Source organism: Lepidochelys kempii, chromosome 7 (genome assembly GCF_965140265.1).
Source record: "Lepidochelys kempii isolate rLepKem1 chromosome 7, rLepKem1.hap2, whole genome shotgun sequence".
Classification (NCBI taxonomy): Eukaryota; Metazoa; Chordata; order Testudines; family Cheloniidae; genus Lepidochelys; species Lepidochelys kempii.
In genome coordinates, this window is record NC_133262.1 from 110,561,253 (window position 1) to 110,633,341 (window position 72,089).

General features: G+C 38.4%; 1 protein-coding gene across 3 annotated transcripts; it reads left to right on the plus strand.

The window, feature by feature from the left end:
* The first annotated feature begins 9,580 nt into the window (after nt 1-9,580).
* RAB11FIP2 (RAB11 family interacting protein 2) lies at nt 9,581-53,595 on the plus strand. Of its 3 annotated transcripts, XM_073354244.1 has the most exons (7): nt 9,581-10,960; nt 23,326-23,487; nt 25,098-25,540; nt 26,655-27,123; nt 44,894-44,939; nt 46,406-46,499; nt 48,914-49,002. In XM_073354244.1, exons 1-6 carry the CDS (start codon nt 10,608-10,610, stop codon nt 46,496-46,498), a joined length of 1,566 nt encoding a protein of 521 aa, XP_073210345.1. In that variant the 5' UTR covers nt 9,581-10,607; the 3' UTR covers nt 46,499; nt 48,914-49,002. The 3 variants fall into 3 exon arrangements, with proteins under 3 accessions (XP_073210345.1, XP_073210344.1, XP_073210347.1); XM_073354243.1 differs by lacking the exon at nt 46,406-46,499 and having other exon boundaries at nt 9,586-10,960; nt 48,914-53,595; XM_073354246.1 differs by lacking the exons at nt 23,326-23,487; nt 46,406-46,499 and having other exon boundaries at nt 9,593-10,960; nt 48,914-53,595.
* Nucleotides 53,596-72,089: the final 18,494 nt, after the last annotated feature.

Sequence of the window (72,089 nt, forward strand, 5' to 3'; positions counted from 1 at the left end):
CTTGCAGAACTTGTTCCTGCCTGGAGGGTTGGGAGGGAGCTTAAAAAGGGGAAACCTGGGACAGGAGTAGGGCTGCTCCACTGCAGAGCCTCCTTACAGCAGAGACAGGCCAGCCTAGAGGGAGACAGTAGCAGGCCTCACTGCTCCAGAAGTTGTATGGCCTAGCTGCATCACAGTATGCCCCAAGAGGGGAGCTGGAGGTAGACCCCATTAAAAGACAAAAAAACAGCTGGTAGACTAAGCCCAAAGGGCAGAATGCAGGAAGACTGCCTGATAGCCAGGCCACCTTTGCCTTTCTTTGTTTTCATACAGTGTCCCCTCTCTCATAAAGGAAAGAGAGGGGAGAGGACCTTTCTTTGGTCTGTTTGTTTTATTCATAGAACCCCTTATGTACTACGAACTGGGCTGGGGGGAGGACACTGTAAGGGACTGGAAGTGGGGGTTGGAGGGGACTTGAGGGAGCCTCTTCCCCTCACAGGAGCGATCTTGATCTTTAAGTGCCTAAATACCTTTGTAAATCAAGCCTGTCATCACTGTACTCCTCAACAGACATATCTTTATGTAGAGTGTAAAAATGAGATCAAATCTTGCTCCTGATTCAGATCCATTGGTGCAATGTACAACCCTAACTGTTGTAATTTCTACTTCTACCTATCTTCAGCATTCCTCAGTCTCTTCCCATATTTTTAAATCTCAGGCTTGATGTTGGATAGGACTTGTCGGTAAAGTGGCTTGCCAACAGAAAATATACTGGATATTTAATGAAGTATTAAACTGGGTCCTGCCTTGTGAGATATAAGTCACCTGAAGGCTGTTTCAGTGATGTGTTTGTGGACTGATTTTCTGGGTGGAGACCATCTAAAGTCAGTATTGAGAATTGTTTATGAATGACACCACCGAACATTAATTTAACAGTAATATTAATATTTTGGCAGGTTTCAGAGTAGCAGCCGTGTTAGTCTGTATTCGCAAAAAGAAAAGGAGTACTAGTGGCACCTTAGAGACTAACCAATTTATTTGAGCATAAGCTTTTGTGAGCTACAGCTCACTTCATCGGATGAAGTGAGCTTATTAATATTTTGGAATTTCTTTTATTCAGCACCTCATTACCATCCCACCCATGAATGGAACCAGACTCTTGTGCCATTTCTATCTCCCTGAATATACATCTCTGGGACATTTTGGCCCTGTCAGTCTCCTAGAAACTGGGGATCTAGTGAGCTGGATCTTTGGAAGAAATCACAGTAGAAGATCCTGAAGACAGCTACTCATTAGTACCAGCAGCAGGCCAACATGTAATACGTAATGCTGAATTACCCCTTCTGCCATTGCCGGTTGAGCTGCTCATGATGCTACAGCAGCATGTGGAAAAGACAGAGAAAAAGAGATTGAGCTGCATCAAGGAAATGAAGGAGAACTGAAAGAAGACAAAATATTGATGGTAACTTAAAATCACTTCTGAGATCTGGGTAATTTATTTTTTTTAATTAATTATGACTCACAAAAGATATATTTAGACAACTTCTTCACATTAGAACAATAAACTGCATTGAAAAAGATATGGCTAGTATCCCAGTGTGCTTTGCATACCAGTTTTGAATTACAGCTAGGAAGTTATATCCATTCATTGGCATTCCATAAAGTCAGGAATGTTGCTGTATGATGAGCCATCTATGTTGTTACATGGGCAGTTATTTTTGCTCCTTCTTTAGTGAGGCTATTTCTAGAGGAAAATTTTCTTAAGGATTAGAGTTTCCTCCATTTATCTTGCATCACTGGTACTCTTCAGCATATTTGTTTTGAACTTTTTCTGGCAGGCTTGGGTTTCAAAACCTATGCTGATGTAGACAACTTTTATTTACATTTGTTCATTGCATTTTCACAATTAGACAGCCATATATCTTTGTATATGTAAAGGGTAATCACAGGAACAGTAGTACATCAAATAAACAGTAAATAATACAAATATACATTGGAAATTCAAAGATCCTGACTACAGTAGGAACATTTACCACGGTTGCAACACTAATGTAGCTCCACCAGTCTTAGTGTAGATGAGCTGACACCTGCCACTAGTATTTTAACCACCTTGTCATATATCCCAGGTTTAATAATGTGTGGTTAAAACAGCCGTTCAGAAGGTGGCCTGTGTGCACCAGCACTTCACAAGTGGAGCTGAGCCAGTATTAGGAATGATGGGAAACTTTTAGAAAATTTCCCTAACATTGACAGGAGCTAGGAGAGGAGGGAGCAGCATTAGGGGCAAATTAATACAGATAAAAATGTTATCCCAAATGAGAGATCAATAAAAATAATCTACAACAACTAACTGGTTTTGATTTTTATTTATTATAAGAGTTCCCCAAAGAATAAGTTGCTTAAACAGACCACATCGTTTTGTTTCCATAAGCAGGTAATTCTGCCAAACACAGTTCTAATGCTACACTGTGCCAATTTGGTAGAATACAATTGGTGAATTTCCAGTATAGAAGAATGGTCTTTAAAGCTGTAAATAATAATCAAAGACCTAATTCTGCTCTCAGTTACAAGAGGGATACATCTGACTTCAGTGGAGGCATTATAGAGTTGTGATGATGTAAATGACAGCAGAATTTGGCCCTAGTATAGTAACTGATTTATCTAAGGCCCTAAATATAATTTCAGAATATAATCCCCAGATAATTCCAGTAATACACCTAAAGCTAATTTATATCCAGACTATGAGACTATATCCAGTACTGACTTACAGGATGCCTGTAACTCTAGCCAGTGCCAAAACAAATGTACAGAATTCCCACGGCCCTCACAATTCTTCCAACATTTAGTGCAGGAAAGAAGATACACAGCAGATTGTTTGGAATGAGTGACATGTATCTGTTATATGACTTGGTATTAGATAATTCTTATCTGTGCTCATAAAGGAATAGAATTTACAGTCAGCTGGCATTCCCTATTTGCATGCACAAGTTCTGTAGCCATTCTTCTCTCAATAACTTGTTCTTAACTAATTTGTCTTTACTGAGAGAAGAATTTTAGGAGCAGCTTGAGGTTTTTAAGAATAAGCAGTGCTCCAAAGGGAAGAGGGTGCTAGTAATGTTGGAGAATGGTAGATTGGAGTGCACAAGCTTAACCTGCATAAATATTAACCTGGGTTACACGTCCTTCTATTATCACATATTTATATTAAGAACTTGCTGTAGCCAAATTTAAAATTGCTTAGAGCAGTGGTTCTCAACCAGGGGTCCAGGGCTGCCTGTGGGGCTGCAAGTAGGTTTCAGGGAGTCTGCCAAGAATGGCTGGCATTAGACTCGCTGGGGCCCAGGGCAGAAAGCTGAAGCCCCACTGCGTGGGACTGCAGCCTGGGGCCTTGAGCCCACCACCCGTGGCTGAAGGTAAAGCCTGAGCAACTTAGCTTTGCGGTACCTCCTGTGGCATGGGGCCCCGGGCAATTGCCCTCCTTATCTACCCCCTAATGCCGGCCCTGGCGTTTATATGCAGAAAAACCATTGTGGTATAGCTGAACTTTGGAGTTGTTGTTTTTTTTTTTTTTTGTGGGGGGGGGACTCAGAAAGGAAAAGGTTGAGAAATCTTAAGACAGGGCTGATTTAAAATCTACACTGATCCTTTCACTCAGTTAATGAAATCTTCTTTCAAAATACCAATTTAATTTTATTTCCCCCCACCTGGGCTTTAAAGCAGATCTGCAATATATGATGAATAGTTGGAATATTCCTTACCATCTAGAGCAGGTAGAAAGAGGAGGAATATTGAGTCCAACAGCGACATAATGTCATCTTCCATATATCACGATATTTTTGTTGGTATAACTGGAGGGGTAGGATTCTCTTTTGTCCAACCCTGTTACTAGGTGTTGGGACCCTGCAGTCGATTCAGGTGAAGTACTGCTGAGTAATTAGAGGATATGTAACACAGTGACCCACTGGTGATTCACTACTCTGTAACAGCAACTCACTGATGCTCACTCACTACACCTAACACACTGTAGTCATAATATAAACCCAAAAGGTGCCATGTAATATATAATTGGAAAATAAATCACTCACTGATCATAAATATTCTTGCATGTTGTATGTATGGGATATGTACAAAAAGTTATGGATATGTGCTACAATTATGTACTTAAAATGTGTTTAGCAAGCAATGCACAAGCACAGTTTGCTTGTCTGACTAGCTTGGTTGTCAGGCAGAGACAACGAATATATTTACATAAAAGGTAAACAAAGCTATCAAGCTAACCAAGGCAACAACTCAACTATCGCCAGTGAGGGAGGAACCAGCATGAAGTCTTCACCAGACTGCATGGCATCTCTTTGTAACAGAAGAAAAGGAACTTTATCTAAAAATACATTTCAAAGGTTTACTGGTCTATAAAGACAGGGGATCTGAACCCCAAAGAAGAAGCAATATTATTGTATTATAAAAGTGTATCGGCTAAGGTCTTTTGTGAAAGCTAATGACATACTGGTGATTAATATCACTGTAAAATATATGTATTCATACTATGACGAACTATGAATACTCACTGATATGCTTTAAAATCTGGCCAAACAGAGAAACAGGTTTTCTTCCAGACAGGATGGAAGGCAGCTATTAACCTGTCTCCAGTGCAGTTAAGCAAGGTGTGACCAAAACAGTGGAAGCCTTAGTTACATACAAATCATTAGGGGGATGGGAAGTCCACAGGCAGGGAAGACCAGCATGAGGTCAACCTGTGTCTGGTGAGAAAACAGTGAGTTTGAGATGATATAAAGAAAGAGCCATCATGGCATCCATCACTGGACAGTCACAAGGGGCCAGAGCTCTTGCAAGCTGAGAAAGATAGGTCCTTAAACAAAGAGGGTTGAATTCTCTGGGAACTGAAAAACTTGCTTAGGAAAACGAAAGAAACCACATCTTGTACTTCTGTCAAAGGTCCTTATTACTTCTTTGAGTGTTCCAGGAGAGGGCTGCACACTTCAGGGCCAACAGTTTTGGGGAAGTTCGGGACTGGGAGTGTGTTGGGGTCACTCTGCAAGTAGTAACCAAGGCTGGTGGAGTCAAGGGTGCAGCTGTTGTGTTGCAGGCAGGCTGCTGGGGTCAGAGTGTTGAATCAGAGCTGCTTAGCACACAGACCCTCACAGAGCTACATGTTTGTCTGCCAGTTGTTGGTATTCAGGCTGCGAGATCCAGCAGCAGAGCATTAAAGACCCCAGGTTTCAGGGCAGGTGGTGACACAATCTCTCACTGGTCTGGATTGAACTGCAAAACGTCACAACAGATGTGCCTCATTAAACTGCTCTCTGAAGAGAAGAGAAGGGAAGTGGGAGACAGAGTCAGAGAAGGCCTAATGGGAAGAATATTAGAAACTGCTAAAGCCTGGGAAACAAGCCTAGAAAGAGACCAAAATTTATGTATATTATTTTTATAATTGCTCTCTTGGTTAAGAAACCCAATAATAGTGACTTTTTGACTCTTTTATTTAAAGGTGAGTAGTTTACAGTGAGCTACCAGTTTAACACATATCAAGACAATGGAGGTATAGTAGTTTCAGATATTTGCAAATACTAACACCCTCTGATCTTTATTTGCACATCATATCTCGCAGTGTGCAATACAAAACTTATAAAAGAATGTCGTCTAATAGAGTGGGGAGCTGAGATTCAGGATTCCTAGGATCTATTCCTGACTAACATCAACTCTGTGACCCTGAACATGCAACAATTCTCTCTCTTCCTCAGTTTACCCATCTGTAAAATGGGTGTAATAAAACCTTGGGCACTCAGTGTTGTGAAGCTGAATATTTAATGCTTGTGAAGCACTTTGAGAACTATGCAAGAACTATGAGCTATGCAAGTTCAAAGTAGTATTACCAAGAACTTTGCAAGACATAATACAGTATTTGGGATTGTTTCTGACAAGGAGAATAATTTTGTTTTGGAGACTCATTTCATTTAAAAAAATTATTTCACTGGAGAGAAACAGAAGTATTTTCTGAGATTGTCCTTAATGGAGTTGATAATTTCAGGATAATTTGTGACATAATGGTCTTTGAGATCTCTGGAAACTTATTACCAGCTTATAAAAGAATGAGACATAAACCCCAGGAAAAATGTCTCCAGAGACACCTCAGATTCAGAAAATGATAAAAGTCTCTGATTTTTCCATAGTTCACTGAGTAATATGAGGACCATATTCTTCCAATAGCTTTATTCCTTTTTAAAAACAATTTTCAGGTTTGACCAAACACAAAAGCATGTCATATGTAGAGATGGATAATATTTTGGTCATCCTTACAAAATCTCTGTACCACCCACTCCAACCCAGTAAATCTGTTTGAAGGTCATAAACATTTGAAACTTTTTTAACATAAAAGGAAATGCAGAAATGCAGTGCTTGGCCCAAGAGATCAGTATTTAAATAAACCTGTGGAATTCCAAGAGTTGTGGCAGAATTCTGTCATTTTCAGTAATTTTAAATACTCTCTCTGCTCTCACCCAGTGAGCCAACAATACATCTAATTCCACATCAGAGTTGATACTTTGGCTGCCCCTGTAAAAGAAAACACTCTCCTTTTACACTTGGCTGCTTTGAGACCATTCCATTCTTCTGTTTCATTTCCGATTGCATACAGAACAGTACTTACTGAAAAGGATCAACACATTTGTCTGTACTTGCAGAGGTAAATGAATAAATTGCAGCAAATAATTTATTTGATGAATGAATTTCTCTATGCTTTCGGTTTGCAAATTGAAGAGTTTGCTATTTCTGCATTATTTGGAATTATTTGCTAGATAACTTTGGGGAATAATTTTTGCTCAGCAGATCACTGGTACCTATTTGTTTTAAACTTTGGATAATTGGGTGGTCCTGGTTAGTTCTGAGGGGACACGTAGGTCACATGGTATAATTTTGTTCCTGATTGGATGACCAGCTCTCTTAGTATCTGCTGCAAATACTCAAATTGCAAATTCTGTTTCCATTGTGAATACTTGTGGAAGATATAATCAAGGTGTTCCACAAGATCCCAAAGAATCTCCCTTCCCCCCATCCCCCAAATCAGCCTTTTTGCAAAACAACATTGCCATAGTCCTCCCACCTTAACCTATCTTCTCCCCTACACTTTACCTACCATCATCAACATCCTTGCTGACTCCCCTTGACCATTCATCCCTTCATGTTCCTTATATACTCCCACCCCCACTCCAGTGTTTGCCATATATATCTAAGGGATGATCATTGGGGATGCTGAAGGGGATATGGGAGACACAAAAGAAGGAGCATGTGTGTGGAAGAGCTGTTCATCTTGAACAGCCAATGTGCAGCCTTAATTCTGACCACAGATATAATACACTTTAGCAAATAGATATGCAGATTTAATATTTGTAATTTCCACACAAAAATACCAAATTTATCACATTAACATGGATTATCCATTTACCTTTTTCTCACCATTACAAAAAAAATTATCTCGTAGTCTTACACCAAAAGAAAACTACATACATGGTAATTTATGAAGGACACACCAACCCTATTTAATCATCAATAAATGTACACAAACAAATAACCAGTCCACAATCAGACTTCAAGAGTACCAGTAGTTGTACAGTATGAGCGTGGAGACATGTGGGCTGTGTACCAGAAGCAGCTGTGGTTGCAAAGGGGAACTGATGACTAGTGTGCATGAGGTGTAGAATGACATAATTGTTTATTTCTTTACTTTTTATGGTTTGTGTTGGTGGGATATATAGTCTAACAACCATAAAGTGTCTGCCTGTGTATGTAGAAATATAGCTAGTATCTGTAGCTATGACTACGCACAGGCAAACACACACAAAAGTTTCCCGGGGGGGGGGGGGTAAACACCATTCAAGCTATATACAGTAGAACCTCAGAGTTAAGAACACCTCAGGAATGGCGGTTGTTCATAACTCTGAAATGTTTGTAACTCTGAACAAAACATTATGGTTATTCTTTCAAAAGTTTATAAGTGAACATTGACTTAATACAGCTTTGAAACTTTACTATGTGGAAGAAAAATATTGGTTTTAACCATCTTAATTTAAACAAAACAAACACAGAAACACTTTCCTTACCTTTATTTTATAAACATTCTCTTTATTTTTTAGATTACATTTAACCCAGAACTGTACTGTATTTGTTTTTTATTTCTTTTTTCTGTTTCTGCTGCTGCCTGATTGCATACTTCTGGTTCCAAATGAGATGTGTGATTGACTGGTCAGTTCGTAACTCTGGTGTTCAACTGTATCCCCAAACACTTTAAAATTACTTTTGCTCTTTAGGTGTTGTCAAAGTGGGGTGACTTGAAAACAAATGAGTTTCTTGAAACAGACTTTACAAAATCTTGAATCTCAAGACTGGGTATTTTTAAAACTTCTTTTAGAGTAGCAGATATGAGTGACAGGCTTCGACTAGTTGTACATCTAGATTTGTTCCGCAAGTGTGGACACTAATCTTTAATGCAGAAGTGATGAAATATTTGGTAGTTTCAAAAAGCTGGGACAATCTGAATGATCTATATGTCAAGAAAGTGATATTTTAAATGTCTTATTTAAATGTGCAACAATATCGCCTTTCAGTTGCAAGAGTTTTTTCATAGAATCATAGAAAGGCCAGGTAGGACTGGAAGGGACCTTGAGAAGCCACCAAGTCTCGCTCTCTGCACCAAGACACGACCAACTAAACCTACACTATTCCTGGAAAGTGTTTGTCCAATCTGTTCTTAAAAACCTCCAATGACAAAAATTCTACAACCTCCCTTGGAAGCCTCTTCTAGAGCTTACCTACACTTGTAAGTGAAAATGTTTTTTTCCTAATATCTAACCTAAATTTCCCTAGTTGCAGATTAAGCCCATTATTTCTTGTCCTGGCTTCAGCAGGCCTGGAGAACAATTGATCATTCTTCTCTTTCATAAAAGCCCTTCATATATCAGAAGACTTTTATCAGGTCCCCCCCGTTTTCTTTTCTCAAACACTGCTGTAAAATTAATCACAGCCTGGGGATTAATCTCCTCCACAAAACTGTGCATTCCCACCCAAGATAGTAGCAGGGATCTCTTCCTGCCCTGCTTTAAGAAAGGAGGAATTCAAGGTCTCCCCTCTTCCTTTCTCCAACCCCGCCATGGGCCCTTCTGCCTCTAAAAACATTAGGAATTCCTTCTTTCCTTCCTCCACCCCAAAATTAGGGGGGCTTTCGTCTCTCCTCCTAATGCAAAGGTTCCCCCCTCCCACAGAAGAGGGTCCCCTCTATTCTCCCTCTGCCCCCGCTGGTAGGGTGAATCCCCCTGCCCAGAAATAGGGGACCCTGCCTCCCTACTACTGTTCGGGAGTCCCCCAGGATTAGGGGGTCCCCTCTTTCCCCACTGTAGGGCGGGAGTGGGACCGGCTCCCTGAAGCTAGCCCAGGAGGCAGGGTGGGGTTGGCAGAGGCCTGCCAGGGCCCGGGGGCCGGCAGGGAGGGGACTGAACCCTGCCCCCTGTCCTCTGACCGCCGAGGAGGCAGCCGCCGCAGCGCCAAGGCGGAAGCTGCGGCGGCAGCAGGCCGAGCGCGGCGCAGCCTGTGCGGGCGGGCGGGCAGCTGGGCGGCGTCAGTGCGGGGCGCGAGCGCGCCGCCAGCCGCCGGCCACGCTCGTCCGTCAGCCGCCGGGGAGCCCAGCCCGGGATCGCCGCGCTCCAGGAGCCGCCCCCCGTCCCCCCTCCGCCGCGGGAGGGCTGGGGCCTGAGGCGCCGAGGCTGTAAGGGGCCAGCGGGAGGCCGGCGAGAGCGCGGGCAGAGGCAGAGCCTCACAGGCCGGGGGCGGGAGGGGCGGAGTGAGCGGCCCCCAGGGCGCCCCAGACCCGGGGCGGGAGAGGGCCCTAGGGCTTCCCAGAGCTGAGGGGGGGACCCCAGGCTTCCCACGTCGGGGGGTGGGGGGAACGGCGTGGGGGACCCCAGGGCTTCCCAGTACCAAGTGGGGCATGGTGGTGGAGCGCTGCTGAAGGGGACCCCAAACTCCAGACGCAGGGATGATCTATGCGGGAGGGTAGGTTGGGGCTCCTGCGAGGATATGGTTTCCGGGGGGACCAGGGTGTATTTATCACTAGGGGGAGTTTGTGGGTGAGAGGAGCTGCAGGCTAGAGTTGGTTACAGCCCTTGAAACCCCCAGTCCTTCACCCTCTGCCCCCTTCCCTTTGCAAAGGAGGGACCTGCCATGCCCCATTAGGCTGCCCTGCAGGGAATGGGAAATTGTTAAAAGTTCAGGATTATCATGAAAGGATATGGGAGTTGGTTTTGTTGTTGTTGTTTTTTATGGTGTGAGGGGAGAAGCTGAGTAAAGAAGAGTGGATTGATTAATTGCGGTGGAAGAAAAACATAATAGAGAATTTTGTTTCAAAAATTAGTAATAGAGCTAAAGGTGTTACTTCTTTGGAGGGAATATCTAAGCAATGGTTAGTCTCTCTCTCTCCTTCAAAAAAACAAAACTACCAAAGAAGTATTTAGAGAAAAAAACACTGAGGCTTTCATCGCTATCCCCATTTTAAGTGCACTTACGCAGTAATTAGGAGATTTACAGACTTTATTTTGTTGCTACTACTACTGAACCCTTCAAGGATGATGTTGGCAGAGCAAGCCCAGAAGTGGTTCCCAACCCACGTGCAGGTTACAGTTCTTCAAGCCAAAGATCTGAAGCCAAAAGGCAAAAATGGCACCAACGATACCTACACTATTATACAACTGGGCAAGGAAAAATACTCCACCTCAGTAGCTGAGAAGACCCTAGAGCCAGTCTGGAAAGAAGAGGCCTCATTTGAGCTCCCTGGATTATTGATGCAGGGGAATCCAGAGAAATACATCCTCTACCTGATTGTCATGCACAGGTCGCTGGTGGGGCTGGATAAGTTTTTGGGACAGGTGGCAATAAATCTAAATGATATATTTGAGGACAAGCAACGAAGAAAAACAGAGTAAGTCATGTTTTGTATTATAGTTGTGTTTTTGAGGTATGTACTTGCAGATCAGAAGCCTTATAGCTAAAGTAAAATTAACAGGTATCTAAGATTATATTTTGTTACCCGATGTATCATAAGCCTCTGTCCTACAATGAGCTCTTCAAGGGCATGTCCTCATTGAAGTCAGTAGGACTTCTTGTGACCACATGGGCCCACCTTGACAGAGTGGGTCCATAGATAATAAAATTGTCTACAATTTTTAAATATATTAATTTTTAACATCTTCTTACTTTTTATTTTTATTTTTTTTTCATACTGCTCAGTTGTACAACCATTTTCAACTTGTGGCATGCAGTTTGGACTATATTTCTGACTGAGGAAGTCCTTAAATTCAAGCATATGTCTAGCATCAACCTGTCTAATCTAGTGTTCAGTCTTCATATTCTGCAAAACTAAGCGACTCTAAATTTTCCACATTTATTATTTAGTGTTGAATGAACTTTGACTAAATTAAGGTTTACCACAGCTGTACTGTACTTTTCTGATTCTGATTAGAATTTTAGGCATTGATCCTGCAAACTGTTCTGCACTGCAGGCCCATGCAGAGAAACTTGTATGGTAGGGTTTGGGCCTTAGCGACAAACTGGAGTTGGTGTATTCATGTTAGTCCAGTTCCTAGAAGTATCTTCTATTGCAGTAGCCTTCAGCAGCACCCAAATAAAACTCTAATTAACCAACAAATTCTGCAACTAGAACTCAAAGGAAATAATGTAAAAGTTAGGTTAATAAATGTCATTTTGCACAGTAAATGCACTATGTATTTAAAGACTGAGTATCCTAAGGCCTGGTAAACACCCCCCTTTTTGTACCAATCTAACTTTTTTTATTAGGGTGTAGGTGGTTTTTTTTTTTTAACTGAAGTAGTTAAATTGGTACAACCCTTAGTGTGGACCCAATTATATTGGTACAGTGTGGCTTATTTTTCTGAATATATGGGAATAAGTTGTACTGGTGTAAGTACCTTTGTACTGGTATGACTATATCCATGCTAGAGGTCATAAACTTTAACTGTACCAGTCTCAAACCAATATAGTTAAATTAGTTCAAAAACTGACAAGCCATAAGTTAGGTGTGTAAATTGGACTTGCTGTTTGTGTTTTAACCATCTAAAGTTCCAGTTCTGCAATTAACTCTACATGTGTGTAGATGTCCGCTCAGACTGTCAGTTGCAGAATCATAGCATAGGTTAGTTTTTTAAATTTATTCTCTTTTTAAAGGCAGGCCAAAAGAATTGCAACTGTTCCGCTGAAATAGATGCTAATGCTTATAACCTTAATGGTGTGCTAATTTCTATTTCAGTTTGATTCAAACACGTTTCACTGTTTCTTCAAAATTAGTTCTTAAGTGTTATTAAGTGTTCTATAATTGGAAGTGATGATTAAACCCTGTGCTGCAAACACTTAATCACTTGCGTACCTTTAAGGATGTGATTAGTCCCATTGAAAACAAAAAGACGAAATGAAAGACAAAGTAAAACAAGACAACAGTAAATATAAAAACTTGATTTAAGTAAATCAAAGTGAATATACATGTTCATAAAGTGGAAAAGGTAAAATGAGATGCATATAAAGCAATCCGGAATTATTGTGAAAAATCCCTCCTTCCATTTGGGGCAGTGCAACTTTTTTGCACAGTACTTTCACGTCTCTTTTATAATCTAACTGAAAGTAACAGTTGAACTGTAGTATTGCAAAATTATTCCTGGAAAATGCAATTGACTTGATTTCCAGGATTGTATGCGCTGAAATAATAAGATCCTTGTGATAACTGAATGAACATTCAAGATACTTCTTTTTTTGTGTATTTATGGGTAGCACAAGTTTACATATATTCTGTATCTTTATAGCTTTTATTTTCAAGTTTGAGAAGATGCCCCTATCCTGCATAATGTAAAATGTGAGAGATTGGTGCACTGTTGCAGAGCCCTTTTGAAGCCAGTGGGGCTCCACAAAGCTGCAGCTGTGCCCTACAAACTACACTTTTCAAGATTGGGGCCAAAGAGTAAATTTTCAAAAGCAACCATGAACTATTTTCAAAAGTGACTTAGGGTCAGATTTTTAAAGATATTTATGTGGCTAAAGATGCGGACACACACCTGCTGAGATTGTCAAAAGTACGTACTAGGCACGTTTCTTCATTTTTAGGTGCCTACATAGCTTGAACCATCTGGCCCTAAGTCTCTTTTGAAAATTTGGCTTAGGCTACTAATACATTCAGGTGGTTTTGCAAATTTTACTGTCTCTACATAAGTATCTGAATGCATACATGTCAGCATTATTTCCGATTACTGTTAACTGGAGATCTAGGCATGTTTGTTGAGAGGAGAACAAACCTTCAGGTATACGTACACCAAGGCAGGCTCTCTAACAAAGTGAAATAATCTTAAGCATTCTTTTAAATTCTGGCTTTTTTATTATTATTAAAGATTTTTTGGGGGGTGTAACATCCTATTAACCTCACATTGGCAGTTAGAATAAATACAGTGTTCTCCGACATGAGCATTAACTGGTTGAGTCAGTGAAGGTTGAGGATGCTTAACACATCTCAGGGTCAGGCCTGTTGTTCTTGACCACAAATAAGTCTGATGCCTCAATGCTATTTTGATTGTTTCAAAAGCACTAATTTAGTTTATTAAACTCTGATTCTGCTTTCAGGTATGTTGAACAGGCTTGTGGTATTATTAGATCGAGAGTGATTTTTTTATGTTAGTGTAGTGTTAACATTTTTTGCTTTGTTTGGGGATAAATGAGATCCAGTTATTTGATTGTGTCTTTACTGGTAATATTTCTACCTTTTAATATATTTAATAGCTTCCTCTTTCCAATGCAGCTGTGCATATGGCATTGTAAGAGACAGACTCAAGAGTCACTAGAGTATTACAAAAAAGATATTTAATATTCTGCACAATGCTGAACCTTGTCAGCAATTCCTCAGTGCTTTATAGAAATAGGTATGAGAAGTGAAGGCTACCAGCTGATTTTGCATTCCTAGGAACACTGCAGGGTGTATGACGTACAGTTTTGTTTGTTAGTATATTTACAAGTTCATTGCAGCTTCAAGAACACATGACAGGAAAAAATAGACCTTTTCATTTAGATTTTTTATTTGCTACTTGTTGTACCTTAGAGAAAATGTGATTTAAAAAAAATATATATATATATATATTTTGAACAATAAAGTTTTCAAACAGAGGCATGGTGAGAGGACTTACACATCTTGTATTCTAATGTTTGTTGTTTCTGGCACAAGATTTAAGAAAATAAAACACAATGTTTATTATAACTTGATGGTAAAAAATATCTTTACATGCCATTATGCAATATCTTTACTCTTTCTTTTACCAATTGATGATTTTTCACATTCATAAAAATGAAAGTTGTTGGAATGGCTAAATCCAGTTGTGACTCAGGCAGTCACTTTCCAAACTTCTCCTTGATACTTCAGCCAATGAACATGTAACACCCCAGTTCCAATTCTTTCTTTGTCTTGGTGAGAAAGTGCCAGTTATGCTGTGGTGGTCTTGTAGTTTGCTTTTCTGTCCATTTGGAACTACTCTGGGTCATCAGACTCATTTCATGTGATAAATTTGAATGCAAATTTCTAGAGATGAAAAACTAGAGTATTGATCCACTCTGGTAGCCAGGCTGAATATGCTGTGTTTTTAGTGTTCCAAGATCTTGGGAAATAGTCAGATTTGTTTAAAGGATATCTCTAGAATAGCCCTTTAAACGTCTCTTTAAGATTTCTGTGTTATATCCTCATAAAAGAAACTGTTTTAGCAAGTATGGTAATTATGCCTGGAGCCCTGCAAATCCATGGATATCTGCTTCATATCCGTGGACCATTGTTGCGGATAGTGGATCGGATGCAGGTACAACCACACAGGGGTCTAGTCACCAGCGGCACACAACCGCACAGGGCTCTAGTCACCAGCGGCACCTGGCCCCTGGCTTCCAGCTCAGGTAGTCCAGGGGGTGGCGCAGCGTGCTCGGGACCAGCAGGCTGGGGCTGGGCAGCAGGTTGGAGTCAGGAGTGTCCAGCACCCACTTGCCATGCCGCTTCCTGTCCAGCAGCTCAGGTCCCTTGGGCAGTACCAGCCTCCACACTATGGTCTGGCCCAGCAGCACTGGCTACGCTCCCAGGCCTGGCCCGCCTTCTCCTGGGCAGCAGGGCCTGCCCCCGGCCATGGGGATTGGAGCTGGCAGGACCCCGGGACTGCACCCTCCACCCCACTGGAATGCAACATGCTTTGCTGCTGCCGTGTACCGTTGCCTGTGGGAACAGCACACGATGTGATGCCCCTTCCTCCCAGCCCCCACTCCACATTGTCCCTTATCCTCAAGACCTCGCACCCATGCTGCCCCTTACCCCCAGTCCCCACCCTCGCGCTGCCTCTTGCCTGCAAGACCTTGCTCCCTTTCCCCCACCCCTTGTCGCTAGCCCTTGTGAGACGGCTTGCGGATGTGGGTGCGGATACAGGTAAAAGATGGCTAGTGGAGCATGGGTTGATCCTGGCAGATGCGGATTGGATGCAGATCCACATTTTTGTATCTGCGCAGGGCTCTAATTATGCCTATATTTCCATTATATAAACCAAGTTTTTCATTGCAGCTTTTTTGTCTGTTACTGCAAAGTAAATACATCCCTGTTGCCACTGCATTCTGTATTTAATATCTGGGTGTGTGTGTTTCTGTGTGTGTGTGTTAAAGCATATGTACACACATCTACTTATCTATTGGTCATTTCTGCCCACAGTCCTCTGGCCTCCTGACAAGCATAACATGATAAAATAAAAGACTATAAATTCCTGAACCAGCATGAAAACAATAATCTCCAATAACTGACTCTTTAAAAATGTTGTAGCAAATTATTTAATTGTAGTTGTTTACATTTCTGTGTTTAACTCTTATTGTCATGTGCTATACCTTAAGTTCATAGAGCTATACAACAATGGTTTTCCATTAACTTTTACTTCTGGTGTCACTCATCTCATTTGCATCCTCTTCATTCTTGTTGTCTTCTAACCATTTATTATCAATTCCTTTACCACTTTTCCTGGTGAAATGATCTGCTTTGAGATGCAACACTTGTCTGAAGTATTACAACTTGAGCTTTTCTTCGTTATACTTTTTCTTACATGTTGAAATTTGTTGCAGAGGATTTTTTTAATCTCCATTTTGTGACCTAACCTCGAAAAATTATTTGTAGGTACTATTGACAAAAGTGAAAAGTATGTGGTTTTTCTCTTGGCTATTTATTTAATACACAAAAAGGAGCCAGCCTAGGCTCCAGAGACCTTTGCCATCATGTAAGATAGTCGCCAGCATGTTCTGCTCATCCCAACCTCCTTTACCTCCGAAAATAACCAAAACTTAAATAATTCCAATCAATACATCCCCTCATCACAAACACCTGTCCTTTATTGTGTTCATGTATCCTCAAAAGCCTGTTTAAATGATTTTGCTGAATGTCTTATTGACAGATTCAGGCTATTTTAAACCAATGATTCTCCAAAAGTTATGGCTAGTTATGGTTACTGTCTTGCTGGCATTGCCCTCTCTTTTTCATTGAGGGGGCTGCACCTTGAGCATCTCTGACTGTTGCTATGGAAGCATGCCATGGGAGGGAGGAATCTCTTGAATTAGGTGTCTTCTGGGTGGAGTGCACAATGTTGTTTTGGAAATGGACTACGAGTGCAGATCACAGTGCACTGGTGTCACCAACTTAATATACTATGATGGCAAGGAGCCCAGAGCTTTTTGTGGATTGGTGCTTTTTCTATATTTTTATAAAATGAGTCAATGACAAGTAATAAGTAAAGCGTTCTGTGCTAGACGCGGTGTTCAAGTTGATTTTAGTTGTAACACGTTATAGTATATCAATATTTAGGTTACAAAGGCATAGTTGGTAGTAACAAGGTCCACCTCTGAAAGAAACAGTCATAATATTCTGATCAGATAAAGAGGAAAGCTCCTTTCCCAGATTGCTGTGTGATCGTTTCACAGTAACTGAAGATCCAATAATACTCCCTGAATGAAAACTTCAGTAACAAGTGGGAGCATGAACTCTGAATGAGGGAGGCAGATATAATTCCGGCCATATCTATAGATTGTCTAACCTTTAACTCATTACTTGTCACACACTCATCTGGACTGAACTTCATTCAGGCTTCAATTTCAGTCACACATTGGAGGTTTGTCTACACACAAATTGAATCTGAAATAACTAACTCTTTAAATTCACACCTTTAATTACTTTGGTTCCAAAATAAGAGTGTCCATGCATAGTCTTTGCTGAAATAAGTAACGGTGTGAATTAAAGCCAATTTAGTTACTTTGATTCCAGTTCGTATATAGACAAGCCCATAGTAAGATATCCTAGTACACCTACTTCCATTTATTTTGTGGTGACATGATATTGCTGTTGTATACTTTTTTTTTTAAACTCTGCATCACATCTTAAGTTAGTTTCCAGAAAATAATGTTTATATTTTCCTGGTTTATATCTTTTTCAATGATATCTTAGATTTTATTTTAATAAATAATGAATCAATTTCCCCCATCATTTCCCTCCCTAACCAGTACAGTCTTTGTTCTGTTTCCTTCCTTAATTTTACCATTTATCAACTTTTGATTTGATGCAACCTATATTGTTGATACAGTGTCTGATCATCTTACCAGGAAAACAGCCTTCTACATTTTTTCTAATTAAATTTAGTGATAGTGAAAAATGTTGAATTTATACCTGTGGACACTGAAGTCCTCTTTCTACTCACAGATCAGATAGTTATGGATTATCACACTAGTCAAGTTGTGTGAGGAAATGTTCAGGGTACTTAAACCCTAATCTTGAAGGGACTAATCTAAATGGAAAAATTAGTTATTCCCAATGCCGAGTCAGTCCTTGGAATACTTGAAATCCTGGCTGATCATTTCCCCATGAGCACCGAAGATTTCAAATTTGGTTTTCTTGCAAGAAAATGTGGTTATCCCAGTTTTCAAGCTATGGTGTCATTCTCTCAAGTAACTTAAAATGAAATACTGTTGCAGCTGTGATTATCTAAGACATTCTTTGTGTTCTGCTTGTTCTCTCTTGGAGTATTATCGTAGGGAGTGTTATTTTTACTTCCTTGATTTTTGCATGTCTGATTCACTGGGTGTTATGTTTTAGTTTCGCCTTCACTTTAATATAAATTAAAATGTCCCTTCTAGTGCCTGTCTAAGATGAAGTTAGAATTGAGACAGTAAACATTTATTTCAAATATAAGCAAAAATTCTAATACCTGATGGATAATGCCAATGTGCTTTATCCTTATGCACAAGATTTGGAAACACTTTGATTTGTAAATGGTTCCCTTATAAGCAAGGGACTGATGGGACTGGAAACACTTGGGGTATTCACTCGTATCTGCATTCAGTCCAAAAATGGGTTTTGCTTTGGGACGGGTGTGTATGTGCGTGTGCATGGGTTTGCTTTCATTACGTTCACTCAAGAAAACCCACTTTCTACCACTCCAGTATTACAAGACGGTGAGGATTACCACTAGGAGCAATTTATCTTGAAAGGCAGATGGTCTCGTGCTTAAAAGATTTGTTGAACTTGCATGTGCTCTCTCATTTGTTTTGGATTTTGATGGTATTTATAAGTAATTTTAGAGGCAACTGCTGGTGTAGGGCACTCTCCTTTTTCCTCTTTGGTAAGTGGTCGAGCTCAGTGGTTCTCAAAGCTGGTCCGCCCGCTTGTTCAGGCGCACGCCAAGGGATGTGCTGGCCGCCCTTCCCACAGCCCCCATTGGCCTGGAGCGGTGAACCGCGGCCAGAGGGAGCTGCGATTGGCCGAACCTGCGGATGTGGCAGGTAAACAAACCGGCCCGGCCCGCCAGGGGCTTTCCCTGAACAAGTGGTGGACAGGCTTTGAGAACTGCTGGTCTAGCTGAGCCCTTTTTTCTTTTTCTTTTCTTCTTTTTAATCACTAGGCCACTGTGTGGAATCAAAGGACTGAAACCATAGAAATAGTGGTCACGCTATGTGGGTGCTCGGTACTTTCAAAAATCAACCAACTAATTTAGAAATCTAAATCCTGATTTAGGTAACTGACCTTAGATTCCTATTTTTAAAATCTTTACCTAAATTTAAAATTAACTGAAAACAGTAGATACTTCATTGGCAGAGAGGGAAAAGAGGAAGAACTTTGGGAAGTAGTGGACTCAATGGGGAAATCACTTCATTGCTTCACAGGTTTGGCAGTGGCAAGAAACAGAGGTGGGGGACAGCTTTCATTCTGAGCCACAGGTTGAATATGCTCGTCAGCAGGGTCTCAAGTTGCAGTGGGGGACGTTTAGGTTGGATATTAGGAAACACTATTTCCCTAGGAGGGTGGGGAAGCACTGGAATGGGTTATCTAGGGATGTGGTGGAATCTCCATCCTTAGAGGTTTTTAAGACCCGGCTTGACAGAGCCCTGGCTGGGATGATTTAGTTGGGGTTGGTCCTGCTTTGAGCAGGAGGTTGGACTAGATGACCTCCTGAGGTCTCTTCCAACCACAGTCTTCTATGATTCTATGGCCCAATCCATCTCCCACTGAAGTGAATAGAAAGTCTCCCATTGTCTTCACAGGGAGTTGTATGAGACTATATGTAACAGACTTTATGGTTTGTAACAGAATGTACATAGATTTTTGCCGCACCCATATTATTATTCAGATAATGAGCAGAATGTTTTAAGCGATTCTCCTTTAACAGGAGACAGGATTAAATGTTGGAATTGGAAAGTTCTGTGGCAATTGGTAGAAGAGAGAGAGAGAGAAGACAGAGGAATCACAGTGACCGTAATACGACCTACCGCCATGACTGGAAGAGAAACTAAGTATTGGTCACAAAAGATTTATTGGAAGCAGGGTGTAAAGTGTGTAAGTTTAACAGTATCAAATATGAAAAAAGTAAGTTGGAGAAACCAACAGAATCAGAAGAAAATGAGGAGAGAGAAAATAGCAGCTTTCGAAATCCAGGAAAACAGAAGTGGGCTTAAAGCTCTCTTGCTACACTGAGTGAACGTTTTGAATTGCTGTCTCATTTGACTTTTTGTATATGTGAAAATTTGGCCTTAATTAGTATGTACTAGTTACCTCCTTACCCTCCCAGTGTACTACTGCCAAGGTAAAGGATCTGTGCTCCTGGTATTGTGTTGTTTATATATGTAGCATCGAGAGGGTCATTAAGAAGATTGCCAGAATAGTGGATGTTGGTTCCTTATTAATTACAGGATTCTTAAGTAATTTCTTTAGTGGTTAGTAAATAACCATGCTTGTTCAGACTGGATTGTTGGTTGTCTTGGGCTGCTAGGTAATAAGATTTTTTCCTAGTTTGTCTTGAACCTTTCTGTCTCCTAGTCTTTATGTTTTGAGAAGGCTGCTGGAGTGTAGTAGAGCACTACAAATAATAAATACCACCGACAAAATCAAGATAACCAAAAGCTTGTGTGGGAGGAGCAAAAGCCCATGATAAGGACTCTCAGAAATGTATGAGAAAAGGAAACAAAAATTGTTTTGATGGGAGGCACACTCAGAGAGGGAAGGAGGAGTAAGGAAAAAATAAGAGGATATAAGCAAAGGTATCGTCTTCAGAATCTTTGAAGGTGAGGGCAAGAATTTTGAATCTGAAGCAGAAGGCAGTAGGACTTCCCTTGAAGTTGAGCCTTGGTATGAAGTCTGTTTTATATAAGACTGTAAGAATAGAAGTAATACTTGGTTATTAAATAAAAGTCCCTGTTCATGCATATTACTGGCCATTTTCCTAGTTTATGCAGGCTTTCTAAGCTCATGGCATCCTGTCAACTGCAACATTTATTGTGGTTAAAAGTACTGTAAGCAAAACCAAAATAGCAAGTTTTATAACCTTTTATAATACACTACAATATAAAAATTGGCAACAGTATAATGGAATTTAATAATTCAGGCCCAATATGCTGCTATCTGAAAATGTAATTTTATTTTCCAAATCCTTTTCCTATTATGTACATTGTTTCTCTGTTTGCTGCACACAACCTTGTACTTTAAAAACAGATTCTAATAAGAGATATTCACTTTCTTTCAGAATTGATTGTTCACAATGAACTCTTCACAAGATTTGTTATTACTAAGGTTTATTCTTATCAGTATTAAAAAAAATTACATATTTGACTCAGAATAAAAATTCAGAAATTGAGTCTTTTTCTCTCATGGAAATTTCATTATAACTAAAATGTAAGATACAGTCTCCAAAGTCACCAAAATAACCTTGTATTCACCATAAAAATCAAATGTGTGTTTTTGTACCAAGAAGAAGAAAGGTCTGAGCCTATCGTCCTCATGCTAGCAAAACTCCACTGAAATCATTGAGAATTTTGCGTGAGTAAATAGTTCAGGATCAGGCTCCATTGGCCTAGTCTTGTACCAGTGGATCAATGCGACCCTTGCTGTTGACTTCAGTGGGTGCAGGATCAAGTACCGTATGTCCTTTTATTATTTTCCAAGGGACTTTTTGTTTTGTTTGTTTCATTTTCGCAACTGAACTAGTTTTTTAGTATGCAGATCTTTAAAGTCTTTGAATGCAAGTTGCGCATACTCTGAAGGCAACATGCAAGTTGTAAACATTCTATAATGAAACTCCTTCAGGCTTTTATGAATGTCAAAATAGTTTGCTGTATGTGAGCCAACAACAGGTGATACCGATAGTGACACATATCAGTTAACTTTCAGAGTGGTAGCCATGTTAGTCTGTATTAGCAAAAAACCCAAAGAGTACTTGTTGCATCTTAGAGACTAACAAATTTATTTGGGCATAAGCTTTTCTGGGCTAAAACACACTTCTTCGGATGCATGCATTAGTTAACTTGTGATAATGATTTCAGTAGTTGGCTTACATTAAACAGTAAAAGATCCACACACAGATATACCAACATTTCTGTTTTTAAACCTTAAATGTGTGTTTTGACATTTGTTACAAAACAAGATAATAAACATCAGATGTCAGTCTAAAATTACAGTAATGTTCTGATCCCTAAATGAAAACATATGCAAATTCAGGAATATCCTTGCAAGAATATTGTCAAAGATACAATATTCCTGTCTGAGATTTATTGGGGGGGGGGGAATGCTTAATCACTGCTGAGGTTGGACTTCTTAAATTTGGAAAAACTGACTTAAAGTTTGTATAATTTTTTGTTTCCTGGTCTTTCTTGCCAGAATTTACTTCTCCCCTTCCAGAGTGCTCCAACAACAACCAGACCCACAATCGCATGTGAAATTTTGGCCTGTCCAGTAAATGGTGTAGAAGAGGGAGCTTTCACTGCTTCAGCTTTTGCTTGTCTGAGAAGCTGGATCTGCTTTAATTAATAATGTACAATTTAAGTCCAGTGATATACCATATACAACCCTTATGTTCTATGTGTGTGGATTTTTTTTTTGTTTCTTTGTTCATGTTTTTGTTTAAATACAGACAGTAGAACATATGGAGTCTGAGCAAGCTTTCTTTTAACGGTGACCTTTCAAAGGGCTTTGGGGAGTTGTTTTTTTCACTTCTTCTTTTACTACTTTATGATGTACAAAGGACTGGTATATGTGTGTGTATGTGTTTTCTGTTTACATTAGAACTTTAGGTTTTGTCTACCTTGTTTTTCCGTTAAAGAGTCGGACGAACTAGTTAGGTTTGTGGCATTACTGATACCAAAGAGGGTGCAGTTGGCTTAACTGAAAAGAGAAATATTTTTCTTCACTGTTTACACTTCTTTGTTTGCTTTTTGTTTAACGTATATGCAAATTAAATGCCTAACAATTAGAAGGAAGAGTATCCTTATTAGAAATATAATTCTCCTACCCCTTTTGTGAAGGGATGAAAAATTCTCAATCCTCTTATCTGGGCCTTCAAATGTATACTTAGTAAAAATAAGGAAGACAAGACTTGATACTGGCAATGTATAAAACTTTTTGGACCTTCTTTATACGTCATGAAGAAGCAAAAAAAAAAAAAAAAGACAATGTCCCTTCTTCTCCCTTTTTATTTTTTCGTTGACAGGTCACCTTTTGAAGGACATTCTCAACTCAGAATTCATATTTCTGGATCTGAAACCTTTTTATTTACTTAAGCCATCACTTGTTTAAAGGATATTGAACTAGTTTTCTCTTCTCTTTCAGCCTATTTACTTTGAGTATTTGATAGTACTGTGTGCATAATCATTTTCTTATCTGTGTTGATAGTAAGTGTCACTTCCTACTCTCCTGTTTTAACTTCGTAACGTTATGCTAATCTACTGTTGTGGGAATACATATGCATGTGTTTTTTCCAGACAGTGCAGGAGCTGTGGAGCTGTTGACACTTCACAGTTTAGCTGGATGTTGCTGTGGACTAACTCAGGGCTTGTCTGCAGTGGCTGCAACTTTCTCGCTATGGGGTGTGGAAAAAACACCTCCCCAGTGCACCAGCGCTGGGAGTCACGCCCCTCATGGAGGTGTTTTTTTTCTTTCTTTTTTTTTTTTTTAAAGCCGCAACTACACAAGCCACATTAAAGCGCTGCCGTGGCCATGCTCTCACATTGCCAGTGTAGATAAGCCCTCATTTTTTATATATATATATATATATATATATATATATATATATATATAAAATTGGTTTGTTAGGGAAATTGTTTTGGTCTTTCAGGAACCAACGTGTAACATCACCTCCTAGACACCTGCCAGAGCCAAGTAAATGAGCAGCTGGGTGGGTATCTGGGTGTCTGCTTCCTTGTACCCTTTCATTGATCCATGGAGACAGCCTATTTCCCTCATTCATTCCTGTCTCTCTTCTCTGATGCTAGAGAATGAAGATTTCCCACACTCCCTTGATACCTTTCACATAGCTGTATGAGCAGTGGAAGCTGGAGGAAACCTCAAACCCCCTTAGGGCAAGGAGAAATGGAAGAAGAGATGTAGGAATGTTTTCAGTCTGTGCCTGTTCCCCTCTTGCAGGATTGGGGACTCTGTGTGTGACTCTGTCCCCCCAAATTCTGCTCAGTACATGGGAAGTAGTTGTGGAAGAAACGTGGGAGGAGATAATGACCTTCACTGAGTCCTGTGTACAGGTGGAGTAGATATAGAAAGTAGAGGGATTTTTCACTCCACAGATGCCTCCAGGGGACTACGGCGCAAAACAGAGTAGGAATAGAGCATGCTTGGGGTCAGGTGGGCCCTTAATCCTTTTGACCAGGGAGCATCACTGGGCTGGTTTTAGGGGAAACGGGAAATGTTGGGGACCTCACTTTGTCTCCTCCATGAAGGGGTGGGGAGTCCATATGGTTCCAAAACCAGACAGGAGGGGGTAGATGTTAGTGCTACGATGACCAGCAAACAGGAGGAGCAAGCCCTTTATTGTGGGGGCATACCTAAGTGGGACCTGTTTACTCTATTTGTGTTCTTGCAACTACCGTTAAAGGCAGTTGGAGATGAACTTGCATAACTGATGGGATGTTTGGCCCTGAATTACCAGAGGTCCCAAAAGCAGTGTGTGAGCACTTCTCTGCTAGAGCCACCCACGTAAACCTCAGCAGGGGAGCAAACAAATATTTACTGGCATATAAACTTAAGCAAAACCAAAACAAAAATGAGTTTTGGGTAGAACACTTGGCACACAATATACATTTATGTAGTACATTATTTACAAATAAAGGCTATTTTTGAAAAGTTTGCAATGTCCTTTAAATTGCAAAATAAAAATTATTTGGTTGTTTAATGCTAGATGCCAAGTTCAGCCTTGTTAAGCATATGAAACTCTACTGACGTCGGTGGGGTTTAGTACACTTGCACCAAGTCTGACTTTTCACTCGTCTCACATTCCAAGGCCAAAGTAATTTTTTAAAGCTTCCTTTTCAAGAATTTATATTGGAAAAATATAAATTTGGTCAATTTATTACATAGAAAATCTTAACCAAGAATTGCTTGAATAAAAATTTTCATAGTACTGGTGTTCAGTTTACAATATCAAGATTATCTTAACTTGTAAATAGCATGCAGCTTTATGACCAGTCTTCATAATGAAACATATCTCAACTTTCTCTCTCTTTCGCTTCCTTTCTCTTTTAAGATGGTTTAGCCTAGAGTCCAAACAAGGGAAAAGAACTAAAGACAGAGGAGAAATAAAGGTCAATATTCAGTTTATGAGGAATAATATGACAGCAAGCATGTTTGATCTGTCAATGAAGGACAAAACAAAATCCCCCTTTGCTAAACTGAAAGACAAAATGAAGGGTCGAAAGAATGATGGGACACTTTCGGATACATCCTCTGCAATCATTCTGAGTACTCACATACCTGATACGAACATTGACATCTCCAGTAATGAAATACAAATAAAATCAAAACCTAAAAAACCTTTCCTTTTGGGACCTCAGCGATTATCTTCAGCTCATTCAATGTCTGATTTAACTGGATCACATGTCTCTTCAGAAAAAATGAAATCCAGCACAATTGGCCATACCAACCTTTTCAGAAGTCAGTTAGAATCTTTTAGTTCTGTTGATGAAAGTGGTAAGTAAAACATGTTTTTCTTCATCTTAGTCGTTATGATTGTAGTCTCATTGCTATCAGTGTGAAAACATTTAAGTATCTGTTGAGTTTAGTGCATGCTTTAAATTCCAGACAAAGAAGTTTAGAATTATTTCTCTGTATGGTAGGTTAATTCATAGAAGTCTTGCCTTTTTGTTTAGATCAGTAAATGATGCGTATTTCCTGTTTAAATGTTGTTGCCAAGAAACAGGGAATAACTAGCTTCTGTGACTTGTTTCATTGCCCATTTTTTCCTAAGTTTAAAGTATACAGTAATAACATGACATTTTATGTAGCAATCCAATACAAAAAATAGTTTAACTGGTCAGAAATGTTTAAGAAAAAAATGAATCTGATCATGTTTTTTAGAATGTCTAGAAACTATCACCAGAGTAACTCTAATGTAGATGAAGAATTGAAAATGTTTTCAGTTGTGCAAAATTTCTTGCGGAACAATATGTTATTTTCTAAAACTTCAAACTAGTCACAGCCACCTCATGTGTACAACCTAATTTTCATATCAGTGGTTCTCAAACTTTAGCAACCCGAGGACTCCCACTGTGATTTAAAAATTTTTGCAGACCTCCAAGTCGGCTTCTAATTTTCCCCGGGGGTGCTCAAGCCCTGCTTAGCTCCAGACCCCGCACCCACTCCACCCCTTCCTCCAAGGCCCTGCCCCACCTCTTCCCTACCTTTGTCCTTCCTCTTCTTCACCTCTTCCCTCCCTTGAGCATGCCCCGTCCCCACTCTTCCTCCCTCCCAGCGCCTCCTGGATGCTGCTGATCAGCGGGCCAGTGGCCCCAGACATGAGTGACAGATCGCCCTGGAGTACGCTCACGGACCGCAGTTTGAGAACCACTGAGATAGAAAACAAGTGCTTATTGCAGAGCATATGGATTCCTTAAAAATTCCTTAACCACATACTGGGGACCACAACCGCTTTGCTTTTTTAAAAAATTCAGTAAAAATTGTTTTTTGAAATTAGAAACAATTGCAAAACTTCTAAACCTGAATTTAATAACATGAGCTCTCCACCGGTCATAAAGTGTGAGGTAATGTCTCACTGCTTATATACTAACAACAAAATTGTTTGCAGGAGGTCTAAAATCTCCACATAGGAGGACATTAAGTGCTGATACTTCTAAAATGAACCAGCTTGACAACACAGCTGATGAAAGTGAATCAGCATCTAAAGCACAAAATGACCCCTTTACAAATGTGAGTGCTTCATTACCCCAAAAGTTCGCTACGCTGCCAAGACAGAAAAATCCATTTGAAGAAAGCCCTGCATCATGGGACCAAAACATAAGTCTGTTTTCCAGGCCTGTTGAAATCAAAAAAGAAATTAAAAAAGAGAAAAAGGAGAAAGTTAGCCTTTTTGAAAGAGTGACTGGAAAAAAAGATAGCAAGAAGTTGGATAAACTTAGCAACGGGGGATCAGACAGTTCCACTGACTTGAAATCCCCTAGTGCATTTGATGCAAGTCATAAGGAGAGTTTTGATTATGATTCACGTAATCCATTTACAACCAACTTCAAGCCCACAAGCATGTTGCCTACATCTAGGTAAGTTTTACTTTATTTGGACCTGATATCTTGAGCATGTTATATAAATGAAAATGTGTTTAAGTATATAATAAAGCATACGGATTATATACGTTTATACAACGGCTCATCCGTTTGTAAGTAAAAAGGATGAATTTCTCATATAGTTTGATCATTTTCTTTCCAGTGGTATACTTCTAAGGATCTTTTTGAAGTTACATTGTGTATTGCAAACATGAGCCGTGAGTGCTGTTGGGTTTTGAGTTTCTGAAGACATTATACATCTTCAGCATGGCTTTGTCTTTAAAGTCTTGGCTTTAGATGGAGGCTTGTTTACTACTGAATCTAAATAGTGATCACTTTTTAGAAGTCACTAATTATTACAACACCTTTGTGTCTAAGATAAGATAGTTATTTCCTTTGCTAAGTAGAAGTATTGTGATATTTTAGATACAGAGTGCAAGTATTGATAAATTTTAATCTTATAATGGCATTTGCTACCTGGATCTAGAATAACGCCTAATTTCCCCTAGTTTATGGTCACATTACACGTCGTATTTATAATGCAAATTTCATTCCATTAATTCCGCAGAGCCAGAAGTATAAAAGTTAGTCGTCTTTACTATATGATGAATATTGTAAGAAAATGTCCATCATATAATAGATTTAAATGAAAAATTTTACTTTTTACACATTCCAATATTATAGTCATATCAAAATCTTTGTGTATTCTCCCTGTGTTGACATATATTATGTGCAAATAATATTTTCCTTTGAATTAGAAACTTTCACTTATGAAACATATATATGTAATAACTTCACAATTTAACTTTATTTTTACAAATTTTAATTGGAATGTAAGTAAAATAGAATGTTTAATGTACATGTGGTATTAGTGATATGGTACAAAATGTCTAAATGTATTCGTTTATAGATACAGCATAAGTTAGGCTGAAAAAGTCCGCTTTAATATATGCATTTTTTTTAATACATGCATGTGCCTTACATAGCCAGTACTTTGAAAAACACTGCCCTTGGGCACGGAGATGTTCCTTTGAAAATTAGCAGTAATAACATTAATGTGTTATGTTTAAAAAAACAGCAAAATTCATGTTTAGAGATCTACTGCCTGTCTCATTTAACCTCGCCTCCAATTCTAATTTTTAAGTAACAAAGCCTGGTGGGCCAAGACGTCTTGATGTGAGATTGATAAAGTGGGATCCTCTCATTCCAAGTTCATATGGTAGAACATTTACTGCTAGTAAATTTTAGTGCTGAAATGCCCCGGTTGGGGTCCCATTGTGCTGGGTATTTCTAGTCAGACAACTGGCTAATGTGAACGTAGCCATGCTGTGTTCTGCTGTTGTGGTTTTATCTCCTGTTCTCTCTGTCTTCCTGTTGTAAACGATTGTGTTCTCTGGACTGCATAATGATGATAAACTCAAGAGCTGCCACGTTCCACCCCAGCAGTGGCTGGATTGTCATGGTGGATAAGTGATCTCCGCTCAAAGTTTGCATATCAGCTTATGTTCATGGTACCTGGGTTGAAGGTGTTCCGTACATATACATGTAGGATGTTCGTACAGGTCTCCATCCTGTGAACCAAGCTAGGCCTGATGCATTTGTGAGATTAGGGGAGTTGCAGGGGAAGGTTTAGCTGCTTTTCTGAGGCTGCCTTGCATAGGGCTTGGACGCTTGGAAAGTTAAGGCCAGTCACCTGAAGGGTGAAGTCAGTGTGAGTGGGACTTGTCTATCTGGCACCAGGGGCCATGAATTTTAGCCCATGCTGACCTGTAGAGTTCTGACTGCCCCATGTAGTCATGGCGTGAACTAAAAGGCATCCACCATGCATTAACATAGTCCTTCTCGAAATGGGACTACACAGCACATTTAGTCAGTGCCAGCAGAGTCTACCGGTGGCAGTTAGAGCATAACATGTTACTGTGCGCTATCATTTATGCACTGCAGCACCATGTGGACGATCCTTAAATTAAAGCATGTTTACTCCTGAGAGAAAGCAGGAGTTAAGTGGCCTTAGTTTGCCATAACTTAATTCTCCTCCTTGGCGCTTAACTTCAGGATGAGAGAGACAAACCGCCACGAGGATGTGACTCAGTTTTAACTTTTGTGCTTTGACTTCACATCTGAAGTTGATGTGCCTTAACTTTCCTGTCCCTGTGTAGACATGGCTTCATGTCATTAGTATCCAAATGGTAACAAACAGAGGTGCTGGAACAGTTTTTACAGGGGAGGGTGCTGAGAGCCATTGAACAAACTGTAAACCCTGTATATGATGGAAACCACTTCAAGCCAGAGCGTGCAGCAGCACCCCTAGTTCCAGCACCTATGGTAACAAGTAGGTTTGAAGTGATCCCTTCAGGGAACTAGCTTTTCCTACCTGAACTCCCCCATTCCCACCCACTCCCCGCTGGTCTGTTGCCAATGTAGTCGTTCTCCTGCTTCGAGCAGGGGGTTGGACTAGATGACCTTCTGGGGTCCCTTCCAACCCTGATATTCTATGATTCTATGTTCAATATTCGGATAAAATGTACATACTGAGAATTTGGATTTTGAGCTGCTTTTTGCTTAATTTCTATTTTCCTCATTCTCCACATTTTAATCTCTTTGTGGAAGGGACCTTGTTTCCTTACTCATCAAGTACCTAGCATATTTTTGATACTACGTAATAACAGTTTTTAGTCTGAAGTCTTCCTTCAGTTCTCCCCATCTTAGTACACTCAGAAATATCTGGGTAAATTTCCCAACTAGAGGTTTAAAAGGCAAGGTAATGTAAATTACAGGCAAATGCTCTTGTCTTGCTTAAATTACAAAGAAACCATATACCTGGCCTCATGCAGCATGTGTCTGAAGATTATCTGATAGAACCTCAAGGCTGAAATATAAATTCTTTGTCATTTACGAAGTTTAAATGGAGAATGTATGAAGAACATAAAACTATTGTGAAGGTACTTTGGTAGGACAGGGTCTATTTTTCAGGCATCAGGATGCCTGACAATTAAGCTTTTAATGTTGAAGGAAGTGTATCTCCTTTTTGAATCTGGGACTTAGGGTTTGAGGTGGTGGCTTTAGTTTTGGTATTGACCATAGCTGACTGGAGATTGGGATGATGCAAGTTTTTTGTCTGGGTCAAGTGAATCTGAAAGACAGGCAATTTTTTTTTTTTGTCTGACTTATTATCTAAGCTACCTGGAGCACACATACTCGAAGGTAATTAGGTGGCTAACTTCCACACACACATACATACATGAACTCTTGGTGGGCCTACCATGCCTCTTGAAGTTAATGCGAGTCTTTCTATTGACTTCAGTGAGCTTTGTATCAGACTCCAAGTTAATCCTAATTAATTTAGTTTGGCGTTTTTTGATTAAACAGTAATAATTTGAGAAATAGCATTTCCTGGTAATATAGATAATTATTGGCTAGATGAGTTCCTGGAAGGAGGCTTTTGTTCATCACCTAGCCAATCCACTAATTGCCCACCTTATTGATTATCCTTACTATTATAAAACAATACATTATGAAAATAAAAAGTAATTGTGTTTGCCACTTCAGAAGTGGAGAGAGATGTGAGTAGTTTGTTCAGAAGTAGAGAGAGATGTGAGTAGTTTGTTCCTAACAGTTAGATGGATGCAGTAGGGAAAGCAGGATTTCATTTTCATTGGTCTGGTTAGCTTAATAAGGGTTAACCTGCTGTTAGAGAATTACAATAAAATCAGCAAGAGTAAGAGATGTTGGAAATATGGAGATATAGGAACTCATAATTTCTGATAATCTCCACTCTGGCAAGAGCTCGTTCTCTACCCTTGAGCAAGTCATTTAACCTTTCTGCTTCAGTTTCCTTCTTTGTAAAATGAGGATGATGCTTCTGTACCCCTTAAAAATTTTGTGAGGATGATATTACAGTTGATTAAAGGCTTTGAAGATGTAATGTATTGTGTAAATGGCAAGGATTATTTTCTTCCTCTTTTATTGTCTGGTGTAAATGAGTATTAGACACTTCTGTGCTAACTTCTTGATGTTTGAAATAAGTTATGGGCTTACAGTAAAAGAAAACGCACTTTTTGTAAATGTTTATAAATCCATTAGTTCCAAGGCATTTACACCATGCAGCCAATGAGCAGTCACTAAGCATACAATATATGCTAGTATTCCTAGTCATCCTTTAACAGTAATAGGATTTGCCTTCATAATTCCTAATCCACTGCTTTGAAACTTTTGCCCTATATATTATATTGCATTCATTATTGTAATTGCTCCCATTAATTGATAGAGCTCTCAGGAGGTTAATCTGTGGACACCAGCCATGTTGTCTTTATACCGAACACACCTAAATAAATAGATATTTGTCTTCGAAAAATAAAAATCCTTCATAAAATGACCAAACCTTTGTGCATCTTTTCTCTAAAATTGTTTGTTTAAAAAAATAAAACTGATGTGAAAATTTCTCAATTTACACCACTTGACAGGTGCTAAAAGAAAAGCATCTTTAATTCTAATGTGTTGTTAGGACCTCTTTAGAGAGATTGTACAAGTTATTAACAAGGTCCTCTGAGACAGAAGACGGGTAATTAACAAGACCTACAGAAGGAGTTTAGGTAATTAATGAGCTTCTGGGTACTGGACAGGGGGTAACAAATAGTCCAATAGTTAAAGCTGACAGGTTGTTACTAGTATGATCAAATGGCAGATTTAGGAAAGTGATGTATGTGATAGATGTATGTGAACTTTCGAAGAATGGTTTAAAAATAACCCTTTAGATTATATTTCTATGACAGAGTAGTCGTCATAACGGCAATTCTACACTTAAACAGTGTAGGAGCTAGTTAAGATTGAAATTTCATTATAGAATATCAAATGGATGTAGCACCCCAAAAGGGAAATTACATACTAAGGAAGCATGAGAGGAATTAGTACTAAGTGCCATGTATCTATAATCATTGTCTGTTTTTGAAAAAAGTCAGTTGAACAACTGACTAAACTTTCTGTGAACTAGATGTTCCAGAAGCTGAGCAGACTTAGATTGAGTTAAATGCCTTTATAGTAAATAAGAAGAGCTTTCTCTTCTCACATATCTGAGTTCTGATGAAACCACTCAGAAAAAATAAGAGAAAATTTGGTTCCTTTCTTGATTTCTGGTTTCTTATAAAATACTTCTTATGTTGTGTATTTTAAGGAAAGAGGAACGGAAATGTAGAAGTGGAGAAGGAGGGATTCTTCAAATATGCATTTAGATATACACCTCTACCCCGATATAATGTGACCCGATATAACATGAATTCAGATATAATTCAGTAAAGCAGCGCGAGGGGGGCGGGGGGCTGCGGCTGTGCACTCCGGTGGATCAAAGGAAGTTCGATGTAACGCGGTTTCACCTATAACATGGTAAGTTTTTTTTGGCTCCTGAGGACAGCGTTATATCGGGGTAGAGGTGTACCAACCTGTTGGCCATCCACACAGTTTTGGAAGAAAAATACTATCAATTTGGTCAAAGAATGTTAATGTGGAAAGGTCACAATAGCGTACGGGGGGTGGAAATTTACCCATCCTTTGTGTTGATTCCAAAAGAGAATTTATAGTGCTTAAAATATAGGCGTTATTCCCATACTAACTTTGTCACCTCTTATGTGTATTACATTAATACTGTAATATTAACATCTTTACATACAATTGTGTTTGTAAGAAATATTTACAAAATTCTTATAGAAACAGATTTCAATTTGAATATATAGCATAACAACAAATACAAATAAAACCTGCATTCCTTCTATCCTGTAATCTATAGTGACAACTTACTGTGTTTTTAAATGTTCTTTTGCTACTTCAAACACACCTAAAAGTTGCATTTAAAAAAAAATAAGGCTTTTATTTACTCTGTTTTGCTTATCTTTCTTGTTTTGAGAACCGTTCCTAGATTTGACAGTTTTGTCTCTTCAGTGAATCTCAATGGTTGTGCATCTCGTCATGCTTAACAGTCAGCACTGGCTGTTGCTGGGTGTCTGCTGTTAGTAATGATGATGATAACTTCCTCTTTACAAATACTTCAACTAATTGTGAAAGTCTGAAATAACACAGATTTTTGCATTGCTCCTGTCTTCCTGACCTCTCATCACTGTATTCTCACCAAACAGCTCTTGCCGTCTCTTCATTTTCAGATGCTATTTCACAGAACATAACGTTTGAGAGTCAGATGGCACAAAAATTACAGGAATTTTGAGAGCATCAAAGTGACCAGAACATACCAACTGAGAACAAAGAGCAGCACACAGTATATTTTCAGGCTTTAAAATTTCATTAAAGTTTAGTATGTGTCACTGTTACTTCTCAATTTCGCCCTTAAGCATGATGCACTGGGGCTCTCTTTCTGCAATAAGCTCCATGTGAGTGGACCCCTGCTCTTGCACAGAGCCCATTACAGGAAGGGTGCAAAGGAGTGCAATGTTGTAACTTTTAAAAGGAATAAGCAATGCATCTCTCTTCTTAGCTACTTTCCTTCATACACTTTGTTTTGGAGGTCCTGCTTCCAGAAAACCCATTATTGTGCCTGCTGCAGTAATGAAGTCTCTCAACGTATTTGTGTTTTGTCAATCATTCATAAAGCATAGGTGTGTAGGCTACACTGTTTTGAATTTTTATTTCTTTTTCCTGACTTTGTAAAATTTCTTCTCTGTAAGCAGCTGCATACGTTGTTACTGTATTAACTTTAACTTGGATGGCATTTTGTTTATTTTCTTCACTTTCCTCTGCTGGTATTCATGAGATTATAGCTAAATTGCCACATTTCTAGTTAAATTAGATTACTGGTTTGATCGCCTAACCTATTGAGAATATTATGAAAATGATAGAATGAGTCAGTGTATTGTATTATTATAGAATTTTAATATGAACTGTGAATTCAGTACGCAAGGCACCGGTCCGACCTTTTTCTGAAGCACAGAACAAGTACAGTGCTTGCAGGAGCAGTACAGAATTTCCACCCTGCCAGTGTGCTTAATCTCTGATGTGGAAGGATCATCTCTTGTAATGAGAAAGTAGTTACATCTTCATGTCTCTGTCTTGACATTTGAGCTAAACCTGCCAGCTGTGATTTTGGTTTTGTGACGTGCACACAAATGAACTCTGAACAGGGATGAAACCACCAACCCTCAGGCCATTACAAAGCAACTTTTCCATGATTGAGTCACTACCTACGCTGGACTGGAACAGTGATAGACTCTTACGGGATATTCTATTAACAGTTTGAATTGGTCTTGACTTGAGTAAACGAATCAGATATCTCTGATTAGAATACCTATTTTATAAATACTGATGGTGCTTAAAGTTCATGTTACTAAATAATTACAAGATTTTTACAAGCATTTACAGTCTTGTAAATGCATATTAAGGCATATAAAATCCTTTGAAATTCAGTTCCTGCGCATATATAGTAGACTCCACTCAAAGCAGACTGCATTGGCTATTCAAGTCTTTAAAAAATTGTAATTGCTTTAGATTATTTTCTCAAATTTCATTTATTCAAGTGAAGTTGTTTTTTCTTTTTTAATTTAAACCAATGCATAAAGAATCTAAAACTGATAAACTTCCCTTTTTTTCTCACTGATGTAAAAATAAATTAATAATAGAACTAGTTCTGAAGTCTTTAGAAATAGTTCTTGACCTTGAGACTTTAAATACCTAATTTCAATCTGGAGTGAATTTTTCGAGCTGAGTTATAGATCCCTGAATTTGTGCCTTATAGTTCAAGTGCTTACACAACCTAAACTAGAATGACCTGAATGATCCATAGTACATCTCTTGAGGATGAAACATCATTAATCATTCAGGTAGAGCACCATCTGTTCAAAACTAGATTTCTTAGCTTGGTATAAAAATGCCTAATAAAAAGAAAAATATTTAAATGCTTAGATATATTCCTTTTTTATTTAAGGTTATTGTCATTAGCCAATTTTGTTTATAGAAACTGCAGTAAAATTCAGTCTGGCATAACGTGCAAAATCACTGCAGCTTTATATTTGAGGTTCAAATAGTCTTTTAATCCCTGTGCAATTATTCAATTATTACACTTGCAAGTTTAATAGTAATCTGGAAATAGTGGTGCTTACATCTAGTGGTTGTATTCAAAGTGCTAGTTCACTTATTTCAAGGTACTTATATTTGAAACTGCCTCTAAGGGCTTGTCTACCCTTAAAAGCTACAGCGGTGCATCTTCACCACTGTAGTGCTTCAATATAGATGCCACCTATGCCAAAGGCAGAGGGGTTCTCCCATTGGCGTAGGTAATCCACCTTCCCAAGAGGTGATAGCTAGGTCAGCAGAAGAATTTTTTCTTCAACCTAGCATTGTATACCGCAAAGGTTAGGATGGCTTAACTACATCGCTCAGGGATGTGACATAGCTGGCTTAACCTAACTTTTTAGTGTAGACCAGGCCTGAGAGAGTTTAAACCATCATCCCAGCAGGGCCCCTGTGCATGGCCTACCACACTTGTTCTTCTCTCAGCACTTTCAGAAAGCCCCATTATGCGTCTCGGAATCTGCCTTCAACCCACTGTAGAACTGATTCTCCACTGCCATGTCACTTCTGCTGCAATTTATACGTGTGCAAAGTGGGGGTAAAACTACCATTCTCGTTTGGCATTTTACACCAACTTTTTATTTTCTTTGCACACATGTAAATGGCTACATAAGGTACACAGCAGTGGAGAATTATGTCCTTTATCTTTTGTTTATAAATATAACAAAGCGACCTCCAGTAAGGTGTTCTAAAGTTATTATATTTCATGATTGCACTTTTTCAAAAGAAAAAATGTAATTTCAAATCACATAAATTGTACTTTTAAAAGTATTGTTGCAGTTTACATTAATATTAATCCCAGATTAAAAAGTATTTGGTTGGAGTTTTCTAAATTACTAAGAAAAGTTTTTGACCTATATTTCACTTCCACCTCAGTCTGTTTTTCTCTCTGCCTCTATTGAGCAGGCACTCTTTTCTTTTATATATGAATAGGCAGGCTGTTAGTTGTGATAGACACTCAATGTAACAGCTGACGGTTGCTTAGTACAATGGATCAGATTAAGTCCAATATCTGAGAACAATTGCGGTTTATTGGTTAGAGCAACAAAGGGTCTAAGTTCCGTTATCCGATCTGTGGAGAATATTATTATGTGACCCAGGGAAAGTCACAACCACTTTTCCACAGTTCACCAATCTTTAAAATTAATGTAACCCCTCATTGAGAGGGTGACGTGGTCTAAGTTTTGCAAAGTTCTTTGGGTTCTCTGCATAAAAATTTCTACGTAAATGTAAAGTTTCATTATTAACATTATTGGTATAGTACTAAGGCCTTGTCTACACTTACAGCGCTGAAACGTCCTTCGCTCAGGGGTGTAAAAAACCACCCCCCTGAGTGATGCAAGTTTCAGCTCTGTAAAGTGGCAGTGTACAGTGGCAGAGCTCTCTCCTAGCGCTGGAGCCGAGACTACACAGCCATGTTAAAGCCCTGCCGCCGTAGCGCTGAACGTCGCCTCTGTAGACATACCCTAAATCATTTATAAAGTAAGTGCTCTTCAGATATGAGGAAAAGGTTCCTGCTTTGAAGGGTTTACAGTCTAAGGCCCCAATTCTGCAATGAGCTCTCTGTGTACAAGGCTCCTTGAATCCACAGGGAGCCTCACACTGACTTTAATGGAGCTCCATAAGAATGCAGAAGTCTGCTCGTGCATAACTTATTGTAGAATCAGGGTCTGTATACACAACATGTAGATGGAGGATGAGATGCAACAAAAAGTGTCTTCCATCCAAGATTTGTTATTAACTCCTTAACTCGCAAATTCATAGAAATGTTAACAAAATAGAAGGATGGCAACAACCAATTCCTGGTATTATTTTTGCAACCTTGTGGGTCACATAAACTCCAGAAAGCCCTGAATGATTGCTTTGTGGCAGAACAATTTATATAGCAGTGAATCCCAAAACATTGTTCACCAGAATCTCATTGGGAAGTAGATGGCAATAATGTGCCCAATCCATCCTTCCATAGCTGCCATATTGCACTGTAATTTCCCCTAGGAAGTGGTGTCTTCATTACTAGCCTGCTATGGCTGGTAATATTTGAAGGAAAGTTAGGGTCTGAATTTCATTAACTATATCATCTGCATTTATTCCTTTTTTCCCCCTAGAGTATGTTGGTGGTAGGATTATATTCATATATATTTTTATGAAAATAAATTTACAATTAATTTTAAGTTCATGAAACTTACTTTAAAAGAAAGAAAGAAAGAAACCTGAAAAGTGCATCACTTCTGAGTAAAGAAACATTCCACAGTCTAAAGATTTTGGATAGGAGTGATCTACTTCACCTTAAAAATACCCGTGTTAAGTAAAGTAAAAAAAGAATTGGTGTAACTTGCAAATTACCTATAAAATGGGCATTGTGTAACATATGATGAAAGCACTCACTGAACTGTGTTGATAATATATTAACCAAGAAGATTTTAATACTTTGAATAGTAAAGACTAATGTAAATACATACTTTATACTGAAAAGTTATACACAGTAGTGATTGTATAACTAATCTGAATAGTGAAAGATGATATCTAAAAAGCTCTTGCTCCTTAGGGGAAATATGATTTACATACAGTATGTTAGAAATGTTTGCCGCATATTCATCACAGTGTCAAAGTAAACTGCTCCAGCTGTAATATTTTTAAATTTGTTGTTGAGCAGTTTTTTTATAAACATTGCTTTAATCTCTAGATATTTAGAAACCAAGTATTTAAACAGCCAATATGTCTTATGTTTTATTTGTTTACCATCATAAATCTTCAAGAACATAAGTCTCAATCATAAAACTGATCAGAGCAACTTAGAAAGGACTATTCAAGTAATGTACAACCACCAAACTACCTAACTCTTTCCAGGTGGCTGTATTGGAAGGAAAATTAGATATTTTATATCACTGTGATTAAATAAATGTATTTAACTGGTGGAAAAATCATACACACATGATAAATTAAGTATAAAATAATATATTTTTATGGTCGTGATGCAAACCAAGACAACCCATAAAATCATAACTATGGTAAGTCTGTCTATCTTAGCTTATGTCATTTTTTTTCTAGTCACTTTTTTTCATTGTGACAGGAGTGAAGGGGAGTTTCAGCTGTGACTTCAAATAAGTTAAAGTTGAAGTCAAAGTAATAAAAGCCAGGAAATTTCAAACAGGTTTTACTATTTAATAAAATTTAGATTCTAAAAAATAGTTCCAGGAAAATAAAGGGTCTGATTTAACCTGATAAAAATAACAGATATAAATAATATAACCCTTAGGAAGCTAGCTGATTCCCAGGTGAGTGACATGGGGGAATTGGCTAATGACTATGCTAGGTAGAATTTTCTGTGCTTAGGAGGGAGCTTAGGTTTCTGGCATTTGGATGTTGGACAGGTCTCTTGATTGGAATATGTTTCTTCCTACACCATTTCACGGCAGCTGATTTTGCATCTATACTCTTCTCATTGGCCTGTTCTGCTGATTTGATTTACTTCCCTTTTGCTAAGTCATGACCCCTCTTCTGGAGAGTAGAACTGATAAAGGGATGTTTGCATTGAGAGACCAGGTATGGAACATTCATGGAAGCCAGCATGGCACCTGGGTGTAGAGTCTGACAATGTGGCTAGCAGTGGCAAATTGGGAAGAGAGCATGCTGTGGGCAGTGTGTGCAGTTGTTGGGAGCGGTTCTGGCAATCTGGAGTCATGGGAGGGGTGTGAAATGCCTTGATTCCTTTAGGGTGATGGACGAAATAGGAACTAGAAGAGCTTCCTTAATGTTGTATGGATTAAGTGTCTACTTCTCACCATTGTGCTTAAATACTGTACATGTGGCATGTAGGACTTGTCTGAAACTCCTTCTACATCAAAAGTTTGCACAGCTCAGGGCAGTGACAACCATCATTTCAAACATCTCAATATTTTGTTGCTTTGATGATAAAAGCAAAGCCCTTTATTCTGTTTTAACAATCTTTTGTACTTTTCCCCTTTTATTAATTGTGATCTCTCCCGCCTAGGAAAAAACACACTTCATTATTTTTTCTCATTTGAGTGTCATCAGAATGCTTTGCATTATACATTCATAGAGAAAAATCTGATCCCTGCCTCAAAGTTCTTACGTTTTAAGATCCTAATCCTGCAGACACTTATGTATGTGTCTAAGGTTACGTTTACCCTGCGCACCTTAGAGCGGCACAGCTGTGTTACTACAGCCGTGCTGCTGTAAGGGTACACATTTAAGCCGCTCTTTGTCAGTGGGAGAGAGCCCTCCTGTCAGCAAAATAAAACCACCCCCAACGAGGGGCGGTAGCTTTGTCGGCGGGAGAGCTTCTCTTGCCAACAAAGCACTGTCTACACCGGCGCTTTTCGTCAATAAAACTTTTGTTGGTCTGGGGATGGGTTTTTTTTTTTCACACTCCGACCGACAAAAGTTTTACCAACGACAGTGCAGTGTAGGCATAGCCTAACTTTACTCTAATAGATAATCCCATTAAAATTAACTGGAATAACACCATTCTGACACACAAATACTAAAGCCTTGTATACGGTTAAAAGCTTTTCCACTTTAACTATGCTGACATACTTAAAGCGGCAAAAAAACCCAACAAATCCTAGTGTAGATGCCATTATACCAGTATAAAAATATTTATGATAGTATAGTTTATTCTGGTTAATGAACCACAATAAGCATTACTGGTATAAAGCGCCTTATTCTAGTATAACTGTGTCTACAGTAGAGCTTTTACTGGGATAACTAAGCTAATTTAAAAACAAATCATCCCTTACTAACATAGTTCTGCCAGAAAAACTTGTTAAGTGTAGACTAGATCTTAAATTGGTGGTATAATGTTTGTGGCAGATTGGTGGGTGGATTATCATTGAAAACACTTCAGAGGAGTAGTGTATTACACGGGAGGGATTTGAAAGAAGACGTGGAGGTTATTTTACTACACAGGATGGGAGTTAAAGGAGCTACATGGATCATGGTGCTAAAAAAGAGCAGAAGGAATAAATAAGCAGTGTTTAGTAGCGGCAGAAGTCAGCTGATCTACCAATTATCTCTTTCATTTTCTTAAGCGTCTTTGGGCCCAATGTCATCTTAATGAAGCTTATTTTAATATCTGTCTTAGTCATTTTGGATTATAATGGCAATTTTAAACTACACTTTACATACTATTCCTACTAAAATTAATAGATCATTTACATTAGGATCATGCATGCGCTGACTGAGCAATGGTACCCTGTCTTCTGGAACGGTTGTTTGTGGAGCTGCAAAATCCTGTTAAAATTGATTTTTACTTTGCATGTGAGCATGCCTTTCTAATAGCCAATACATACAAAATCCATTTTATGAAATAGTAACCAGGCATACACATCACACAGTTTTGATGGTGATGACCTGTGAGCCCGAAAGAACCAATTTGACTTTTGGTTCCCAGGAGGAGTTGACAGAGCTGTTTAGTAAACTGAGCAAATTTAGTTTTGAAGTAAATGAGAAACAATAAGTATAAAATACCACAATGCCAATTTTTACCGTCATTTTTGACAGTGGAACCACACTTTAAAAACAAACAGAAAAAAATGCTTCCAAGCTGTGAACATATTTTTGTCATGTTTCCACAGAAAAACTTCACTGCCAGGATATCAAACCCTGGGAAAAATAAGGATAGGACCTTAACTATTTTGGCTATGTTGTGTACTGCTACCATTAGAAGAACAGCAAAACTGATATACTTTGTTTTATCAGTCAGATATACATATCCTATAGAAACATGTTGCATTGTTTACATCAGTGACTTACATCAATGACAGTTAAAAAATCAGAATGGCCTTGTGTAGTTAAGAAAATGTTGCTGAATAGATGGAAAGGCTTATGATCAATACTGTATTTATATATAGTGTAAAGGGGTATGTCATTTTGTTTCTTTTTACATAATTATAGTCAAATAAAATAATAAATTTAAGTTAAGGGTGTGGCATTATGAAACAAAAGAAACAAAAAGAACCCAGTAACTTCAAATACACAACACATGCAGAAAAACCTATATTTGCAATTTTAAAGGTATTCTAGGGTTCTCAATTAGTGAGTTATGAGTACAGCTGAGAGAGTCTGGAACTGCTCAGGCTCACCTCTGGTTGGAGGAGCTGGCAGGAAACCATGCTAGGCTCAATGAGACCATGGAGCTCCCAAGTTCGTTAGTAGACCTTCTCATTTAAAAATAAAAATTAAAAAATTACAAGGTTTCAGAGCACCTGTTTCTTCCTGCTTCATTGGGAAGGAGAATATTTCCCACTTATGTCTTAAAACTTGAATAGTGTGTGCTTCATTTGTAATCTGGCTGTCATATTTGTGTGCAATTGCAGTTACTTACGTACCAAACATAACACTTGCTAATTTTGTAGATGGAATTAAGATGCCCACTGTGTCATAATAAGTGTGCATGTTTTTCAGTTTTAAAAAGGTCAGTACTCCCAATGGTTTACATTTCTAATTTCAAAATACAGATTTATTGTGTAGTGACTGTTACTCTTCCATAATAGCAGATAAAAAGAGCAGGTATCTCAGAACTTACTTCACAGGAGCGTTTAAGTGGTTCAATGCTATAAAAGATCTTGCTTCCTTAACCTTTCAGAAACTCAGTTGAGCAGTCATTGTATTATTCTGTATCTTGTCTAACATGAGGAAACTGTTCCAAAAGAAAGGTATCCCAAATTAACGCCACACTTCATTAAATAAAGACATTCTTGGTTTTCACCAAGCTAATTCGATCCAGTTTACTTAACTCATTTTTTTTTTGTTCTCAGAACAGATCACAAAAGACAGCCATGAATGAGTAGTTCATCATGTGTTTGACACGTCAGTGTGAGACTAAAAGGCAGACCTTGTGAGAGGGTTCCTGCCTTTAGATGTGTGGACAATACCTGATGAAAGAGGCCCCTCATTCAAAACTGTTCTCTAGTGAACAGGACAGAACGCCTCAGATCACTGTACAAACTGGTATAATAGAAATCAACCAGAACTTGATTCCTCAGACACTTTTCCCTCACAATTGTGACTGTTCATGTAATCTAGCCTTTATGTAATATTCTAAATATTGCAATTGGTTCACTGTGCTTCAGTAGAAACCAAAGACCAAACTTTCCTAGAGCTCATTTGGCCTTTAATTGCTGTATAATTGCAAAATACTTGCTATATAAATAGGCTTGGGAAAATTCAATGTTTAATTTTTTTATAATTTGGAAGTATATTACTTTTTAAACTTTTTTTTTTCATTTTTTTATCAATTTAAATTTTCACCATTGCAGGAAATTATGCGGGGAGGGGCAATAGACAACAATTATTTAATGACAGTAGATGTTGAGATTCAAAAAGTTAAAGCTTTATAACCGTTAAAACACAAGTCATCAACATAAAATGTTAAAATATACAAAGTAGATCTTAAGTCAAACTCTAATATGTTTTCAAGCAGCATTTTTTCTTACTTTGTCTGTCTGTGAATTTCTGTCATTATTTCTGTCATTACTTCTTCCACTGTGTGTGTGTGTAGTGAAATTGACATTTACCAACAAAAATTTAATCCTTTCAAGCCTCTATATAAAATATGCCCATTCCACCCTTCCATATCAACTACATATATGATCAAAGGTTTATAGGCTTAGCAAAGGAAGGAATGGACAGCAACAAAATAGTCATTACTTATTTTAGGTTAAATTTTTTATATTAAAACTACAAATGCTGTACAGTGTTTTCATAGCTTTAAAATTGTTCTTTCAGATGCTTGTAATAACCTTTCAGTAGCCTGAAATTGAAATGTTTCATTACCAAATTTAATTTTCTTTTTTCATGCACCGGCTTGTTTAATGTATTCATGAGTACTAGGCTACTGAGATTTTTTTTCTTCTTCCTTTTAAAACTTAAAGGTGAATTCATTACTCATGAGCCAAGAAGGCTTTGGATTGATCAGAATGGTTTGATACAGGTTACATGCAAGCAAGCATTGAGAAGGGCCCTTTGGCAAAAGCTCTGCCAGCAAGCTTCAGCCTCAGCACTTTCAGTACATGTGTGCTCCTGGGCTATATATAACCTTTACAGTCTTACCAAATAGTAGATTTTGTGATATATAATACAGGGACTAAAAATAATGCTGTCGAATAATTTATTATTATAATCCAGAATCTGAACCCATTTTCCAGAGAGTAAGTGTTATTTCAGTAATCATTTGTAACAACTATAAAAGGATACAAAAGCATTGGTTTTGAAAATGAAAATATATTCAGAAAATTACCATATATACATACATGCCTGCCACTTTGACAGTGGCAACGTTAGTATTATCCATATCAGCAGTCTGTTGTCCCAGTTAATTTGGGAAAATTTTAAAATAGCTGTGTTTTTATATGTGAATAATTTAATAGGTTTGAGTGGTTATTTATTGATCTTATTATGCTTCTTTTAAAGCATGTTGCTATTTATATTTGTACCTTGTCCTTTAGTCTGACCATATAAAAACAGATAAATGAAGTATATATTGTCCAGTGTTAAATACTTATTTAATTTTTATTAATACACTGTAACCAAAGCATTCTAAATGTGTGTGCGCACTACTGGATCACCAAAACATACTTGTTTATGACTGCTGCAGGGAGTAGGGGAGTCCGAGGTACGTGCTAAATGAAAGCAATGGGCTACAAGAAGTTCTGTGGGAAGTTTACTAACGGGGATTTTGGAAAATTGAGCAAGAGGGGTGAGGAGCTAAATGTGTTAAAAGAATTGTATCAGAATAAAACTAGCAGCAGTAGTGTTGAGCAAGGAAGAAAAGCTAGACAAGTAGTATAAAACTGGAAGGAGAAAAAAATTGTTTCATATTAGATCTGGTAGGGGTAAGCATTGTTAATGTGAGATGGTTTTTCAACCTATAAAATGAGCTAGTGATTTGAACTGGGTTTCTGAAAAGCAGATCTCCAGTAAAAAGACACCAGAAAAATTGGCATTAATTGGTACCTTTGTAATGACAATTTCAGTCTAGATGTGTATGACGAAGTGGACATGGAAATTGTATTAGCATCTCATCTCTGGAGATGATCTTTCTCAGGTCAAGTTGAAGCATAATGACACTGTGATATGTGCAAACTGTGACTTTCATTATCTGAAGTTTACCTGGTCTCATCTGTAGAGAACCTGAATTTCCAGGACTCTGGGTTGAACAGTTGATTCACTTACCAAAAAAACAAAATAAAACAAAAATCTTTAAAAGGCTTTTTTTCTATTTTTCAATGAAAAATTATAGCAATTTCATGTATGTTTAGAGTAGAAAACATGATTTCAAAAAATGAAAATGTGAGTTTTAACTTGATCTAAAATCATAAAGTTCTGAAAAATGCATTTTGCATACTACTGCAGAGCAAATTGTTGAATTATCATTTGCAACCATCTCCCCAAAGCCTTAATTTCTGTGTTTAATGGTCATTATAATTATAATATCATGATTTTAACTCTAATATATTTACAGGTTTTAGAAATGTTGCTTACATATTGTTTTATGAAAATTATCTTTGATTTTGTGTCTTTCTTAAATGTGTTTGAAGTCAAGAAATTATGTGACTGTTTCTACATTTCATATAAGCTATTTTAGTAATGTTGACATTCGGTACAAAGTTATTTTCAAAATGGTGTTTTTGTTGATGAGTACATACCTGTAATATTTTGTTTTTTGTTATTCCCGTAGTTTTACTATGAATCCTGCAAGCATTGAAGACCTCAGGAAAACAATGGTGAGTGACAACGTAATGGAGAACTATCAGTTCTCCACCTACTTGGTGCCTGAAATAATAAAAACCATGTTTGGTTATTTATTCTAACTTCTAATATGAACATTTTAAAAACTTTTCTGCTTGTTTTATCCAGCAATTCTTAACAAAAGTCTCTCTTTCCTGGTCGGAGACTGGGTTAATTCAAAGGAACTGAAAAGAGACTTTGCAGAGTATTTGGAATAACCGCTGAAGTTATAGTGTAGAATAGATCTTCCCAAGGGAAGTAGTGAGACACTTTTTGCTTCAGCCATTTTGAAATAAGTTTGGACAAAGCACTAGAATGTGTTGCCTGGCAAACAATCCTGCATTGGCAGGGGATGAACTAGATCAGCAGTTCTCAAACTGTGGGTTGGAACCCCAAAGTGGGTCGCAACCCCGTTTTAATGGGGTCTCCAGTGCTGGCTTAGACTTGCTGAGGCCTGGGGCAGAAGCCGAAGCCTGAGCCCCACCGCCTGGGGTCAAAGCCAAAGCCCGAGAGCTTCAGCCCTGAAAGGCAGGGCTAACGTTACAGGACCCCTCCCTGGGGCTGAAGCCCTTGGGCTTTAGCTTTGCTTACCCCCCAACCCCCACCGCCGCTTGGGTGGGCTCAGGTTTCAGTCCCCCCGTAATTTTTGTTGTGAGAAGGGCATCATGATGCAATGAAGTTTGAGAACCCCTGGTCTAGATGATTTTAACAGGTGTTTCCCATCTGTGAAGTCTATGATTCTTTATGAAGGACAGTTTTTAGTAGGCTAATCAAAATGCAAGTCATCTGCAGGTTTAGGAAAATGAGTAAATTATGTTATGGTTAGAAGTACAAATAACAAATGAACAACCTAATGAAGAACAGCAATAAGGCCTTGTAATAAAGAAACTTGAAGTTATTCTTTGGAATAGTTGTTTGGCCCTAGAAATAGCAAAAATATAGTGTGTACTAAGAAATAAAGAAAAAAATTCTACACATTTACTATGTAATTTCTTTGTACAAAAGAAAATATAATCTTGCTACAATTTCTTTTATGAGCAGATCAGATCTTTAAAAGTGGGTTTGTTTTCCCTCTTAAAAAAATAAGTTGCATAGACAAATAGATAGGACTTTATACTGTTTGTATTTCACTATATTATGTAAATGACTTGCAATAACTTTTGATGTTTCATAATAAATGCCCAAGTTTTCATAATGTAAGAAACTGGTGGGAGATGTCGGAATGTATGAAGACTGCCTTTGATCAGATAGTAAGCTGAATTCTACCAAGCAGTTACTTAATCTCTAACAAAAAGCAACATCAAAAAATTGATTTAACTTAGCAGCTATTGTCTGTAAAGTAACCTTAATTACAGTTTCCATGTGCTTGTAAATGTACTACCTCAAATCATGTAATTTATTGTTGGTAAAAGCATCGTTAGAATTCTTTTAAGAAATATGATGTGAATTATTTTATTTAAAGGTGATAAAAGAAATCCTTGATGTTGTGATGTTTCTTTGGAATACCAGCTATGCTAAATGTCAGTTGCAGGATTCTGAGGTGGTGTTCATTTAATGTAAGATATAATTAAGAGGAGAAGACACTATCTTTATATCCCTTAGTTTTTGAAGGAAACTATTTGAAAAATTTGAATGTTCATGATTATTGTTAAGATATTTGAAGTCATTTATATTAGATTCTGCAATAATAGCCCTCCACCAAGTAACTTTTTTCTTCTTCCCTTGGATGTAGTGTTTAGCAATTAAGTTTGTATATCTTCTACTCTGGTGCCAACACCTGTCTCTGAAAGCAATGTTTAAACAGGAGCAGTAGCCAATTGAAAGGGCAGCATGAGCTCTTTAAGGCCTAATTAAGAACTGAAAGGGAGATGAAGCATGGAGGACAAAAGATGTGAAAGCAGCTGAGATGATATTCCCAGAGCAAAATTCCTCATTAGAACAATAGGATCAGAGAATGTCAAGCCTTTATCTTATCTCTGTAGCTCTCCTTCAGTTGCTGTGGATGTCAGTTTGTACCCCAATAAAGTTGGTTACTAGGACAACCCTTCTTTAAATATTTTGCTATTTAAAATCTTTTGCTAAAATTTAAATTTTATAAGATAATTGTGTCCGAGTAAAACTTTGGTAGCAATTTTTTTTTAAAAGTAAAAATTAGATTATTCCTTAATCTTTTAACGTGCTGTGTTGCCTAAATGTTCAAATGGAAAATTACAACCAAAATGTGAGTTATCCCCATAGTGTTGGCATTGTCCTTTCCTTAAGTATTAAAGACATACTGATATATAGTTGAATCATTATTTTTCTTTAGCTGGAATTTTCTTGTATATCTGCTTGATGTTTTGGTGAAAAAAGAATGTAAGAAAACCTCTTAAAACATATATATTATGTATGGGAAACAATATTTAATAGTTAAAAACATCATTGCATACTGGATCTAAATGTTTTCCAATTTATAAAATTGAGCAAGCCCTTTATTTTTAGACATGGAAGTGTTAATATTTTTTTCTGATATATATGAAGTATTAGTACTGTAAACAGAAAAATTTCCTTCCTCAGAGTGGACGAAAATGTGCAGAATACGTGAATGACTAAGAATTGGAAATGCTTTCTATTCTGTACATATTATTGGAAGTTTCACCAACTTAGGTATTTTTATGAAGGGAAAGAAATTATCTGCTATGATGATTTTTTAGTAAATTGACAATAGCAAATTAACTGTTAGTAAATGCTGATGTTTAGCTGAAATTAAATCTCACAGAATCAGTCAGAAATCCTAAAATGTTAAATAGTGCCAAGAGTTACTAATAGAAAACAATTGATGGAGAGAGGTTGGTTAACTTGTAGCATTCCAACTGATTTGCAATACACCATCACTTTTAATTAGCCCTACTTGAAAACTTTGGCCACCTGCATATTTTAATGATGAGATGCGTGCCAAAGTGTAAATATTGAGCTGTGCTGAAATGAAAAGGAGTGAAGCAGGCTACTTCTGTATGTATCTACTGCTCAGAGTGGTTGCTGATTGTGCCTGATTTATCATTTTTAATGAGAAGATTCAAATGTAAACAAAAAATATCTCCTAAGCAAGAATTACTTCACCTTATATTCAAGTCAATGGTTCAGGATTGATAGGTTAGATGATTTTACTTAGTCAAATGTTTTATATCTTTAAATGTCCCAGTCTCTGAACTAGATAAAGCTAATTATTATACACTCTAACAGTGCTATTATTTTCATAAACCCACTCTTGCTAATTATCGTTTTCTTAATTATATGTTATCTCTCCCCAGTAGAAAATAAGGCACTCAGGGTTATAGTTTCCTGGATTGTACATTGCTTTTATTACGGGAATTAAACGTACCCATCTCTGTTAATACTTCTACACGTAGTGAATCATCAGAAAGCACTGTTGGAAATGTTGCTGTTTCTCTTGCTACTTAATTTAGAATTCAGTGCAGCACATGCTTTTTTCAGCTTCTGTTAGTTCTCCTTTCTAGGTAAGTGCTCTTGTGCAATTAGTGCTCTCGTGCAGCTTTTTAACTTCATCCAAAATATAAAATAAGGAGTTCTAATATACAATAAGCAGAGAGTGAGGCCAGGACTTGGAGAGCCACTGAAGGCCAAGAATGGAAAATTAGAGACAGATGGGTCCTGATGTCATTAAAAAGCTAGATAGAGTCTTTGTTGTAGTCATCTCAAAAGATGAACAATAAAAGAAAGAGGACTCAAAATAGTGGTGGTAAGGTTTGAATAGTCCAGGGCTGTCTTGCTTCTTCCCCTCCTTGGTGGGTCAGTCATTTTAGGGGCATTATATTACCATGGAGAGAAGCTTATTTCTGGATGTGAGGTGTACCCTGCTTGAAAGCAATATCATAAGTGACTTTCTGTTTCATAACCTCTCAACTAATTCACAATATTGGATTGTCTCCCATATGCCTACTAAAATTTTGTGATGTTTTTTCATTTATAGGATGGAAATCCTTTTGATGCCACTGCAGGGTACCGTAATCTTACATATGAAGAGGTCTTGCAGGAGCTGGTGAAACATAAAGAGCAACTTAGGAAGAAAGACACCCATATCCGTGAACTTGAGGACTACATTGACAATCTTCTTGTACGAGTAATGGAGGAAACACCTAGTATTCTCAGAGTGCCATATGAACCTTCTCGAAGAGCTGGCAAATTTTCCAAAAGCTAAGGCAATAACGCTTCATGGTTCTTTTTATTGAATGTGTTAATGGAAGGACATTTTGCACTACACATTTTGATTTCTTAATTTTGTTCTATTGTCCACTCCTTTCCCATTCTGAGAGATTCAGGGTTTTGTCCTCCAAATGCTGGCAGGGACCGTCAAAACTAGTAGTCTGCTATGTTTACTAAAGAACTTTGAAAAAACAAATAGGAGATATAGTAGATGAATTTCTCACATTCTTTTTTGGAAATTACAGTTAGCTATATTTTACTTGCAGTACTGTAAATAATACACCTTGAAAATGTCCATTCAGTTGTTTTACATGATAACTTACTCCTAGCCCTGTTGCGGTTTGATACCATATGTCTACTTTTACTACTTATTGATGCACTATTATGCAGAGTCACTCTTTTTGATATTACAGCATTCCATCACGGGTGTCATGCTAAAGTCTGTATGGTACGTTTTGCCGGATGTGAATATGGATTGTTGCAATGTGATATTTCAATATAGTTAATTCTCAGCATTTATTAGAGAGAAGCAGTGGAAACAAAGAGGAAATGCCATATCCTGTACAGTACACTTTAAGAATGTTTTAAAATGTCATGTCAGTTCAACAATGGCATGTATTTCAATCAGTTATTTTCACACATAAATTCTGGATTTTGTGAACAATGAACATTGAACTTTGAAATCAGTAAGTTAAAAGCTAATTACGATATGGGTTTTTGGTGTAAAGTTATTGCATGCCTTTTTATACATTAAAATAGTGTAAACAAAATGCTAACCAAGTCAGAAGTAGGACTGAAGAAAGTGGTGGATAAAGCGGTTAATACTTTTTTCACTCAAGTCCTACAGCAGAAAAAAGAAGTTTAGGAAGAGAAATAAGAAGACTGACTTAGAGATATGATTCTGAAGAACTAAAGTGACCCAATCTCAAGTTGGGTTTTTCATGTGATGCATCTTTCCTTTGATTTCCAAGGCTGCTAGGAAAAGGGTGTATTGCTTAGGCATGCCTCACAAAGACCTGAAACTAAAAAGAGGAGATCTGTATTCCTTTTCAACCATTTTGAAGGTCTGCTTTTAATAAGGATGATGGAAGAGGTATTTAAATAAGCATGCATCTAATCATTTATATTTGCGTGTAACATGGTGTACAAAAGTATGTACTGTTTCACACATCAGCCAAATACAGTAATCAACTTCTAATGGGAAACAATGATGTAAGGAAAAAAAACTTTACTGTACTAATATCCACTAAATTATTTTATTTTAATTGCCTTGTAAGTCTTAAATGCGTTGTCTGTTACTGTGAAATTCTGAGGTGTATCAGAACCTATGCAGGAGAATATAATAGCATTGGATTTAAGAAGTTAAAATTCTTGGTTTTGAAAGAAAATTTTATGTGCATGGTGGCAGGATTGTTTGTTTTTTTGTTTTCTCCATTTGTTCTTGTAAACTGCTTATTTTTCTTGCACTGGCATGTGGTGGGCTTTTCTGAGGAGGAAAAAAGCCTAAACTTCCAATTTTTGTTGTTGTTTTAAAGAATAAGACTTTTTTTTTTCATGTTTAAGACTTCAAAAATGAATAAATCCACCTTGAATTGTTCTGATTCTGGACACTATGAGATAAACCATTGGAATCAGAGACCTCTTGACAATGTAACTATATTACAACAGCATTGCATTGTACTCCGAAGAAAATTATTTCTTTGTACAGTGTAAATAACTTTTCACTTCTTGACTTTATTTCTTGTTTTACTTTTCATTCTCCAAAATGACGTGGGACAGTACCTGGGATGGGAAAAAAGATTGATTGTGCCAGGTTCATAAAAAGTGTTAAGTATGAAAGTCCTGACCCTGTGTTGGGCTATATTAGCATGAACCATTATGCTTGGGCGGAGTGACTACAGTGAGACTCCTCCTGGTTGTAGTGTTCTGCGTTAGCAGATCATGTTTCAGGATTAAGGCCTGATTTACTAAGTAGTTGCTATTAAGACCACCCAAGGATTCATCAGGTATTGTACCTCATAAACCAATATGAATGTTCTTTTGTCTACTTAACTCTAAATGACTAAGTTTATTGTAATATATTCAAAGTGCCAAAGATAGCATATTAAGTTACAGTTCATTTATTGTTCAGTTAGTTTTTGCACTTGAAGGAGATTTTAATTTAGAAATTATACAAGGTTGTATGTCAATTATTCAGTATTCCCACAAAGATTCTCAAACATTTTAGAGTAGTTTGTCTAAAGCTAATGACTTCTATATATACTGGGGAAATGTGCCATTGAATTTGAAGCTGAACTCCACATTAATTTCAAAAATCACTAGCGCTATGTGATCCTACGTTTGTAAGGTTTCTTCTCTCATCACTGTCTTATACATATCAATAGGAATTTCACAAGCAAACCAGTAGGAAAATATTCCCCAATGACTTTAAACTTCTCCAAGCCAACCTATAGTTATTGAAATGAAACATTACTGTATTTAGAACCTCTGAAATGACTTCTATTGGAATGTTAATGTGGAATATCAAAATGCATAATTGATTAAAAGTAGATCATTTGACATATTTGCATAGCAGAAATGATAAGCAGATTAAAGGTAGCAAAAAGATCAATTTTACTGCATTAGTGAAGAAATTTAGTGAAATTTTTAATGTGCTATCTAGTTCTTTATCTGATCTGTAACTGAATAAAAGCACCTTTTGTTTCTCCTAGTTTATCACAAAAAGGGAGATAAAGACAAATGTAGCTTAGAAAAAGGTACAATTACTAAAGTATGCAGAATGAAGCATGTACAACTATAAAAATATTTGTACAGTGTTTGTGTAATTTAAGGTACAAGTTATTTTTGGTTTAATTTTGGAAAGATATTAAATGCACATGCTTTTCTTCTTTAAGTAGGTTTTTTAAAATGATTCACATTTTGTGGGGATTTTTACAGGCTATTTTTCAAGGACATCTTCACTGTAAAAGTATTTTATGGACCATGCAAAATTTTCAAATCAAAACACTTCATGCAGAATATTCCGTATGTGTATAAGACACAAGGAAATTTCTGTTGATTTTACTCTTAAGCATAACACTATAAAAGCATCTTCTAACAGCTTCTGAATCTGTAATACCTTACCACACACAATCCATCTTTCAGTACTCTAAAATCTAAAGATGAAAACAGTGGCAATCCACACACTTTTATTGATCTTTTCTCTGAAAAATTAACATGAAGCTTCATCAGTATATGTACTGTACTTTGAAATATTCCTTTGAAACAGCTCTGGTACTAGCAATGTGTTTAACTACTTAATTGAATGAATATCAAGGCAATATTTTAGAGTTGTAAATAACCAATGAACTTCTTGCCATTCAATAAGTCTGTTTAATATTTATGTATTACTTTTTGCTGCTGTATTTTATGTTGAGCTTGGTTTTGCCACCTACCAATGAGTGTAGCATTATCCATATATTATACATAACTCCATCTAGTGCTGTTGTCTGTAAATCAAGAATTAGTTGTAATTTTCCAACTATAAAAATGATGCCTTGTATTTGAAAGGGTTCTACAAATGGGGACCCAAACAGAACTGAGCTCATTAGTAACCAGCTTGCATTATTTTGCTGTAAGGATGTCTTTTCTTTAACTAGGTGCATCTTAAAAGAAACAGAACTGCTGTCTTAATACTTTTACTACTGCACTGGAGTTTTATTTACACCTATAGCTTTAAAAAAAAAGTTGTCCTACACCAAGTTTTTAAACTAAACTCATGCTTTGTTGCTGTTTGTGTATCCATAACTACGGTAGTTATGTTAGAGGTGTCAGTTGTGCATTTTAAAATGGTTATAGCCTCTTGATCCACTTGCTCTCTTTTGAGGTAAATGGTGAAGGGTTATAGCACTGCTGTGTTCCTGATATTAGATTTAAGGGTTTATCAGTATTTTCATTCTAAACCCCTGTTTTCAGGGATTTATAACTTCTAAATCTAGATATAGTCGCTGGAAGTGTTTAATATGCAATAGGTGGCACTTTAATCTGTTTATGAAGGGTTGGGAGATTTATTTCTGTTGAGAAAGGCAAAGACAGCATTTATTTTATCTTTCATAATTTGTATGTTGAAAAATCCACTCTATTTGCTGTTAAGTGTATTACAAATGATACAGTCACTCTTATTCTTCTTAGAAGCTTCCAGCTGGCCTGTATTATGTTAGGTACAATAAAATGCTGAAGATCCAAGTTATATAGGAGGTCTGTAAAAGATGTGAGCATTACTTAAAACAAAAGGGTTGATTTGTCTCGTGCAATGAATGGTAGCTTGTGTACATTTTTAAAGTTAGAGATTCACAACTATATGCACCCGTGACAACTGTATACATACGATATTGCATGAAACGTTTTTGTTATATTATATGCACAAGGTGTTGAACTCTCTTTAGTTGATTAAAATACGTCATTTTAATATTTGAATTCATTTTCATTCAGTATTGCATGTGTAACGCTAATAAAACCCAGTGCACTACAGCAAATGTCTTGTAGTTTAATATGTGTCTAATATGTGTGCAAAATTATGCAAGATTTCAGCATTCTAATCAAATGTGTAGTTTCAGGACATAGTGACCATGCTTTTGAGAATTACAAAGAGTGTATTTTCTCAAGGACAGTTGTAAATGTATTTCATAGCTGCTTGGAAGCTTCCTCTTAGAATACCCTCTTGAGAACATAATTGTTGAAAGAGACCTGACTTGTTCCATTGTGCTGTGTGTGTGTCTTTTAATATAGAGGAAACAGTCACCAAACCCCATCCCCTTCTGACTTCATACAGCAAAAACATCACATATAGTAATCGCAAAAAGAAAAGGAGTACTTGTGGCACCTTAGAGACTAACAAATTTGTTTGAGCATAAGCTTTCATGAGCTACAGCGGCTGTAGCTCATGAAAGCTTATGCTCAAGCAAATTTGTTAGTCTCTAAGGTGCCACAAGTACTCCTTTTCTTTTTGCGAATACAGACTAACATGGCTGCTACTCTGAAACCTGACATATAGTAATGAGGGCTTTGATACTAATGTCTGGGGTGGCACTTACCATGCTGACAATCATCCATGGAAGATAATGATAGGAGATATATAATCCACATCACTTTCCCTCTCTAACAATTTCAAAACAGAATCCATTCAGAGAGAGATTACAACTAGGGCGCTCCAAAGAAGTCATATTTTCCACAATCCCATCAGTAAGGATGATGTTTTCACCTGTTTTTATCAATATAAAGGACCTCATTCAGTGGCAGATGTAGCCTTCTGATTCAATGGGTACACCAGGCCTTAGCACAGGGCCTGCTTTACTCTGCACAGCCACCCTGGGGACGGTCCCAGTTACACAAGTCAGTGAGAGAGACCCCACCTGATATGTTCTGGGGAACGCAGTTCTGCTCAGCATCGAGGTCCGGCTGCTCAGAGTGGGGGAAGGCCCTGCCCTTAGCCAGCATCCTGGCCACGTGTACCTGCTTCCTGGACTTTTGGGGGCATCTCCCGATCCCCACCTCCCAAATTCCCTCTGGGAGATTTTACTCTTCGGTATCCAAAGCAGCATACGACTCTGATAACATCGCACAGTGGGATGAGCTGGGTGGGAGCAGAGCCACCGTGACACAGGGCCTGGGCTTCATGATTTCTGCGGGTGCAATTGAACCCATGAATCCATACTAAAGCCACCCAGTCTAATTCTTGTTCTGCCCCTCTACTTCCTTGGGGCAACCTGAGGGTGGAGCCTAACCCAGGACAATAGTAATTTCACCTGATGTTGGGGAGGAGTTGAGAGCAACGCTCCTCAAGGTGGAGAATTTATTCCGATACATGCACAGCTGTTTGGATTTTGACTTTCTTTTAGTGGGTGGACTTGTCTCTTGAATAGGTCAGTCCCTACATGTTGCCTTCTGGAGCTTATGCCACCAGAAAGTTACTGATTTTTAGTTCTCAATACGGTCTTGAGAATGAGGTTCACAAGTGCTGCTGTGTTTTGAGGCATCTATGCCAAGTGTTGGTAATGGAAAATTTTAGTCAATTTACTGTAGATTTCCCCCCACTTTTCTGCAACTTTTCCTTGGCTCTAGCTTTCCCTTCGCCCTAGCTACTTGCCCTCCTCAGGAGCTTTTCAACTCTCCTCACTGAATAGGGGGCTAAAAGGTCTGTCCTTTCCAGCTGAAGAAAATAAAAATGGTCTTTTAAAGCACTGCACTGCAGATATGGGTTCAATCCCCAGCTATGCCACAGATGTTCTAGACCTTAATCTCTCTAAACCTGTAAAATGAAGATATGTCCCCACATCCCAGGACTGTTGTGAAGATAAAATCAGTGTTTGTTATGTGCTCAAAAACTGTGGTTATAGGGGCAATATAAATTCTTAGATATAGTTCTGGATAGATTCTATAGCTTTCAGATTCTCTATATTAGATTTGGTTGTAATCTTTTTATTCTCTCCCCCCCCCCCGCCCTCCAAAACCCTCAATGAAAGTTGAATTACAGATTTAAAAAAAAACCAACATAAATTGAGAGGGCTACTAAAATCCTTAGATATAATCTACAAGGGACAGGAAGGGGGCAGTACCTCTCCAACTATGTAAACCAAAATTGGTTGATTGCAGTGCTCATCAGAACAAAGCTCAAGATCTCATTTCTGTATTTTAATAACAGACCAAACTGTATACTATTTTTATTTAATTATTGTTGCTAGCTTGGTCCGCAGCTTATTTAGGACATGTTGCCCCTTTTTGTAATTTTGGGTTCTTCAGTAAAACTATAAATAATGACCAAAAAAGCCTATCATTGGCTCTGCACTAGTACATTAAATGTTGGAATTATTCTATAATGAGCATCATTTTATGAGAGGTAAGAGTAAGAATAACTATTAAGGAAATCTACCTAGTCCTGGTGCCCATACAGTGCTGTCAGCTTAAAATGGTGCTGTTTCTCCAAGGCAGGCTCTTAAGGTGTTACCATGCAAAATAAAATGCAACTTGAGAAGTGGGGGACTTCAGGACATTGTGTCTGCAATAGCTAAATAAAGGTCAGTACACAGAATCAGCATGGGCTGGTTGGCATCTGGAATTTGCAATATTTATATAGTGGTTTTTTTGTACAGCATTTAGACATACTCTGAGTGCGTTTTATAAAACGATTGGCTTATACTCAGAAGCACAATCTGTGACTAAGTTCTGATGTGCTTTTAGTTTAAAAATAATCATTTTTAAAAGGTATTGATAGCACTCATGCTTATATCCCAAACATTTTAAAATGGAACCAATTAAGGGAAAGAGAACCATTTCCTGTGATTGTCTTTTCTTTTCACCATGCATCTTGTCTTTGAGCTAATAAAATATTGAATATAACAAAGCAAATTGATGAAGGGAGAAGAATTGTCTTTAGGCTATACATTGGGGCATCTGATCCAAATACCACTAATATCCCATTGAACCAATTGCTAGACATGTGCCAGATTCTTTCTTCAAGTGAACTGAATGTGGCATCCTTTATTAGCAGGATCAGCATCACACTGAAAATGGGAGAAATGAAATAATGCAGCAGGAGTAGCTAACACTGGGAAGTTTAGCAGATGGATTAGTTAGTAGGGTGTTACCTATAAGGCAGATGTCAGGCAAAAGTGAAGAGCTTCAACCAGCTGTCACCTCCACCTGGACACTTTTATAATCTTTAGGGATTAAACTAACCAGTTTCACTGGGAAGTTAGAAAGTGCCTCAAGAGATCTGGTGTTGGATTCATCACGTGGCAGACCAGATTGCCTCTATTGTTGCCCCATATAGGTGTCTGTCACAAGGTGTCAATGACTCTATAACAAGGAAAATGCGGAAATGTGTCACCTCACCTCCTTCTGTAAATGATTCATGCTTAGGTGATGAGGGCTTCCTTCTCAGATATCTGCTGCTTACATTAAGAATTCCTTGAAAATTGACTCCCCTGGATCCCTTTAGAGGGTCCATCAAAGTGACTAGTTTTAAAATTAATGAATTTTAAGTCATTTGTAAAAGACTCGTACAATGGCATAAGGAAGATGTCTTCTTATTGCACCAGTTATGTCGATATACTGATTCCAGAACACAGTCAGAAACCACATAATAACCTATTTTAATAACAGCTGTTGACTGTTCAGTTATCAGTATGTTCTATTGTCCCTTTATTATAAAGTTTGTAATTATAAAGGATTGTGCATTTAACTAACTTGCAAATAGTGAACAATTATATGGCTTAAATATATTGATATTTTATAATCATAATTTACTTAATAAATATGTTAATGAACATGAACCTGATCTTCCCAAGTAGGGTTTTTTATATATTTGTTTTAGACCTGAATTATGGACTCAATGATTCCATTTGTCTAGGCTGTGAGTAATTACAATCATTCTGAAATAGTTTCATACATGATTCCATTCTAGATTTAGAAATTTCATTTAATCTTTTTTAATAGCTTTCACATTCCCTTATAAAAATATGCTACAATATTCTACAGTAATGGTCTAAAACACCACAACTTACAATACATCAATAATTATTGTAGTGTTGGGCAGTATTGTATAATTATTTGGGCTTTTTTAAATAAGTGTTTGCAGCAATATACATATGCTTTATATATAGAAAGAATAACATTAGAAACATTAAATTGGTATCTGGGCAAATTCTGGTATAACTTTTATTTTGCATGTATAAATTAAAAAAGATCTTTTTAAAAATAAACTTACACCTATATGTTTCTGTTAATCTTTGTGTTAAACTAATGTAGCTAAAGTTCTGTGTAGAGTCTCAAGGACTAGTTCATCAAATAGGCTTGCCTCAAATTCACTGTCCTGTTTTTTGAATGTAGAGAAATAGAAAGAATCTGATTACAGCAGATGCTAAATGTTGCTCTTAAAGGATCAAGGAAAAAGGTGGGTGACACATTTTATGAGATATGGTCTAATCTTGTTTCTTGTTAGGACATACTGAGCGTGAAGAAAAGGGGCTAACGTGTTTCCAGGATTGTGCACTTACAATTAATTGTAGGACTACTGCCTGTCTGTCTTTTGTTAGATTTATATAAGCCTTCTAAAACATGAACTTATTTTTTTAAAGAATGGATTATGATTGGCTAAACCAGTCACATGACAGTTGCAGTTTGGGACTCCTTTTCAGGTGACCTCATCATAACTCAACATAAAATCCACTGGAATAATGTGCACTTTAAATTGAGATGCCAAATGAAGGAACCCAGCAACAAGAGTGAGGAAGAAGAGAAATAAGTCTAATAAAAATAAAAAACTGATGTTGTTTGATCTGAATGGTAAATACTGCTGAGTATTTTCACTGGTATTTTCATTTTAACCTTAAAGGATAATCACTTTAGTATAGAAACGCAGAGACATAACTGTCCTAGTGCATAAGATTTGTTGGGTTCCATAGAAAGTGGGCTTCAAATCAAGTTCTATTGTATTTAACCATTGTTTCAGTTTAATTGATTTCAAAGAGTTAAATAGCACTGATGGAGCTGAGCCATGTTAAAATTGTGTTTGCAAATTGTGTTTTAGTTACTCCGTAGTGCCCGTCTCTGTAGTATTTCTGGACAATGTTTAAAAACTCCTTCCAACACATACCATTCCCATGCATATTGGTGGGCTAAACCTGCTTAGGAAAAAGTTTAGTTGTAGTCATTTTTAAAGGCTATTCTTTTTTCAATTCCTGGTCTCTCTTGGATTGGGGCCTAAGTAACTGCACTGGCTGGTAAAACTGGAAGTGGAACAGGAACAAGGTAATTGTTTGAAGGTCTTGACAGAGAAGGTGAGATTTGAGAGACTAACTCAAATGAAGCAGCAGCAGCAGAGCTAATGAGAAACATAGTTCAACTAAAAGCTGAGTTGAGTCGTGAAAGTTTAAAATAATACGCCAGCGTACGTTGCAGGGAAAAGGAAGTGACTGCACAGGTGAATTGCTGAGTGCATATAGGTCAGCGTGGCCATGCTCTCCTTTGTCTTGCAGCTTAAAAAAGGGATCCATGTTCTTGCTACATCTGACTAATTGACAGTGACTTAGCTAAATGGCATTTAAAAACAAACTATTGCATCTTCCAATAAGATGAAGTATGCGATCAGTTTTTCTGAAAAATAATCTATCTAACTTTGAATAAGCCAATGACAGGGTAGACTTTGTCTTTTTTCCAACTTACTTAGGGCTAAGGCAGTGTCTGGTTTAAATTCATTAATTTCACCCTATTTGCTTGGAAAAGTAGGGACCACATCTTTCCTCTGTGTGTGTGTATCTGGTCAGTCCTAAACTATTATTTGTTACCTCATTATTATACTTCTAATAAAAATTGTGTAGCCAGGCAAAGGTAGCTGATGTTGACCGGGGAGGATGCAGTGCTCTGCTGGACAGAGAGAGAGATAAGTATTCTATGGAGATGAAGAAGAGAAACAGTACTTAAACGAAGCATAACGTTGAGCAGAACTCGGCACTGGAATCTACCTGACAGTGAGACCATTTCTATAGAAAAGTCCCAGAAATCCAGCCACAGCTCCCCTCACAAATAGTGTATCTCCCTGTCATCACTATGTAAGTCAGACATTTGAAGGTGTACAAAAAGTCGAACAAAAATGGGAGAAAACCCTCTTGGAAATATTATTCTTTGGAGGGAGGAAGTTGAAGGGTCAGAAGAGAGAAGGACATTTTAATTTTGGAAGGGAAGGGACACTTTTTGGATAGTCACTTTACAAAAGAAATTTTGTTCAGATGCTACTAGACAACATATAAAATTAGTTCTGACAATGTTTCATATAAAATAGGAAAGGGAAAAACGTGGCTTGATAAGCTTCCCAATAACACAAATTAGATACTTCCAAAGCTGGATCTTGGAACAGCTATATTTGTAGAAAAAACATTCAAGTCACTAAAACAACAACTCTGACTTGGTACAGTAAGTTTCCCACTTGGAGAGTACACAAATTACTGTGATCTGTAATTGCCAAAAATAAATAATCCTAATTAAAACAAAAAAATGAAAGATTTAGTCAGGACGTGGGCAATCATGCATATTGGTTGGAGCAGGATTTGGTAGCCAGAGATTGGAGCTGAAGGTCGGAACTGAAGTCAGAGGCCAGCCAAAGGCAAGTTAGGAATAGGAGTTGAGGGTCAGACTGGGGCTACCCGAAGTGAGGCGAGGGAGATGTGGGGCTGGAACAAGGCAGGAGTGGGACAGAAGCAAAGCTGGGAACAAGCAGGTACAGGAGCTATTACAGCCGAGGGTGAACACTTTGAGCAGGCAGTGGATTGCTGCTGCTGCTGCTGGGCTTAAGTGCAAGCCTGTTAGCTTCTTCATCCAATCAGGCAAGACTTTCCTTCAGGCAGGTTAGCTGATGAAGCCCAGATGTGTTCATTAGGCTGTCAGGAGACTGAGCAGGCACAGCTCCAGGACCTTATTACTGACAAACTTGGATTAAATAATGAATTACTTGCCCCTGAGATCTTTCAGGGAACAAATTGCATGTACATACCAGTATAAGCTACATTAGGACATCCATAGTCTTAGTTGATTTCCTCCTTGATTCTGGACAAAGAAAACTGTGAGATTTAATCTGACAAATACCGGAACCTAATATTTAGTTCAAAAAACAAATGCAGATCAGGAATGATGCTGTTCTTCAGGTGAGATATTAAAATGGTAGATCCCTTTCTGTGCCGGAAATTGTTTCGCAAAATGACGATGATCTTGTAACTGTAACATAATTTGTGACCATAACATAGAATCATAGAATATCAGGGTTGGAAGGGACCTCAGGAGGTCATCTAGTCCAACCCCCTGCTCAAAAGCAGGACCCATCCCCAATTAAATCATCCCAGCCAGGGCTTTGTCAAGCCTGACCTTAAAAACTTCTAAGGAAGGAGATTCCACCACCTCCCTAGGCAACGCATTCCAGTGTTTCACCACCCTCCTAGTGAAAAAGTTTTTCCTAATATCCAACCTAAACCTCCCCCACTGCAACTTGAGACCATTACTCCTTGTCCTGCCCTCTTCCACCACTGAGAATAGTCTAGAACCATCCTCTCTGGAACCACCTCTCAGGTAGTTGAAAGCAGCCATCAAATCCCCCCTCATTCTTCTCTTCTGCAGACTAAACAATCCCAGTTCCCTCAGCCTCTCCTCATAAGTCATGTATTCCAGACCCCTAATCATTTTTGTTGCCCTTCGCTGGACTCTTTCCAATTTATCCACATCCTTCTTGTAGTGTGGGGCCCAAAACTGGACACAGTACTCCAGATGAGGCCTCACCAATGTCGAATAGAGGGGGACGATCACGTCCCTCGATCTGCTCGCTATGCCCCTATTTATACATCCCAAAATGCCATTGGCCTTCTTGGCAACAAGGGCACACTGCTGACTCATATCCAGCTTCTTGTCCACTGTAACCCCTAGGTCCTTTTCTGCAGAACTGCTGCCGAGCCATTCGGTCCCTAGTCTGTAGCGGTGCATGGGATTCTTCCGTCCTAAGTGCAGGACTCTGCACTTGTCCTTGTTGAACCTCATCAGATTTCTTTTGGCCCAATCCTCCAATTTGTCTAGGTCCCTCTGTATCCTATCCCTGCCCTCCAGCATATCTACCACTCCTCCCAGTTTAGTATCATCCGCAAATTTGCTGAGAGTGCAATCCACACCATCCTCCAGATCATTAATGAAGATATTGAACAAAAGCGGCCCGAGGACCAACCCTTGGGGCACTCCACTTGATACCGGCTGCCAACTAGACATGGAGCCATTGATCACTACCCATTGAGCCCAACAATCTAGCCAGCTTTCTATCCATTTTATAATCCATTCATCCAGCCCATATTTCTTTAACTTGCTGGCAAGAATACTGTGGGAGACGGTGTCAAAAGCTTTGCTAAGTCAAGGAACAGCATGTCCACTGCTTTCCCCTCATCCACAGAGCCAGTTATCTCATCATGGAAGGCAATTAGATTAGTCAGGCATGACTTGCCCTTGGTGAATCCATGCTGACTGTTCCTGATCACTTTCCTCTCCTCTAAGTGCTTCACGATTGATTCCTTGAGGACTTGCTTCATGATTTTTCCAGGGACTGAGGTAAGGCTGACTGGCCTGTAGTTCCCAGGATCATCCTCCTTCCCTTTTTAAAAGATGGGCACTACATTAGCCTTTTTCTAGTCGTCTGAACGTTAACTTTTTTTCCCGCTACTAAAATAATTTGTCAAATGCTCTTTTTGGTGCTCCTAAAATTTTGATTTGGATTCAAATTGTCATGGAACATGTGCTCTGGTAAGCTGGAAAAAATAGTTTAAGAAGTTTAATAAATTAAATAAAATAATATATTGCCCATCCACGTTGTTTTCCTTAATTGCACACCAGATACATTTTCCAGATATATTTGCACACTCCCAAGCATGTATCTTAATAACTTCTCCCTTAAATTCAGTATAGTATTAGTTAATCACTGTTTGTGCCAGGTTCATCTTAAGCACAGTCTGATTAAAAAATATATCGCCTAAAATATCCTCTCCAGAAAGTCAAGGCGCTTTTAAGTCACACACTTTTACAAATATCTCTGCCATTTAAAATGGTATCAGGAGTACAAGAAGTTTGGTCCCATCATTGGTGAAACGGAGGGGAGGGTCTCAGCAAAGCAGCTTTTCAAAAACAAAGGCACATCAGAATCCACAGTTAGAATCCACTGAATCCACCTGATTATAGCAATTGAAGGTAGCTCAGATTTTGTGTGAAACCTACAATGGACCAAATCCTGTATGCATTATGTCCATACAGCTTCCTTAGCTTCTGTGGGTTTGCATGGGTATAAATGACAGAACAATTTGATTTTTCAGCTTCTTCAGACAGGAATAATTCTTCAGACAAGTAATTCTGACACACATACCAGTTTTATGCTAATGTGTTTGTATGCCCATCCTGTCAAACAGAAAATTCTGTTGTGCAAGAAACAATATAGTAAATGCATAATTTCAGTGAAGGTAATTGACTTACCATGTGGCTTTTGCAGCATCTTGGCACCACATAGTGTTTTGTTTGCTTGCCTGGGTTAAACCTATAGGCAACAGCTCTGGATCTAGAAATAATCAGTCAGAGAGAGACAAAGGCATAAGAGACTTAACTTATTAAATTCTTGGAGTTTAAAACAAACAGCATCACAGCTGTTTTAAGTATTTTTCCAAGATCTAACTCCTATACCTTCAGATAAATGGAACTAGTAAAACAATCTTCATTAGTGTGAGATGGTGACTTCCAACATGCTACGATGTGAGGTCAAATGCAGTTTATTTGGTTGACTTTTGTGTAAAATTGGATGACTAATTTGCCAAAAACTAATTTTACTTCAATTTTCTTGGTGAAGGAGAAAAGTCATTTTCTTTATTATGAAAGACCCTGCTGCTTTGCCAAAAATACTATGCAGATCTACTGTAGCCTCGCCATTCTTTGTGGCTTGGAAAACATCATCCCACACTGCAGTTATATTGTTTCTTAATTTAAATAAGAATCTTAAGTGCACAGTTTCACAAAGTTGACTGTATTTGTCTTAAACCATTCTAAATAAGGGAAACAGATGGATTCAGTTCAATAAAAAACAGCAGCAAAGTCCTGAATGTGTTTAAACAAGTTCTCCCACTGATAAACAAGAAACTACTGGGTATCACTTTCAACCACCCGTACAAAAAAAAGTCATCAACTCTGCAGAAGAATTCATACAATGCTCAGGGCAAGTTACAGCTGGATCCTCTTAAAGAGCTCAATCTTTTCTACTAAATGACTCATAAAACCATTACATCGATGAAGCTCTTCAACAAATTTATTCAATTAAAAGGGATTGTCACCATTTTAGCAAATATTACATTACTGTACACAAATTCTTGTAACTTCACGGGGGAAAAAAACCAAAGTAGCTTGGTTTTGTCAGCACTTTCTCCCTCAAGTAACTCCCATTTTTAGCCTGGAAACTGTTTAAGAGTTTCAAAACTGACAGGTTCACTGATCCATAATAATTATTCAGGATGGGTTTTTTTGAAAAATGATACTATACTGGACTCTGTTCAGGCATCTGATATAGGAACCTTGTTCCACCCATTTTTATAAGCAGCTGTGCATTTTGGGATTTGCTATGACATCTATAATAAATAAGAAAGTAACTTACATGAACAATAAGACACAAGATCTGTAATAAATCAAATAAATGATTCCAAGATCGTTCCACTGGAATATTTTTAAAAGTTGCTTTTGTCAAGGCAAGTATGCTATGTTAAACTTGAAGTTATACATTAAAGTACGTTTGTAAATGTTGCTGTTCAGTTCCTGAGCCAGTATTTACCAATCCTGAACCCTTAACTAGTCCTGACTAAATAGGTCGTGGGCATCCTGCTGGCATTTGATACTGTTGATCACCAAATACACCTGTTCTACCTCCTAGAGGCTGCAGGAGTGAATGGAGTCCTGGCTCAAGTTCTTCCTCTCAGACCAAACCAAACAGGGTCATTATGGATAACTGCTCCTTATTCTTCAGAGCCCTCACTTGCACCATCCACAAGGCTTGATTCTCTCCTACCAATTATTCAGTATCTATGGGACTACCATAGACAGTGCTATTGATGTCTAACATAAAGAAGCTGTATGTAAAAGCTGGGGGTCATCTGCACACGGCGGCCACTTCAGGCCATATTGTCTCACCAGCTCTCCCAATGGCTTTATGTTGTATTAACAGGAGAGAATTGGGATATCTCTTTAAGATGCAGAGAAAATACAGGGTCAGACCCTGAAATGTTTATTATTGTATGTAGTCCCATTGACTTTAACGGGACTATAGTTGTGAATCAGGGATATAGGATTGGATCCATGTTTCAGTGAACAAGGATTTCTCCACTAAAAATAGTCTTATAATAATGGATTTAAATCAACAGTTGTAAATGTATGAGAGAGGCAACGTGTAAAGACATGTTATCACCATACTGGCATTAGAATTACTTACCTTCTAGGTCTCAGAGGGAAACTTGGTATTCAAAGTGTTACAAACCATAACAGTAAATGATATATCGCATAAGGTGTTCTTAAATTGATAAAATTAATAGAATTTTTAACAATTCTTTTTCTGGAGGTCACAAGTATAAATGTAAGTTTTTAATATATGATTTTACCCTAGGATCATGTTAGCCAATTGCTAGCTCAAGTTGGTTATGAAAAGGATAAGCTATATCTAGGTATATTGTCAAATGAAGATCTGTTTGATGTTGCAAAGGATAACAAATCCTCTACTCAGAATCAGTTGTATCTCAATAACAAATTGGAATTAAGTACTGGTAAGAATGTGGGAGAGTATTCAGACTAACCCAACTGCATCTGAGTTGCAAACTTCCATTACAATACTAATGAGATTTTAAAAAAAAATCCAGAAATGCCATAGACCTGTCTGTATGGTATCAAAAACATCATAAAGCAAACTTTTATTACAACAACCTCTGTTGGGAAAGAGACGATATATTGCTGATTTTTTTAAAATTTTTTTTGGACCTGAAAAACAAATTTGATTTACTAGATAATCAGAGTAGAGATACTCGGCCTTTCCTGAAGAAGAGCTCTGTGTGGCTCGAAATCTTGTCTCTTTCACCAACAGAAGTTGGTCCAATAAAAGATATTACCTCACCCACCTTGTCTCTCAGATACGCTGGGACCAACACGGGTACAACACTGCAAATGTAAAGTAAACATAGTATTTTAAATGTGTCTTTACAAAAAAACAAAAAAAATTGTGCAGGGTGCTGAGAAGAGCTGGGATTACTTTTAATATTTAGCAAATGAGTACGTTCATTTCTCCAAGTTTTTCAAAAACAGATTTGTACTTTTGCCTTGATTATTCCATGAGAGTTAGCAAATAGTAAAGAACAGGTTACGATTTGGTGGCACCAGAAAATAATTTGCGTCCCATTCTACAATTCAGTAGAAATCTGGATACAATACCATAAGTTAAGCAACCCAGTCCCTGAACTTTCAAATCAATCCTTTCTCTGGGGGACATGTGAAACTGAAAATATGATATTTTGGTAGGAATACTTGCAGAAGGGCATCAGGATCATAGGGGGTTTATATCAAAATAATATGTTGCTGATTTTTTGGCAACTGAAAACCAAATTTGATCTGCCAGATAATCAAAACCAAAGTTACAAACAGCTGAAGCTATGCCTTAAACATTCACTTTGAGTTCTACCCACAGACTCTATTGTAGCTCTAAAGGTAATTGAACTGGCTGGGAATTCCCATTTGATCTTTAACATGTATTCTTTTATACAGGATTTATCATATGCAATTGAATCAATACAGCTGTTTAAAGAAAAGCTGGATAGAGAACTGAACATGCAATTTAATGCAAGTCAATGGAATAAAGTCCCTAGTTTTGCTATAAAATATTTGAGGAAATACTCAATTAACTCAATTTTTAACAATTAGACAACTTATCTGACACGTTCATTGGTTGCAATGATGTGGATTTTCATCTCCAGGTAGAGCTGGGCAAATAATTTGTAACAAATAATTCATCTGACAAACCTTGCCTTTTTTCTGTTTAATAATTTGTGAATTATTTGTGACTTTTTCACGTGTATTAATTATTCAACATATTTACCAAATTTATTATTATATTTTTTGGTCTGTAGATTGTTCATGAGAGGTTTAAAAAGTTTTTGATATTCAAACTGTTTGAATTGGACATCAAGGATGGGACTCATAGGGTTATGCCCCAACTGGCAACCAGAGATTGTACGATGTCTAGAGTAAAGCAAAGATTTTCAAAAGTGGATAGTGATTTTCGGGTACTTCAACATTTGGGAGTCCACCATGAGAAACCTTGAAGAGGCCTACTTTTGAAAACAAGCCCCTTTTAAGGTATCTCAAGTTGAGCAAACAAAATCACCAGTCACTTTTCAACATCTTGAACCAAGGTCCTACTCCTGCATCAAGATCCCCTAGAGCATCAGAAACTAAGGGTCTGTCTTCACTTAGAGCTGGGGATAGGGTGGCCCCGTGCCTGGCTTTCGACTGGAAAGCCAGATTGAAAAGGGGACCTGACAGTGTCTGGTCAGATCTACTGACTGGACACCGAAAGTCCAGTTACTGAGAGTGGGGGAGATGGGGAGGCACTGGGTCATCACCCACACCAGCCGCTACTCAGCCAGGGCTGCCTCCTCCGTGTCAGCAGCTCCAACTCCCAGCCCCAGCTCTGCAGGAGAGTCCCTCCTGACCCGGGGGGGTGGGGGGGAGATCAGTGAGTAACAGGGGGAGAGAGAAAGAAGAGTGAATGGGGCGGGGCCTCAGGGGGAAGGGGCGGGGCCTCGGGGGGAAGAGGCAGGGCAGAGGTGGGATCTCGGGGGGAAGAGGTGGGGTGGAAGAGATTCCAGCACTCCTGTGGGAGTATCTGTTTTTTAAATATTACAGAGGTGGCAACCCTAGTGGGGGATATGATTTCCAAGCTCACGGAGACACACTTGCGCTAGCTATATAAAAATATTAGTATAGGTGCAGTAGCACAGGCCGCAGTTAGTAGCAGCACAGGCTAGCTGCCCAAAGTACAAACCAGCCAGGACTCTATGGGTCCATACTTAGGGCGGCTGGCCTGTGCCCAGCTCACTGCTGCCCATGCTACCATGGCTACCGTACTGGTTTTAGTGATCTGGGCACCACACCTCCAGCTCCAAGTATAGACGTAGCCCCAGTGTTGCTGCTATTCTGCAGGGCCATTTTTTGTCACAGCAGGATCCTAGTGCAGCTGATTCTTCTCCTGTTCCTGGAGTCTCTGCAGCCAGCAAGGGATAAGACAGCACAGTCCAGAATCCAGGACTCGGAAGGGCTAATTCTAGATACCCTGTATGGACTCACCAAGTGCCTACTGCCTGGAGCCCAGACAGGAGGGACTCAACTCAGCAGGAGTTCCTGCCAGCTTTATGCATTTCTCCAGGCCTGGCAAAACAGGTAAAGGTGCCTAAAATGGGGGGGAGGATGGCGGGGGGGGGGGGAGTTCTGAGCCTGAGCATATGGGTGGAGGTTGGTTTTGATGGGAGCTAATATGGGAAGTGGAAAATTGGGTTGGTGAGCAATGTGGAGCAGGGGGTGTTGCCTGGGTAATTTGAAGGGCGCTCTGGTCCAGTTTGTGAGAGGGAAGGGATTGTTAGGAGTCAGGGTTCAGGGGCAGGCATATCTGTCTATATTGGTACTGCCTGAGGGGAAAAAATTGCATGCAATTTACATAAAATCTCCATATTGGAACCAACTACACAAAACCATCTACTCCATCATTTTCACCAATATGTACATCAATCTTCTTTACAATTCAGCTCATCTCTCCTTTCCTTGTCACTTTTTCCCTTTCCGTCTACAGTTGCATTAGCTTCCTTTTCAGTCAATTAATTCTCTTTCCTCATCAATTCTATCTTCCCAACTCTCCATCATAGACTCCTCAACCCAATCTATTAAACCTCACACTCTCCTGGTCCATTGGTACCTGGCTCAGTGGCTGCAGTAGCTCTGGCTACTGGGCCAATGGAAGCCTCTCCCTCTCCTTCTGCCAGCTGCTCAGTCTTCTTGGTCTGGGCTCTTCCACCTCTTTCAATTATCTGCCTCTTTGGAAGAGAGCTCAGAGCAGGAGGTTGCCCAGTTGGCTAGCAGAGAAAGAAAAGGACAGTGTTTTTCAGCCACTGACCATGCCCACCTTGACAGCCAGTGACACAGTAGGGGAGGCTCTGAAGAATGTGCCCAAAACCCCAGACCTCAGATCAAAGCCTGGACTTGGGTGAGAGTGTGGATAACGGAAGAAGGGAAAATTGACACTGTGAGGCTTTGGGTGTTGCTTCTTTAAATCTATAACCTGAAGCCCAGCAGAAGAGGTTCTAGACAGAAGCTCTGCAGTGAAACAAAGGAAGACAGAGGTGTAGCTTTGAGGATGATACTCAGTTTCTTGTTTGATGTTAGAAGAAAGTGACTTTTTCTGTGAGTCTTCACCATTGACACATGGAGAAACTGACTTTGAACCAGCATAAATAAGAGGAAAATACTCTCTTGGACTTTAAATCCATGGAATGAACTCAGGAGAAGGAGTGCTACATCAGATTCCAAAGTGCAATGAAGCTTAACACACAGTGCAGCAAAGTCAAGGTCAGCTCGTCAATTTATGCAATGGGCATTGAAGCTGAAAGAATGTATTAACATCATTTACCTTTCTGGAGGAAGGAGGTAACTGTAAGAAATTGCTGAGAATAAACTGATGAGAATAACAATTATATTGTTCTTCAAAAGCTTGGGCATTTCATTCCTCAAAAGAATGTACATGGATCAGGAGTGCTTTCACCAAAGAGTTCAGAAGCCCAGAGAAAGTGTGGATATGTTTATATGGACCTTCTATGAATCAGTGGAATATGGTGACCTTGGTATTAATACGGAGGAACACATCCAAGATGAGCTAGTAGATAGTATATTAATCAAGAAGCTTTCAGGAACATTTGTTCTCTCTTCTGAGCTATAGGACAATCTCCAAGTCACCCAGTTCATCTGTCTGAGTTGTAAAATTGGAACAACACTGAAAAGCTTGGAAGAAAATCTTTATCTAACGGAGATAAAGTGAAGAGTATAGGATGTAAAGCTGAGAGATGCCATGTCTAAAAGGTCCCAGGTTTATTTAACTGTCAGAGTGCAGTCCAAAGCTTATCCAAAATTAACAAGGAGACCCTAATAAAACTGGATGAGGAAAAATATCTGAACTTCAACTGTTGTATTGAAAAGAGCTGCACCCCAAATTCCTGTGGTTGAGATCAAGCTCCTCATAACAAAAGAAACAAGGAGTCTCTTTGGCAGCTTTAAAACCCAGTTGAATAGGACCCTAGAAGAAACTGGTGTAGGTTATAGAAACCTTAATTGGTGCTAATGTCCCCCCCCCCTCATACCATGGATTATAGGGCTCAATCCTGCATTTTAGGCACCCCAAACTGCCACTGAAGTCAACGTAGAGTCAGGGCCATAACTTGTAACATACTTTTATATGAATCTATCTTATATAAACATTTAGGGAACTAATGGAAATAACTTGTGTCTATCCTGAAACTGCTTCATCCATCAGTGAAATAATGCCACCTTTTGGGTGGTAGGACAGCACCGTACAACAGTTTAGGATAGGTAGGCTGTAAGTATCCAGAACAACAAGCGTAATAACTTTCCTACTGTGAAAAGTGCCATGGGATTTTAATGATCACGTGATTAGATCCTCTGTTATGTATTCTCTACGAAAGATGGAAGCTCCAGTGCCACCATGCCCCCTAATATGCTTTGGCACCAGCTACTAAATCATCCATGTAGTACTACTATCCATGTAGTAACTATGTTTTCCCTGGAAGTCTCCTATCAATTTATGACCTAGCACTACCTTGGTTAGCTTGTGTGATCTGTTGAGATCAAAGTGCAAGTTGGTAAAACTGGAGGCCAACCCACTTCTGCGTATCCAGGACACTTTACCTGTCACGTCACAATTTCCAGAGTTGTTGGAAGAAATATGAAATATGGAAAATCGATTATATGAACAACTAAAGCCAGGATCTTTTCAAGACTCAGCTATTCTTTAGCCAGTCCCACCAGCCAAGCACGGATAAGCCTGATCCAGAGGAAAGAAACTTGGGTAAGTGCATTTTCCCCTAAAATGTTTAAGTGTGAAGCTGGCGCCCTACCCAACCCTTAATTAGCAAGATACAAGTATCTAGTTTTCATTGTTTTACTCACATGATTAATGACCCTACATGCTTGCATGACAAGGGCCTCCACTGTGGATTTTCCAAAATGATTTCCAAGTGACCAGTAACAATCCAGTGTTGCAAGCTTGCATAGTGTGATTGCCACTCATTTCTCAGCTGTCAGTGCACTTCGCATTATAGTGTTTGTGTGCAGGAGGGCTGGCGTGAGCTCGGCTTATAGATCCAGGAATGTGTCCTTTTGCATTCGAAAGTTCTGCAGCCACTGCTTATTGTTCCAATCCTGCATGATGATGCAATCCCACCAGTCAGTGCTCATTTCTCAGGCCCAGAAGCAGTGCTCCACCATATGCAGCTGCTCCATGAATTAATTATAATCAATTGTAAATTGGACATTCAGGCTAAGGCTACAGCCTGAGCTCTGGGATCCTCCCATCTTGAAGGGTCCTAGAGCCCAGGCTCCAGCCTGAGTCCAAATGTCTACATCACAGTTAAACAGGCCCTTAGCCTGAGTAGGCTGGCACAGGCCAGCCATGGGTTTTTAGTTGCAGTGTAGACATACCCATAGTGCACAGATTGAAGAAATGGAGGTGAGTTGTCTTAAATCTTACGCTGTCACTTTCCCCAGAACTCTTTTGGGGCTCCTAACTTGCCCATCTATTTTAGGCATATGTATGGCATTATTGTAGCAAGGGGGGTGGGGATCACAATCTTGAATACATTCATTTTCAAAACATCTTTGTGAAATAGGGAAGTACTATTAGTCCAATTTGACAGAAGGGGAATTGAGGCACCAAGAGATTAAGTGACTTGCTCTTGTGTGGCAAAGCAGAGAATTGAACCTAAATCTTCCAAGTTATGGCTAATCCCCTAATCACTGGGCCATCTTTTCATTCTTGTGTTTTACTTTTATTCTTGATGATTTGTTTGGGTGTGATCTGATTTGTTTCCGTGGTTTGTTCGGTCAGCAATCCTAGAGGTCTGGGCCTCTGACTCCAGTCTCTCTGTCAGTTCAAGGTGACCCTGCTCTCTGCATGAGGACTTATCTGGACTGGCCTCTTTGACAGTAACTCCTAACAACCTGTCCTCCTTGGGGCCAGGGGCATAGGTCCAGGGTGGCTAGCGGGACCCAGGCCCTCTCTCTCCTCTGGGTCCCGGTCAAGGGCCCTAAAAATGAAGCAG

What these genes read in the sequence shown, in the direction of transcription:
- RAB11FIP2 (XM_073354243.1), top strand. Translation starts at nt 10,608, where the DNA reads ATGATGTTGGCAGAGCAAGCCCAGAAGTGGTTCCCAACCCACGTGCAG. An exon ending in GAGTCACGCCCCTCATGGAG is followed by an intron (nt 23,488 to 25,097) that starts GTGTTTTTTTTC and finishes TTCTCTTTTAAG; the next exon opens with ATGGTTTAGCCTAGAGTCCA. An exon ending in AGCATGTTGCCTACATCTAG is followed by an intron (nt 27,124 to 44,893) that starts GTAAGTTTTACT and finishes TTATTCCCGTAG; the next exon opens with TTTTACTATGAATCCTGCAA.